This window comes from Miscanthus floridulus, chromosome 3, assembly GCF_019320115.1.
Source record: "Miscanthus floridulus cultivar M001 chromosome 3, ASM1932011v1, whole genome shotgun sequence".
NCBI lineage: Eukaryota > Viridiplantae > Streptophyta > Magnoliopsida > Poales > Poaceae > Miscanthus > Miscanthus floridulus.
Window position 1 is genome coordinate 116,789,042 of NC_089582.1, and position 72,089 is coordinate 116,861,130.

The 72,089-nt window shown below is 44.5% G+C and overlaps 2 protein-coding genes and 2 pseudogenes across 2 annotated transcripts; 3 read left to right on the top strand and 1 right to left on the bottom strand.

Moving 5' to 3' along the window:
• Positions 1-22,049: 22,049 nt before the first annotated feature.
• On the top strand, positions 22,050-24,642 carry LOC136546617 (uncharacterized). The gene is made up of 3 exons (XM_066538586.1): positions 22,050-22,256; positions 22,475-22,579; positions 24,440-24,642. The coding sequence occupies exons 1-3, from the start codon at positions 22,188-22,190 to the stop codon at positions 24,479-24,481; spliced, it is 216 nt and encodes a 71-aa protein (XP_066394683.1). The 5' UTR covers positions 22,050-22,187; the 3' UTR covers positions 24,482-24,642.
• A 3,545-nt stretch (positions 24,643-28,187) lies between these two features.
• On the bottom strand, positions 28,188-29,792 carry LOC136546618 (uncharacterized). Its single transcript, XM_066538587.1, has 2 exons — positions 28,482-29,792; positions 28,188-28,393 (listed from the first exon to the last, which is right to left on the bottom strand). Exons 1-2 carry the CDS (start codon positions 29,555-29,557, stop codon positions 28,240-28,242), a joined length of 1,230 nt encoding a protein of 409 aa, XP_066394684.1. The 5' UTR covers positions 29,558-29,792; the 3' UTR covers positions 28,188-28,239.
• Positions 29,793-42,298: 12,506 nt separating this feature from the next.
• On the top strand, positions 42,299-43,128 carry LOC136546619 (transcription factor MYC1-like; annotated as a pseudogene).
• Positions 43,129-43,735: 607 nt separating this feature from the next.
• On the top strand, positions 43,736-44,933 carry LOC136544262 (wax ester synthase/diacylglycerol acyltransferase 5-like; annotated as a pseudogene).
• The last annotated feature ends 27,156 nt before the right edge of the window (positions 44,934-72,089 follow it).

Below are 72,089 nucleotides of genomic sequence, written 5' to 3' on the forward strand. Positions count from 1 at the left end.
GTGACTTGAACATTTCGCCATGAAAAAGTATACAGTGGTTAGGGCATGCATGGATTTTTTCAACCCCCATTGTCAATGGACTTATGACCTTCTTCGCTTGGTATGTATTAGCGGGAACTGAGTTTGGTTGTGGCAGCACCCATGATAGGAGATGCAATAGATCATTGAAACTACAATCTGACCAGTCATACTTAGCCTTCAGGATGAGCAGCTCAAGCACAAAACATAGCAATGTCCAATGTGTCGAACATCCCTTTTCAACACCATACACAGTCTCCTTCAATGCTTTTGTCACCCTTTCCAAATTTTCTAGACCTTTTGGGCTATTTAGTAAAATCTCTGGTCAAGGGCTCAAATCATGTCCTCCAAATCATCTTCATCCCCGACACGTGCTCCACCATCATTATTGGCACCACCTTCGTCGTTACCATCCCAACCACCAGCATCACCACCTTATTCATTGCCAAACTCGAAATCCATTCGTGCATCAAGCTCTGCTGAATATTAGGACAGGGATTCTATGGTTTCATCGTTGTATTTGTCCTCATCCTCGTCGTTAACAATAACCGTTTTACCATGATGAATCCACACTATGTAGTCCTCAATAAATCCTCATATAATCAAATATGATCTGATGATAGTCACATCTGCCCATACCATATAGTTCTTGCAATCTTTACATGGGCAAATAATTGTATCCTTATTCTCTTTCAATGTCGTTGCATGCTTCTTTGTGGCTTCAATAAATTTATCCACCTCTTCATAGAAACCTGCCTTGAACCTTAACGAACCATACATCCAAGAGTTCTTGTACTCCATCTTTTACAACAACAACAAAACAAACATTAAAGGACTACTTATTTAGATATATATAAAAATGAAACAAATTAATAATTACTTGAGAATAATTGTATACACTTCTGATATATATGAATATAAATCTAATCTAATTACATGAAGCATACAAACACACCATGGTAGAGGAAAATTAATTAATGGCCCATTTATCCATAAATAATTAAAATACATATTTATTGATTACAATAAACAATTTCAAAGACAACAATTAGCAACAATTATACTTTACCCAATATCTTTCATACAAACCCTAGTCCAATTTCATCAAACATAAATTTACAAAAACGAAATTAATAAAAAAACAAAACCCTAGATCTAGATCTACATGCACATGAAACATCCATAAAACAAATTAATTGTTCATTAAAATCAAGAAACATGGACCAAATAAGGGTATGATCTTGTTCCCCTCCCTAATTTACCCTAGTACATTTAAAACTTGGGTCTAATTTGCTTCATAAGTAGCTTAAGCATCATAGAAGAGAGAGAAAAACAAAACTCTAATTACTCACTAACCAACCATTAAAACTTTTAAAAAAAAGTATGGAATAGTATTTTCTTACCTTCTACAACCTCTCCACCAAAGGATTTGAGACCAAAACCTTCTCCTTAGTAGAGCAATTTTTGAAAGGTATCCAAGGCCTCCCCACCTTTCTTTCACGGGTTGGAGTGAGTGACCCGAGGAGGAAGAAGATGTTCACTACTAGAGAACAGACTTTAGAACGATGTCCCAATTTAGCATTAGCCTCAGCATTTTTTGCCCCCGGGACTAAAGGACCCTTTAGTCCTGGTTAGTAATACCAACCGGGACTAAAGGTCCCTGCCCAACGGTCATCCGTGGGGCAGAGATCTTTAGTCTCGGCTGGTATTACCAACCGGGACTAAAGGTTTACCTTTAGTCCCGGTTGATAATACCAGCCGGGACTAAAGCTTTTAGTCCCGGTTTGGGTGATGCCCCAGGAATAAAAATTAATCTTTAGTCCCGGTTTGGCCTCCTAACTGGGACTAATTATCCCGGCCTATAATCCAGCTCGTTTCTTCCTCCTCGAGCCCGAGCCATTCCATTCAAACTCACTGCCTTTGTTCTTTAGCTTGCTGTTGTTCTTGCTCTCTCCCCCTCCATTGATGTTGCTCTTCGATTTTGGAGGTAACAAACTTAATCCTCTTATGTTTTATCAGTAGCTTATCTCATTTTGCGATGTAGATGCATGCATAACTTTATATGTTGGACTTTATTATGATTTTATATGTCATTTTTAGCTCAAAATCATATGATAATTTGCATATATGTTTGGATAAACAAAAGTTAAATTAGTTCATCAAAATCACGCCTCGCTCGTCCTCGCTGGAGCACGCGCCATCCTCGTCCCCGGTGGCTTACGTGATCTTAGAATTAATTTTTCCATGAAATGAAAAACTTAGAAAATTGTAGAAAATCCGTACTAGTTGAACTTACGGACCGTATTCAGCTCGGCAAGCATGTTGTCCGCTAAGCGGTAACGGACGTCAAGGAGGAGCTTTGATTCTACGAGGGAGAGCGGCAACGGTCGTGGAAGACCGTGTTCCCTTTCTCGTAGAATCGGAGCTCTTCCTTGGCCAAGTACGGTGCCGTCCGGTGGAGAAATGCTCGCCGAGATAATCACGTAAGCAAGGTCAACTAGTACGGATGGTTATTTATTGAAACATGTTTTTGAGCTATAATTTGATGGATATTTGATAACTTCAGACCTATAAATGTCATCTACAAATGTTACTATCCTCGACAACCTAAACGCCCGCGAGCTCGCCGAAATCGAGCATGTCACTTAGAATTATTTTTTCCATGAAACGAAATACTTAGAAATCATTCCTTTTATTTTTTAGAATTAAATTTTCCATGAAATAAAAAACTTAGAAAATAGTTAGAAAATTGTAGAAAATCCGTACTAGTTGAACTTGCGGACCGTGTTCAGCTCGGCGAGCATGTTCTCTGCCGAGCGGTAATGGACGTCAAGGAGGAGCTTTGATTCTACGAGGGAGAGCAGCAACGGTCGTGGAAGACCGTGTTCCCTTTCTCGTAGAATCGGAGCTCTTCCTTGGCCAAGTACGGTGCCGTCCGGTGGAGAAATGCTTGCCGAGATGATCACGTAAGCAAAGTCAACTAGTACGGATGGTTATTTATTGAAACATGTTTTTGAGCTATAATTTGATGGATATTTGATAACTTCAGACCTACAAATATCATCTACAAATGTTACTATCCTCGGCAACCTAAACGTTCGCGAGCTCGCCGATATCGAGTAGGTCACTTAGAATTATTTTTTCTATGAAATGAACTACTTAGAAATCATGCCTTTTATTTTTTAGAATTAAATTTTCCACGAAATGAAAAACTTAGTAAATAGTTAGAAAATTATAGAAAATCCGTACTAGTTGAACTTGCGGACCGTGTTCAGCTCAGCCAACATGTTCTCTATCGAGCGGTAACGGACGTCAAGGAGGAGCTTTGATTCCACGAGGGAGAGCGGCAACGGTCGTGGAAGACCGTGTTCCCTTTCTCGTAGAATCGGAGCTTTTCCTTGGCCAAGTACGGTGCCGTCCGGTGAAGAAATGCTGGCCGAGATGATCACGTAAGCAAGGTCAACTAGTACGGGTGGTTATTTATTGAAACATGTGAAATCCGTACTAGTTTTGTTTAAATATATCATTTTAGAAAATATGAAATTTACACTAGTTTGCAAAAATAAGTATAGAAAGTAGATGACAACTGGTACCGGATCCTCGGCCTCTCGTTCGGTTGCGAAATGACTGAGGTCAGAACTCCCTCTCATTATCTGCGGCAAATGTAAGCAGAAGATTGTGATGGAGTACCGAGTCAAGAGACAGGGACCCAACAAGGGTGGTGTTTTCTACAAGTGCCCGGATCGCGATGTGAGTTTCTTACGCATTTTATAATTATGGCTAATTGACCTACTTTTCTTGAATATTTTTGATTAAATATTTTTTGGCTTTAATTTTAGTGGGAGGGCAATGGATGCGATGGTTGGTACTGGAAGGAAGATTATGCTACATACGTGCATAATTTGGGTGCGCTTGAGATAGCGGCTGCTGATGATGATGCAGTGAGCCAGCAGGAGAAGCTTATTGATATTCAACAGAAGAATGATTTGTCTGTTTTAGTTGCGTATGATCACAAAATAATTATGTTACTAAAGTGCATTATAGTTTTAGTTTGTTTAGTGATAGTTGGAATTGCTTACGTTGTAGCCAGGCTTAATTAATTAATCAACCGTGTGTGTGTCATCTATATTGTGTAATAAAACTTTCTCAAATGGGAAAATGAGCTATGTAACAATTGTAGATCTTGCTGAGATGATCAAACTTGGTATTCAGAGATTTTTCATCTGAGGTCATTTAGTGTCTCATTTGAGCAAGTTTGACCAAGTCAAATTTGGTCAAATGAAAAAACAACACTTTGACTCTAGTATTCTGAACTCTAAATGACTTCAAATTGAAAAGTTTTAAGTACCAAGTTTGTTAAAATCATCAAGATCTACAATTGTTGTTTTGGTCAACTTTCTATTTGAGATAGTTTGGACGGTTTAAATTTGTGATTTTTAAATTTCGACGCCTACAAACTAGTTTTCGGAACCCTAGATTGCCTCCAACTGAAAAGTTTTGAATACCAAGTTTGTTCAGCTCATCACGATATACAATCCTTATATAGGCCATTTTTTCATTTGAGAAAGTTTAAATAAAATATAGTTCAAATTTCACAAGTGTGTGACATAGTTTTAGAAAATCTATATGAGATTCAAGAATTTGTGACTAGTGTTTGATAAAACTTTCTCAAATGGAAAAATGAGCTATGTAACAATTGTAGATCTTGCTAAGATGATCAAACTTGGTATTCAGAGATTTTTCATCTGAGGTCATTTAGTGTTTCATTTGAGCAGCTCATCAAGATCTACAATCCTTAATGAAAAAACAACACTTTGGCGGGCTACAAAAATTTCAGGCCTTCAGTCCCGGCCTAGGCCAGGAACTAGGACTAAAGGGTGGGTGGAATTGCCCGCCCAAAAATACCTTTAGTCCTGGCTGATAACATTAACCGGGACTAAAGATCCTTTAGTCCTGGCTAGTAAGCCGAGCCGGGACTAAAGGGTTGGACCTTTAGTCCTGGTTCGGCTTACCAGCCAGGACTAAAGGATCTTTAATCCCAGTTGGTGTTACCAGCCGGGACTAAAGGGTCCCGGCCTATATATATCGATCAGTTCATCTTCTACTTTTTGATCTACAATCGATCTCATCGTCTCTGCTGCACCCGCGTGCGCCGCCGTTGTCGTCTACCCCCGCCCGGCGGCCATCGAGTCTCCGCCGTACGTCGTCCTCGATCGGCCCCGTGTGGCCGGCCAGCACGCCCAGCCGCCATGCATGCATGGCCATGCATCCATAGCCTGTTTTAGATAGTTTTTTAGATACTGTTTAGATAGTTTTTTAGATAGTTTTTTAGGTAGTGTTTGATATATATGTTAGATTTAAATGTATTAAAATTTAATTAGTAGTTTATTCTTAGTTTTTAGATAGTTTTTGATATATGTTAATTAGATTTAAATGTATTAAAATTTAATTAGTACTTTATTTAGATAGTTTTTATTATAGTTTTTGATATATTTAGTAATTATTATTCTATCTCTCTCTCTACATGTGTTAGATTTAATTTTGATTTAGTAAAATTCTATCTATGTATATATGTTAGGTTTAATTAGATTTAGTAATTAATTCTATCTAGAGATTCTATATGTATACATATATATATGTACTTAATTATTTCTATGTGTATATATACATGTACTTAATTATTTCCATGTGTTGAGAGAGAGAAAATTGTATCTAGAGAGATATTCTATGTGTTATCACATGCATATCTAGAGATATATACATATGCACTTATTCTATGTGTTGAGAGAGAGAGAAAATTATATCATTCTATATGTATATATACATGTACTTATTTCCATGTTTTTTGGATCGAAAGTGTTTTTTATTCGATTCTAAAGCCTATACCTTATTATTGTTTATCCTTATGAAATATTATGTGTTATTATATTTAATTGGATTTAGTAATTCTATATGTGTTTTCACATGTACTTATGTTATGTGCCATAGTAATTCTATCTATATGTTATCTTGAAGATATAAATGGCTGCTCCAGATGATAACTTGAATGATGACATAATGGCGAATATTATTAACGCCGGCACCAATGTAGATGACACGAGTCAGTACTTTGCTGATTATGATGATATCCTGAATATGTCGGTGGTTGAAGATCAACAAATTGTCGCGCAAGAAAATACTGGCGAGGTATATTCGATTATCTATCATCTCTTATAGATGCATGCGTACGTATATTTGTTGTTAATCGTTGTGTTTCTACTCATGTAGCCGGTCTCTGGATCTACATCAACCACCGGCGAGAGTAGGAAAGGCCGAGGGCCAAAAAAGCCATTAGAGGGCCATTTCATAATATCAGAATTTGACACCGACACCGGCAAACCATTGGGACCATATGCTCAGACATATGTCAATCAATGTGGGTTCATTGTAAGGGATAGGATCCTAGTTAGTGCTCATGAATGGAAGCAGAAGATATCCGCTCCTAATGTTAGTTTTGTATCTGATCGTGACAAGAACCTAGCTTAGAGAGATATCACTCAGCATTTCACATTACAAGCAGATGATGCTTTGAAGGAGCTAGTGAGGGATTGAACAATGAAGAAGATGGTAACATTGTTCCAGAGTTGGAAGAAGACATTGTATAAAAAGTTTATCTTGAAGAATGAAACGCCGAATTTCAATGCTAAGGCGTTTGTCAAGTTGGAGTCCTATTGGGATGACTTCGTACAATACAAGACATCTCAAGAGAGTGAGGAACGTGTGATGAGGAATTAGCAGAATGCCCGACAGAAGCAATACCATCATCGCATGGGATCAGGTGGTCATAGGAGTGCTATTCCCAAGTGGTAGAACCTAGAAGCAGAGATTACTGTCAAGGGAATCATACCTGAAACAATAGAGAAGAACTGGCCTCAACGCGTGAAGAATTGGTTCTACACTCATGGAGGAAGCCTAGACCCAGACACTAGCAAGCTAATTTTCGGCCAAAAAATTAAGAGAGCAACACAGAGACTAGCTCGTGCTAGGGAAAAAGCTGATAGTGGTGCTTTCAAGCCCAACAGAGAAAAGGATGAATTGACATATGCCCTAGAGAATCTCGAACACGGTGGTCGAACAAGAGGCTATGGGGTGGTTCCGTGGCTACAAGCATTCCCAGCAGACAAGGATACCTACAGAAGCCGCTAGAGAAAGAAGGATGAGGAGGCAGACCGAATCTGTGTATTGGAGCAATTTGTTAATGAGTCACGATAAGCATTGCTTGAATCACGTGAACGAGAAAAATCTCTTGAGGCAAGAATGCAGGAGGAGATCAAGAGGCAAGTGCAACTAGCAATGAGTCAAATGCAATCGACGCCGGGAGTCACCATTAGCCCCGTTGGTCAGATGAAAAGCAGTTGTGCTTCCACGGAGCTGCCAGTTATTCAAGGTGATGCTAGGTTGCGCTTCCCTGTTGATGACATTACTGAGCCTCTAACAACATGTGAGCTGCACATTCTAGATGGTAATAATGCATCAATCATGGTGGCTGTCGGGGTTGTATCTCCAATAGACCGAACGAAGACACCAAGAATCCATGGGTCAGTTATTAAACCTGGATATGCTAGCGTCTCGGTCGATAGAGTGCTCAAAGGTTACAGCAATGTTCCTCTTGACATTGAAGGCGGTGATGGGAAGAAGACACTAGGAGAAGCAGAGAAGACATTTATTCAATGGCGCAAATGCTTCATCATCATTCCTGAGGCGCCACCGCTTCCCCTACCTCACCCTAGGTACGAATGATAGTGAATGAAATATTATTTTTCCATTAATTTTATATTGGCTTCAAAAATAATTGACCACAACTTGTTTTTGTAGCAGGGTCTCCCCCCAGCCTAGCCCAATCATTCATTCTCCATCTCATCATAGCGTCGCGAGGGGCGAGACGACTTCATCCCCACGGCAATCTCCAACTCCTACACCGGCTCCATCGCCTCCACAACGATCTCCAACTCCTACACCGGCCCTACCGCCTCCACAACGATCTCCAACACCTCCATGCCGGACTCCAACACCGGCCTCATCGCCTCCACGCCGGTCTCCAACACCGCCCACACCACCTCCACAGCGACGCACTACAAAGACGTCTAATGTCCCGGCGGCAAAAAAGACCCCAAAAAAGAGTTATTTCTCAAGAAATACTTCCTGAAAAGACTGATGAGCAAATAGCAGCTAAAGAAGGCAAAAAAGTGAAATATTTTTTTATAGATATCCAAAAGCAGAGACAAGTGAAGCTTAAGGAGAAGTCGTACTTTTACATACCATGAGATCAGCTGAGGTAGAAGGTCGAAGCTCACAAGAAAAAGATGCTTGAAGTTCGTAAGCCACCGCCACTATCAGACTATGACCACTCCCTCGTGAAGTCACATGATGCACATAAGAAAAGGAAAAGAGCATCAGGGAAGGATGTCCCACAGCTCGGACAACAGAAGCAACCAATGCAAAATCTTGTTGTTGCTAATCAATATGGTTCCAACATAGAAGTCTATCGACTAGACAACTCTGGAGAAGTGTCGGTTCAAGACCTTAATAATTTTTTTTGAACAAACTGGTTTAACCTTGGATCAAGTGATGGGCAAAGCTCCAATCCAGAACCTGGAAGTTGATACCTGGAAGACTTATAAATTTGACAAAAGTCTGTACAACCCTACGGCTCTGAATGAATTAGGTACGCAAATGTACTTGCTCAATAAGTGGTACATGCAGTCGTGTGACAGGGGTGAGCAGTAGATCTTTGTCAGATTTAGAGACCATCATTACTTCCGTGGAGATGACATCTTACATATTAGTTTCGAAGAATTGCATCAAGTATTCCACTTGGACGCTCTAGACAAATCAATCATTAGCTCCTTTTGTTTGTAAGTGATTCTTACTTTTAATTAATAAACTCACTTCCATGCGTATGTGTATATAATTATCCTCACATGTAACTTATATTTATATACAGATTCCAGATGTCAGAGCTCCAAAGAATACAAGACACCAGTGTTGGCTTTATTGATCCTTATATCGTATTCAAAACCGATATTATTGTCAAGGACCACTGGGTATCTGAAGCACAGATGAATATCATGAAGTTCTTCGTGAAGCAGCACGACAAGACAACAATATTTTTCCCGTACAACTTTAAGTGTTAATAATAATGTAGTCTACACATTTTATGTAATATCAATACAACTTATATGTATGTACGTGTGTGTATAAACTAATGCAGGTTTCACTGGATACTCATTGTCATTGAGTTAAACTCAAGTCAGTTAGTAATCTTGGACTCATTGAGAAAAGAGCGAGCACTATACCAAGATATGATAGACATTATCCAGGGGTAATTTCGATCTCTCGCGCACAACTATTATTGAATAGACTTTGCCATAATTTATTAACGATCGTACATTATTGGTCGCACAGAGTTTGGAAAGAGTTTATTCGGCAACACCGCAAGGATTGCAAGGCACCACTTAATGTATTTGAAATACTAGTAAGTAGTACTATATATACTTCCCCACGTGTTTAATTACTATATCGTACTTCAATTTACGTGTGAGATGATGAGAATAATCTTCTTCTCGTACAGTGGTGTTTGCGGTAGGAACCAGGTAATAACTTGTGTGGATACTACGTTTGTGAATTTATCACTGCATACATAAGAAGAACTCCTGAAGATGTCCTCAGAGTACGTATATATCAATTTTTATTTATTTTTAAATGAATATATATATATATATGTATTAATACTTTTCCTTTTATTTCAAATGCAAGACTGAATGGTTGAAACGAAGGGTCATGCAAAAAGACCATCTGAAAGCAGTTCAAGAGTCAATAGCAGGATATCTTCTAGAAAAAGTACTAAATCCCAACGGCGAGTTCTACTTTGATCTAAGGAACTAATGATGTAAATTAAATGTTTATTGATATCGTTATTTTCGAGAACAAGATTATGAAAGTGTTGTATATATACATATATATCTATAATATATATAGTTTCATACTTTATTCGAATATAATAATGCTCGAGATGAGAATTAGATGTAATTATATGCGTGTGTGTATTTATATTAGCAGCGTAGAATACGTACATAAAAACATATTATATATTAAACAAATATGTGTAACTGAACTGAAAACAAATTAAACAAAAAAAAAGAAAAAGAAAAGGAACCTTTAGTCCCGGTTGGGGTTACCAACCGGGACTAAAGGGTGCGCCAGGTTTGCTCGGCTGGAGGGCCTTTAGTCCCGGTTGGTAACACCGACCGGGACTAAAGGTCCCTCTTTAGTCCCGGCTCGATGACCCGGGACTGAAGGTTCCACCTTTAGTCCCGGGATCGTTGTCTGGGCGTGGTAACCGGGACTAAAGGCCGTTACCGCCCGGGACAACAAGTCCATTCTGTAGTAGTGGTTGTAGCTGTTTTATATGTGGGTCATTTATAGGGGCGGCTGGTGATTGAGCCGCCCCTACAAATCGAAGCTATATATACAGGGGTATTTGTAGGGGCGGCTCAATCACCAGCCGCCCCTATAAATAGCAACTCTAGGGGCGGCTGGTGATTGAGCCGCCCCTACAAATTAGACCCCATTTGTAGGGGCGGCTCGTATCATCAGCCGCCCCTGCTGTTCCATTTGTAGGGGCGGCTGGTGACTGGACACCCGAGCACGTCACTGTAGGTGCGGCTTCATCACTTGCCGTCCCTAAAAAAAATTTAAACCATTGCTAAATATCATTTTTTACGTAGTGGCCTTCGTCAGGGAGATCCCCTCTCGCCTATGCTCTTTGTCCTAATCATGGAGGTGCTCAACCACATCATCGGTTGGCTGGACGACAATGGATTCTTAACTCCGATAGGCGTCAATTTGCCCTTTCGAGTTAGTCTCTATGCCGATGATGTCGTGCTTTTCGTTACACCTACAGCCGCTGACCTTCAGGCTGTCAAGGCGGTGGTCCAGCAGCTCTTCTGTATGGCTTCGGGATTATTCTCTAATCTTGACAAGAGCGCCGCAACCCCGATTGGCTGCTCCGAGCACGAGATTAACCTCGTTCGTGATACTTCCAAGATTGAGAACTTCCCATGTCGCTACTTGGGCATCCCACTATCAATTTACAAGCTGAAGAGAGTTGACGAGCAGAAGCTGATCGATGTCATCGCCTCAAGAATTCCGCAGTGGAAAGGAAGTCTGATGAATGTGGCCGGCCGGACTGCTCTTGCTAGAGCAACTCTTTCGGCAATCCCAGTTCATATGGCCATTGCGATTGGTCTCTCGCCTTGGGCCGCGCAGCAAATCGACAAGCGACACCGTGCATTCATCGGGTGTGGCGACCAAACAGTCGCTGGAGGGAAATGTAAAGTTGCTTGGACAAGCATCTGCAGGCCACGTGATTTTGGAGGGCTAGGTGCGGTGGAATTGCGCAGGGCTACAATTGCGCTCAGAACTCGCTGGGCATGGAAGCAGCGGGTCGATCAAAATCACACCGCGACTGGCCTGCCAGACAAGGAGAAGTTGGTGGTCGCGATCTTCTCGGCAGCCACCGTGTCCATCGTTGGTTCAAGGGAACCAACCCGCTTCCGGACCGACAATTGGATTGAGGGCAGGGGCATCCGGGCAATGGCACCGGCGTTATTTGGGGCGGTGGCCGCGAGACGTCGGAACACCCTGGTCTATGAGGCGCTGCCTGGCCGGGCCTGGGTGTTGGATTTAGGCCCATGTTTGGCCTAATCTGAAAATTCCAAAGCATGCACAACCTATAGTCCCATATTGCTAATTCAAGGAGAGGTTGCCTTGCTTAAATATGGGAGTCTCCTCTCTATGCAAAATAGGTGAAAATGAGAGAGAAGGAGACTGTTGCTACACGCACGCGCAGCTCGCGCGCATTTTTCGCGTGAAAAATCGCGTGACTTGTGACTTGCGACGAGCGCGACGCGTACGTGTACAGCAGGCTATTATTTGTGCAGTTTCTATTTTTTATGCTGAGCGTAATGGCGCTTCAATGTGATTGAAACTGCCGTTTTAAACAGTAATAAGGTGTGTCAGTTTCTGCTGTTTGATTGCAGCATTTTCTGTCATTAAATTGGGCAGTTTTACTGCTTGATGAAGGGAATTGATGCACTATGAAGGCCTATAAAACCAGGAGACGTCCTGGTTGAAGGGTACGGATTCACACGCTCACCTTCCCACTCGCTGTGCTGAGATTCTCGCTGCTGCGCCTCGTCGACCTTTGAGTTCGGCGTGCACCGGACTTGAAGAGAGCGGGATCTCCGAAACCACTGCCGCGAGACTCCTGCACGGGGCGGCAATCAGGTTTTTGGGCAGCGTCTACACGCGACCGCTTGGTGATCTGCAACATCTACTTCAACACGTTCGACTACGTTTTGCGCGGGATCATTGAGTAATTTCCTTGCGCAATCCTGTTCTAGTCAATATGTTGCCTGTTTACTTGTGTTATGTGCTTGCATCATTTTTTATATATGAGTTTTTCCTCCAAACAAAATCTGGAATGTATATTAGGCATTTATTTCCAACATTCCAAAAACCTGATTGTGCCTATTTCTATGATCTAGCAATGGCAAATAATGCATCTGATGCCATGAAACCTGAGAGGTTTGGAGGTGAGAACTTCCGCAGATGGCAGACAAGGGCCAAGTTTTGGCTCATGTCATTGGGGCTGTGGTGGGTGATATACCCTGTGTTTCCCATCACAGAGGAACAGACCATGTAGTTTGAGAATGCGAATAACACCGCATTGGGCTGCATCCTCACCATTTTGGCGGATCAACTCTATGAAAGCTGAATATGAATTACTCATCGGCCACCATGCTGTGGGAGGATTTGGAGCAAAAATATGCAGAAGCCGAAGCCGGTCGCTGGCTGTATGTATGCGAAAAGTTCTTTGATTTCAGCATGGACAGTGCTAAATCAATTGTAACTCAAGCACACGACCTCCAGCTTCTGGTTGGCGAGATTGCACATTTGGGATGTGCTTTACCTCCAAAGTTTGTTGCAGCAGCGATTGTTGCTAAACTTCCTGCAGAGTGGCGTGATTTTGCTACAGCTCTGAAGCACAAAAGAGAAGAGATTTCTATTGAAGATCTCATTGCAGCTCTTGATGTGGAAGAGAAGGCAAGGGCAAAAGATGTGCAGGTGAAGAACGTGCAGAACAGTGCCAATTTTGTTCAAAACAAGAAACAATTTAACAAGAAGAAGGGTCCCAAGGCGAATAAGGTTACTAGCTTTAAAAAGAAGAAAACAGAGAAGAAAACAGAGAAGAAGGATCTGAAGAATCTCACCTGTTTTGTGTGCGGTAATCCTGGTCACTTTGCCAAGGATTGTCCCGACCGCAAGGATAGGACCACTGAACTGAGCAAAAAGTTCACTAATGTGACCATTGGCGAGGCCTCGACTTCAGGAGGGTACGGTAAATCTCCTGTTGTTTATTCTGCATTTCAGTCTATCGACTGGTGGGTTGATACTGGTGCAAATGTTCACGTGTGTTCTGATGCTTCCTTGTTTTCTTCATATCAGGCAGCAGGGACTTCCAGCGTCCTAATGGGAAACGGAACGCGTGCTTCTGTTCTTGGTGTTGGTACGGTAGATCTGAAGCTCACTTCAGGGAAAACCATCCAATTGAAGAATGTCCAGCACGCACCTGCGATAAACAAGAACCTGCTGAGTGGGTCTCTCCTGTGTAGGAGTGGTTATAAGCTAGTATTCGAGTCGAATAAAGTTGTAGTGTCTAAATTTGGGGCTTTTATAGGAAAAGGCTATGACAGCGGAGGCTTGTTCCGCCTAAGTACTATGGATTCTTGTTATAGTTTGAATATTACTACTGGTTTGAATAAAAATTCTGCTGATGTATGGCATTCGAGGTTCTGTCATGTTGGTTTTGATACAATTGCTAGAATGTCCAGATCTGAGTTAATTCCTAAATGTGACATAGTCAAGAATTCTAAGTGCCAAACTTGTGTGCAAGCAAAACAACCTCGAAAACCTTTTAAGGCATTAGAGTCTGAGAAGAATCTGGCACCACTAGATTTGATCCATTCTGATTTATGTGAGATGAATGGTGTTTTGACTAAAGGAGGAAAAAAGTATTTTCTTACTTTTATTGATGATGCAACACGTTACTGTTATGTTTACTTGCTGAAGTCTAAGGATGAAGCGCTGAACTATTTTAGAATATATAAGGCAGAGGTTGAGAACCAGTTAGAAAAGAAGATTAAGAGACTTAGAGATGATCGGGGAGGAGAGTATATCTCTAATGATTTTTCTAATTTCTGTTCTGAGCATGGGATTATCCATGAATTTACACCACCCTATTCACCACAATCAAATGGTGTAGCTGAGAGGAAAAACCGGTCACTTACAGATTTGGTGAACGCCTTATTAGAGAGTGCCGGTATGCCAAAGATGTGGTGGGGGGAAGCAATCTTGACTGTAAATTTTGTGCTCAATAGAGTTATCACCAAGAGAAGTGACATAACTCCATACGAGGCATGGAGGGGCAGAAAACCCAATGTTAGCTTTCTGCGAACATGGGGATGTTTGGCGAAAGTCAACATTCCAGAGCCGAAGAAAAGGAAACTTGGGCCAAAAACAGTCGATTGTATTTTTATAGGATACGCTCAGAATAGTCCTGCCTATAGATTCTTGGTAGTTAAATCCGATACTCCAGAGATTATAGTAGATACAATAATGGAGTCTAAGGATGTTACTTTCTTTGAGGATATCTTTCCTATGAGACCAAGTAGCAGTACTTTAGAAAATCTGGATGCAACCATTCCTAACTCTGAACAAGTTGAGAACATACCTCTGCGAGAGAATAATGAGGAGGATAACAATTCAGACATCACTCCGCGCAGGAGTAAGAGACAAAAGGTTCAGAAATCTTTTGGAGATGACTTTATTGTATATCTTGTGGATGACGTGCCTACGACTCTGGCTGATGCTTATGCGTCTTCGGATGCTGACTATTGGAAAGAGGCAGTCCGTAGCGAGATGGACTCCATCATGACAAATGAGACTTGGGAAATCACTGAACGTCCTGTTGGGTGCAAACCTATTGGATGTAAGTGGATTTTCAAGAAAAAGATGAGACCAGATGGCACGATTGAAAAATATAAAGCGAGGCTTGTGGCCAAAGGCTTTACCCAGAAAGAAGGAGAAGATTATTTTGACACCTATTCACCTGTGGCCAGGTTAACCACCATTAGGGTGCTCATTGCATTAGCTGCTTCCTATGGTCTACACATTCATCAAATGGATGTAAAGACAGCTTTTCTTAACGGAGAGTTGGAGGAAGAAATCTATATGGAGCAACCTGATGGTTTTGTGGCTAAGGGACAGGAGGGTAAAGTTTGCAGATTGTTAAAATCATTATATGGCCTAAAACAAGCACCCAAACAATGGCATGAAAAATTTGATCAAACCTTAACTTCTGCTGGTTTTGTTGTAAACGAAGCAGATAAGTGTGTATACTATCGCCATGGTGGGGGTCAAACAGTGATCTTGTGCTTGTATGTGGATGATATACTCATATTTGGGACTAACACTGCCGTGATTGACGAGGTCAAATCATTCTTATCTTCATGCTTCGACATGAAGGATTTGGGTGAAGCAAGTGTTATCCTGAATATTAAGTTGATCAAAAATGAGAATGGGATTATTCTAAATCAATCTCATTATGTGGAAAAAATACTGTGTCGCTTTGGCTTTGAGAATGCCAAAGTATCCCCTACGCCCTATGATGCTAGTGTAAAGCTAAGGACAAATAAAGGCGAAGGGTTGGACCATTTGAGATATTCACAAATAATTGGGTCCCTCTTGTATCTTGCTGGTGCAACACGTCCCGATATATCTTTTGCTGTGAGCAAATTAAGTCGTTTTACTTCTAATCCAGGGAAGGATCATTGGGATGCACTGGAGAGAGTGCTACGTTACCTGAGAGGTACAATCGAATATGGAATTCACTATACTGGTTATCCATCTGTATTGGAAGGATATAGTGATTCCAACTGGATTTCTGATGCAGATGCAATTAAAGCCACGAGTGGCTATGTGTTTACACTAGCAGGTGCTGCAGTTACCTGGAGGTCATGTAAACAGACCATTTTGACGCGGTCGACCATGGAAGCTGAGCTTGTAGCACTTGACACGGCTACCGTTGAGGCCGAGTGGCTAAGAGAGCTACTCATGGACTTGCCACTGGTAGAGAAACCAGTTCCGGCAATCCTTATATACTGTGACAACCAAACGGTACTGATCAAAGTTACGAGTACTAAGGATAATTCGAAGTCCTCGAGACATGTGAAGCGGAGGCTTAAATCTGTTAGAAAGCTAAAAAACTCCGGAGTAATTGCTGTGAATTATATTCGCAGTGAGAAAAATCTAGCAGATCCCTTTACAAAAGGGCTTGCACGGACAGCGATTTCTGTTGCAAACATGGACATGGGGTTGAGACCCATTTAGTTGCAAAGTAATGGCAACTCATTTCCTTTGATAGGAGATCCCTGATTTGGAAAATGAGAAAAACAAGTTACTGTTGTAACAGGGAGTACAGATTGTTAAAATAAGAATAATAATAAAAAAAATTACCCATGTACCATGAAATGTACTCTCTTCTGTATGGAAGGCTGGCTATTATGCCTTAATGTATTCTAGTGTCCACCGAGGGAAAAGGTATCGTCCTACAGGATACCTAAAATGAATACACCTATGTGAGCTAAACTGTTAGGTCGTAGTTCATGAGAGTGGGGTACTCTTTGGAAAGCTCCTGAAAAGATCGAGGAGCAAGACCTTTAAAAGCTCCGTTTGGACTTGGCGTTCTTGCAGCCTAGTACCAGTTGGATCTTCAAGAGAAATCTGACAGCAAAAAGCTATGAATTCAAGGCTTAGTCCATTCACAAGCTGCTGGAAGATGGACCTGGTTGATCTAGGTGTAAGTTCAACCCGTACGGGACTTATACTGAAAATCTGGTATATATAAAGAATGTTCAGTACAGCAGCTTTGGAATTGGTGGGGGATTGTTGGATTTAGGCCCATGTTTGGCCTAATCTGAAAATTCCAAAGCATGCACAACCTATAGTCCCATATTGCTAATTCAAGGAGAGGTTGCCTTGCTTAAATATGGGAGTCTCCTCTCTATGCAAAATAGGTGAAAATGAGAGAGAAGGAGACTGTTGCTACACGCACGCGCAGCTCGCGCGCATTTTTCGCGTGAAAAATCGCGTGACTTGTGACTTGCGACGAGCGCGACGCGTACGTGTACAGCAGGCTATTATTTGTGCAGTTTCTATTTTTTATGCTGAGCGTAATGGCGCTTCAATGTGATTGAAACTGCCGTTTTAAACAGTAATAAGGTGTGTCAGTTTCTGCTGTTTGATTGCAGCATTTTCTGTCATTAAATTGGGCAGTTTTACTGCTTGATGAAGGGAATTGATGCACTATGAAGGCCTATAAAACCAGGAGACGTCCTGGTTGAAGGGTACGGATTCACACGCTCACCTTCCCACTCGCTGTGCTGAGATTCTCGCTGCTGCGCCTCGTCGACCTTTGAGTTCGGCGTGCACCGGACTTGAAGAGAGCGGGATCTCCGAAACCACTGCCGCGAGACTCCTGCACGGGGCGGCAATCAGGTTTTTGGGCAGCGTCTACACGCGACCGCTTGGTGATCTGCAACATCTACTTCAACACGTTCGACTACGTTTTGCGCGGGATCATTGAGTAATTTCCTTGCGCAATCCTGTTCTAGTCAATATGTTGCCTGTTTACTTGTGTTATGTGCTTGCATCATTTTTTATATATGAGTTTTTCCTCCAAACAAAATCTGGAATGTATATTAGGCATTTATTTCACTGGGTGCACCACATCTCCGGGGCCTTCACAGTTCCGGTGATCGCCGATTTCATGATCGTCTGGCGAAGGCTGCAGGACGTGCAGCTCGTGCCGGGGTCGCCGGACATCTTTCGGTGGAGGTTCACAGCGGACGGATCCTACTCGTCAGCTTCAGCCTATGGAGCCATGTTCCTCGGCTCCTCAAGACCACTGGGCGCAAAGGAAATCTGGAAGACGGCAGCTCCGCCGCGAGTGCGCTTCTTCTTCTGGCTGGTCATGCACGGCAGGTGCTGGACGGCGGAGCGGCGTTTCCGGCATGGACTTCAGGACTCAAATGTCTGCATCATCTGCGATCAACTGCCAGAAACAATGGACCACCTGATCCTTGGCTGCGCTTTCAGTAGAGAAATTTGGGACATCCTGCTGTCCAAACTTCAGCTCCAGGATGTCCTGATCGTTCAAGAGGAGAGGGTGCTTGAGTGGTGGTTGAGAAGCCGGAAGTTGCTGCACAAACACTTGCGCAAGGGATTCGATTCTCTCTTCATCCTCGTTATAGGTGGACTAACGCGAGGACATTCAATGACAAGTCCACTACCCCAAGTCGTTTGGCGCTGGTAGTTCAGGATGGGGCGAATGAGTAGTGCCTGGCGGGCTACAGGCACTTACTGCCATTGCTAACGCTTCTGTGATGTCGTTGGGCTTCTTAGGTCGCTTTTTCATTTCCATGTAATCACAATCGCGTGGTGCCCGGCGGCCGTACCGCTTAATGAATGCCTTGCAAGATGCACGTTCGAGAAAAAACGTATTATCAAAAGATAAGTTTTGAACGTTACAGCCTACTGGAGGATGAAACAACAGTCCGCAGTGAACCCCACTAGACATTCTTTGGGCCATTATAGCAAAGGATATTGATTGATTGCTTTATGAGAAAAGGTATTGATTCCTCTCGGAGAAAAAAAAAACCCAGCAGCAAAATGGGCAATACAGTAGTAATGTGTAATGTTCGTAGCATGCATATGCACTTCCAATAACTTTTTTCATTTTAACAAAATACACTTACAAGATATATGCTCGCGATGCGCTCACATGCTAGAGAACTACAGGTTCCTGCACGTGCACGCTGCTGAACCTCAGAGACCTGGACAACCCACGCCCGTCGCCGGCCGTCGGCTCGTCGCTGTCGTCGTCATCGCGCAAGAGATGGATCTCATCGGCCAGCGAACGCGGGACAACGAAGCGGCAGCTCTGGCTCTGAGGACGGTGGCCGCCGCCGGCGGCGTACCGCTGCTCCGGCGGCTGCCGCTCCCGCATTTGAGAAGGAGGAGGAGAGCCGCCGGGGGAGGACATGAGGTCGTAGTGCATCGTCCTTCTCGTTGCCCTCCGCTTCTTGATCGCGCCGTAGACGAAAGGGATGAGCCCCTCCATCCTCATCTCGCAGCGATGACCCGCTCGCGCACCCCCGGCCCCCGGCCCCCGGCCCGTGCAAAGCACAGGCGATCGAGCAGCGGATGCGGATCGAGCTAGGAGGTGTAGATTTTCTTTCCTGAATGAATCGACGACGAAGCACTGATGCACAACAGTCGTCGATCGCTTCTAATTCATAGCTCTGAGGAAATATGGGGGCATTGTAGGGTTTCTTATAGGACACGCAGAACCAGAAAGGGTGTGCTAGAGTTCGATTTCCAGTTAGACGCACTGACGGACTGACCAGCAGCATGTTGGCCGTCGTCTGGCGGCTTTCGATATTTTGCATTAGTATATGCGCTAACTGCCACATGGAGATAGATAGACGTGCATGTACCTGCAGCGTTCGTACCTGCATAAGGCACATTCAATCATCGAGAAAACAAAGAATAAACAAAATATATATGCTTCACACATGCACTTTTGTATTGATCAGTATTTGGCTTTTCAGCACCTTCTACGATTCTGCATGCCACAACTCTTCTTATATATATGTGTACTTTCATGTTTCATCAAATTAAATGATACAGAGTTAGCCACCGGCTAGCAGTTAGTACATGTCGCTACTCGCGAGCACAGGTCCTCTGAAGTCTCTGAACCATACATTATCAGCACAGAGCGTACAGGTACAATCCAACCATTTTTCAAAAAGAAAAAGATAAATCTAATATGGGGACAGATTTATATGATATTAACGTCAAAAAAAATCTATATGATATTTTCCATCTCAACCTCTGAATTGAATAAGAATGTTTATAACCACAGCATGATACTTTTTGTTTCATTAAGGGGCTGTTTGGATTTTGAAGGAATTGGAATCTACTTAATGGATTAGACAATTTGGTTTGGATTTTTTTGACATTCCATAACTTTCCCAAGTTCACATATAAGCATATCTCAAATTCATAGGGTGGGAGATGAAAATTAATTCTATAGATCACCATGATATATTTCTACTCTCTAACTTATAGCTAGCACGCTCTTCAACTCACTTCTTTACATTAGAAATACAACATATAAGTATCTCCCTTGTATGTTTAATAATAATATATAAATATATTCCATATACAACCATATTAACTTAATTAATCTTTGCCTAAATTATAATTATTAGAATAAATTTAATTCTAAGGATCCAAATAGGTCCTAATGTAATCGTCGATCACTCCAGGGAACACATTCTGGTTTCTCTCTCTCTCTTGTACTGAACATCTTCGTTAATCTATATATGTAACATGTAAGGATATTATATTAGTCCAGTTCAATTCTACAACACGTTTTTAAGAAAAAGATTAGGAATTCAATTTAACTATTGCTTGTATCTATTCCCCATGTCCAAAATTTAGTTCATTTTGGTTTGTTCTAAATCAAATTTCTTTAACTCTTCCCAATTTTATAGAAAAATCCACCAGCACCTACAACATCGAATGAGTTCTTTTATTAAATTCTTCATGAAACATGTTTTCATACTGTATTTATTTGAACTTGTAGATGTTATTATGTTACATTTAAATTAAAAATATTCAAAAAGATGTTGTTATATTGTCCTAAAAATCAAAAATAGAAATAATTGACTTAGAACGAAGCCACGATGAACTAGTATAATTTAAAACCGAAGAAATAGATTTCTTATATGATTGTACTTCCTCTGTCATAAATGTAATTAAGGGTTAACTAGATCCAGTCCCAGTGAGAGTTTCATCATAATTTTATTTGCATTTAATAAGCTATCACATAAGCGTTTTTGATGATGTCAAAGTGTTTTTAAGAAGAGATAGAAGAAGTGAGTTTCATGGGGATAAAACTCTCTTGGCACGATTACCAACTCTCTACGAGTCATGAAATTAAACGTCTATGAAACCATAGAATGAAACTTGCCATTGAGAGTGAGTATTTCATTTCATTCTATATGACATGGCAGTCTTTGAAAAAACAACACCATGAACCCCCTCACTGATACTGGTGTTTCATAGACATTTAATTTCACCACTCACAGAGAGTTGGTAATCGTGCCAATAGAGATTCATCTAGATGAAACTCAGTTCTTCTCTCCCTTCTTAAAAATAGTCATGTCATCAAAACACCTGATAGACTATTAAATGCAAATGAAACTGGTATAAAACTCTTCTGAAATTGGCCTAAGTGCAATAATCGACATCACGTCCCCATGAGTCCATGACTAAGAGCAAGGCTAATAATATAGTCGGCTTGCTGGCTGTAAAGTTTCTTACAGCCTTCTCTCAGCCCACTCATACAGTAGTTAGCTTTTTACAGTTAATACATGGTCCACTTGTCTCTCTCACAGACTTTCTTGGTTCTTGTGCCCAAGCCGGCTGTAAGCTTACAGCCCGCTTCTCCTCTCTCTCCTCCCCTCTCTCCTCCACCTCAGCATTTAGTCGGCTTACAGCCTGCTATTATACTTGCTCTAATACAATTTTTGACATTCCCGACCGGACAAAATCACAGAAGGCCTGTTTCCAAGCCAATCATTTTGGACCGAACATCATCAACTGAATAAAAAAAACGGAGGGAGGTAAAAGATATGTTATCTGAAATGGTAACAGTTGTTGCAGAGAAGGTACTGTTATACACGCAGGCCGAGCCCAGTTTAGGAGGCCGAACATCCCGAAGAACCGTTACTGTTAACAGGCTTATAGACATGCATTTGAAGAGCCCAATCATAACGGATTTTGGCCCGGCCCGTCAAGCCGGCCGCCGGTAGGAGCGGAGGAGACGGCGTCTCGCCGCTCGCTTCGTTTCCGCCTTTCCCCTCCCGCAAGTCGCCGCCGGCTCGCAGTCGTGGGGGTTCTGGGGAATACGCGACGAGAGGGGCAGAATTGCAGGAGTGATGGCGAAGTCGTGCAAGGGGTTGGCCATGGAGCTCGTCAAGTGTCTCAGCGAGACCGACTGCGTCAAGGTTGGTCGGCTCCGTTCTCCTTCCTTCTTCCCAATCCACCCACGCCGCAGGTTGCCGCTGCTTGTTTCTATCCGAGTAGGCGCAAGCGTAGTTAACTGCGGCGGACATCACCCGCAAGCCAGTGCCGGGCGATTGGATCCAGAATGGGTGATACTGGTTCAGCGTCGGAGTTCTCGTGGCCCGGGCTATTTCTAGTCTCCTGATGCGGTTGTGTGCAGGTGCAGAAAAGGCCGTACAAGGAGTGCGCCGGGGAGAAGGTGCCCAACATTACCAGCGAGTGCGTTGGCCTGCGGGAGACCTACTTCAACTGTAAGAGGGGCCAGGTGTGTCCTGATCCTTGCAAATTACTTGTACTAGTTGCTAGCTTCCTGTTGATAGGTCATACTGCGATTTGGAGTGCCAGATGATATGTCGTGGACTTGAATGTATTACTGGTTCATTGGAGACATTGATTCTCCATTTGTTTGGGGGTTCTCCCACATTTGAAGCAGTTCCTAGTGACCGTTGATCGTTGATTCTTGAATTGGCCGTGGTGTTAGGTTTTATGGAGGTGCCAATAATCAACATCTAGAGCCAAATAATTAGCAATTAGACATTCTTTGGGCACGGCATAAATACCCGTGCCTCAGCCTTAATAAGATGGTGTCCATGCTGATGTTGTTATGGTCATGAGAGTCCATTAGTTTGTGGAATGTTCAAGGACACTATATCTGATCCTTCCTGTAGTCTGGCTGAACCGATACCAATACAGAATTGTGTGACAGGTGACGAGTTAAGTTTCCATCTATGCCTGAGTTGAATGTTAAGATTGTTAATAGATTAAAAGTTACTGGTTCATGCCAATGTGTATGCAGTGAAAGACCTCTGTTGCAGTTGTTTGGCTAAGTGGAAAACATAAAAGTTGTATTTCCAGTTAGAAGAGGTTGAGCATTCGCCCCCCCTCCCCCCTAGCTTTGCCAGTTTTATTTGTTTCCGTTACTTCACAGTGTTGCTCTGTCTCAATGAATGTTGTCAGTTTCTTAGTTTTTATGGGTGCTACAGCTTAGAGTCTGAGGAACAGGACTGTGTGCAACAAATGAATCTAGAAATTAATTTCAATCTAGCGAAAAGAAATAGTGGCTGTAGAATGATGTCAATCTTTCCCTTGGTGAACACAATGGTAGTGTGGTGGTTCGTCACTGCATAGTGGTAACAGCCACCTGGGTTTCAAATCCTAGCTTGCACAAAACAGATACCCTCACTGCCGCACAAAAAAAAAGTGGCAGGGAGCTGGCATGTGGTTACGGTGCGGTCCTATCAGCAACAGCAGATAATGACAGTGGTCCCTGGCCTGGTTTACAGTGCGGCCGGTGGACCAGCCAGCCGCCCAGGTTATGGTGCGGCAGGCGAGGCCGGGGTTTGGGGGTTTTCTGCGCCAGTTTGGTTGGGTTTTCTTCTCACTGCAAAGCTGTGGGGGCAGCGGGCAGCCTTTCCCCCATCAGTTCAGTTTTTTTAAAAAAAAATAAATAAATAAAAATATTTCCCTTGATCTTGATTCAATGACTTGAAAAACTTAATCTTGGAATGTGATCAGAATTAGCATCTTTGTCCTGTCTGCCAAACTTCCAATTAATTGTTCCCATCATTGTTGTTAAAAGAGTATGGAGACATACACCTTTGATTTATGTCCTGTATTTGTTAAACACAAAAGAAATGTAATTTAATATGCTCATCTTTATGTACCCTTTTGAGTAACACTAAACCTGAAAGGTTGAAACACCTGGTAATCCTTATATACAAAGTTACAGACTTGTGTGCTACTCTTGTGCATTATGTAATAATGATAATACTTCTGCTTGGTAGTTCATTTGTTTCTTCCGATTGAAGTACGATTACCGACTTATCTATGAAAGCCTGATGTTTTTAATTGTACAAGTGACACATAACCTAGCTTAGGAATATTATGGATTGCACTGGACCATAGTTATCGCATTTGGTGTCCAAGTTGTTGCAGCATCCATTATATTGGTCCATATATGGCTGACATCTTTCAGTACCATGCCTGAATATACTATTCATGGTCTTCCATATTATCATTGTTCCGATTTGGTCTTTGATACTGTTATTTTGCTTGCATGAACTGAATTGCACACGCATTTATTTGAGTAAACATGCAAATAACAATTTTGTTAATCATGCAACAGGTTGACATGCGGGCCCGTATACGCGGGAACAAGGGATACTAGTGATGTGCCCACAATCTCCACAATCAGTTTTGGTTTCTAGCCAAGCTTGTGACATTGAGGTGTAATGATAACATGATTTATGCCCGTGTTCTGTTTTTGATAGGTGAGGCGAACTCACAACACATGTGGCTTCAGTTGATGAGGGGAGTCTATTTGCTGTCTACATTCTAGTACTTTTGATACTCCCTCTGTTCCAAATTCTAAGTCGTTTCGGCTTTTGTAGATACATAACTTTACTATAAATATGCATAGCAAAAGTTATGTACCTAGAACAAAGCTAGAACGACTTACCATTTGGAAGGAAGGGACACATGGATAGTTTCAATTGATGAGAGGATCATCTCAGTATTGGCCTCTAACATGTCTTTTGGAAAAGTTGTTTCCTGTCATGTTGTAGTCCGCCTGCATTTCGCATGCTTTTTTATAGGAACTCAAATCAGAGCACGAGTAGTTCCACTTGACGATTATAGTGGTGGATCCAGATGCTGATATCTACTGTTTGTCTTTCCGGAGAAGCTGTTCTATCATGCCCCATAATGTTCTGGTGGTGTGACCTGTAACTTTTTGCGTTGTCTTGATTCTTGAACTTTTTTGCGTTGTCTTGATTCTTGAACTGAACCTCTGAACCCTTTGCGCATTTTATACTTAAGCGGGTAAATAATGGCTGAACCTACGTTTTGGCCGAGAAAAATCACTGCATGTGATGCAATGTGTTGGCTTATAAAAAGTATTATTATCATTTTTATTCCAAATAGGTGTATCATGAAAATATGTTATCATTAATTTAACAATACTTATTTGATATGCAGGAGTAGTTTTTTATCATTAATTTAGTTTGACAAATACATTCTAAAAAAAAGAAATCGAGAATTACAATTCTTTTATGCAGTGGGAATAGCAAAGATTAACCAAGGAGCCATGGTTTGACCGGATCGGATGGCAGCGATCCCAGTAAGGTCTTGTTTGGATGCATGTGTATTTATTTTTAATCCACATGTGTTAGAGTGGAGTGGAATAGAATTTAGTTTAGTTTTACTCTAATCAACTTCAATACATGTGGATTGAGATGAATACATGCGTATCCAAACAAGGCCTAAGGCCTCGTTTGGATGCATGTGTATCCATTTCAATCCACATGTGTTGAAGTGGAATAGAATAGAATTTAGTTCAATTCCATCCTAATCCACAATACATGTGGATTGAGATAATACATGCACGTCAAAAAAACCCTAAAACGGTCTCGATGCTTTTCGCGCCGACGAAAGGCGTCCGGGTGCCACAAAGTGAAACCGGGGACTTCACCGGCCCAAGTCGGCAAGCCAGCCACGGTCCTGTTCGCTTCTCTTCTAATCTGTATTTTTCAGCTTGTTTTTTTAATCAAAATAATATTTTTCTCTTACAACAAGTCAGCCGAAACAGTCTGGGCCTACATCTCGTCGCTCGTGCAGCATATACAGTCCTCTCGTCTTGCTCGGCAGCTCGTGCAAAAAAAAAAAAGTACTCGACTGCCGTCCTCAGTGGAGCACGGCAGGAACACGTTCATGACCTGCTTTTTTGAAACGAAGTAACATGACCTGCTAATGGGCTAATCACAGGAGACTGGAGACCGAGACCGGAGACTGGACTATTTTGTTCGTAACCTGTGAGCAGAATCTGTGGCGCACTGGCGCAGCTTGTTTTATCTTCTTAAAACAAACTTCGCGGATACTAGAAACACAGTGGTTTAAATGTAATTTGACAAAATAAATAGCAATTCTTATACATAATTCTCAAAATTCCATATCCCATAGAAAATTATTAAGTTTCACTGTAAAAAAACCTAACCAATAAGCGGATGGTCAAGTCGTTCCACTAAACAATACGAGTATCCATGTCAAGTCGAGAACACTCAACGGTGGCTCTACTGTAAAGAACCTGACCAACTGAGTTTGTAAATTTCTTGATGTTTGTCTCGTACAAAAAAGAAGTTTTCTCGATCTCTAATGGAATGTTTGGTCCTTATAAAATCTTTTTTATCTTAAAAAATGTTAAATCACACCATCAAGATTTATACCACAGTTTTTCTGAAACGAATATTTATGTCACAATTTGAAACAGTTGGCATCAGATGCTGACGGGGTTGCCAAAAAGGCTAAACAATGTTCCTGACGCGGATGAGGTCTTGGTACGTCCTTCCAAAAGCTGAGAGTACGCATGCCCACGGCCGCGCCCTAGCCCTGGATATTTTGCAAGGCTTAATTTGCATTGCGGTCATCCATCACCTGCAGGTTCCTGGATCGTTACACAAATCAAGCATTGGCAGACCGTACCATAGTTGACTCGTCACTTTCTTTTCTTTTTATTATCCCCTCAAAGACTCACTACCAAATCAGAGGTTCAAATACACGCATGCACGTTCGTTCACCCTCTGTGTATACACAGAGACTTTTAAGAGATATAAGGGTGGTAGATTTTTCATCATACCAAATAAAGTCATCACACGTCATTTATCACCGAAAGAATAGCCAGCCGAAAATGATAGTACGTATATGCGACCAGGTGCTGAGTCTAGAGACTCGAACAAGGAAGGCTAGGTTTAATTACAAGGAAAAATGGCGGATCTAGTTAAGTTTATTTCCTCACCCGTCATCTCGGATCCTTTAGAGACACGCCAGAATTCAAGCAGTCAGCTAATGCATTTACATCCTAATTAATATTTATTTGTTTGAGATGTTTTTGTTCTCTTTTGAGTTGTATACGTAGTGCAGTTTGATGAGATCTGATGCCAGTCTTTGGATCAGATCATCTGAAATGATGAGGGATCTAGGACCGATGGCATCGATTTGATTTCAATTTGGTATGGCCGCCTGTACGTTTCGCTTTCTTCCTTCGTCTTCAATCACGATCGATGCGGTACGGTTTAAGCGATCGCTCTCATACACGGGTGTCATGCAAGTCATACTACAGCTGCTACGCAGTTACTTCGATTACATCAGAAATCCTTAGCGCTCATGGCTCTCCACTGAAGTACTGAACTAACAAAGTTGCCGTCCTCGAATCCAGTAACTTAATCCATACACCATCCAGTGGCTCGATCGTCTTGATCGCCTTGTACATCACTCGATCACACTAGAATGGTGCATGATAACCAGAAGGTCTGTTGGCCATGATTATTCTAGCTACCACGCCCACGGCCCATCTATCCACCCACTTATCCTTTGCTCTGCACTTCGTTTAGAGTTGGAGCTGACACCATCACCAATTCACCATGCTGGCCCAGTTCGTTTCGCTGAAAAAACAAGCTGAAATACTGTTCCAGCTGATTTATTGTGAAAGAAAAATATTGTTTCGACTGAAAAAATAAGCTGAAAGGTATGGATTATAAGAGAAGCAAACGGGGCCGCTATCTTCCTCCTCCGGCTGGCACGCATACCGCGTCACCCTCCACTATGGAACGTCACCTCACCGTCATCACCGAATCGCCGCCCGGCCGCATCGGTTCATCTTGGTCTAAAGCCCATACACATGCGCTGCGCTTCCCTATCCACAGAAAAAGATGAAAAGAACCTTACCTTACCTTTCCCATCCATGAAAGCTATATATGTACTCTCTTCTCTCCGATGAATGATCATTATATATTATATAGATAAACAAACAAGAGGAAACAAACCATCAACATTCCATCTAACCAGCTTTGCTTACCGACAGACGAGAACAAATGCATGGGTTCTTGTGTACTATAGCTTTATATATGATGCCCGTGTAGTTAGAGAAGAATGTTACAGCAAAAGCAATGGTGGTTGAGACGAGTGCTTCAGAGAACAGTGGCGTGTGGCAGGGGCGGCGCAACCTTTTTCGTCGGCTTTTGATCGAGGTGGTGCCGTGGTGGGTGCTGCACGCCTGCACCTGAAAGTACGAACGCGGCTACGGACGCTGCTGCAACGGGACACGTCAGGCAGGTTCGGTCGAGTCGAGTGCATGGCCCCGGCCGGGCCCGGCGGCGACAGCGACAGGCACTCACCGTCGCCGGGCGTCGTCGTCGCCGCGCCCTCGCGGCTTCGGGGAGAACACCCAGTGCTGGCCGTGCGGCCGGACGGCGAGCCCTTTGACCTTGGCGAACAGCGTGACGGCGCGGCGCACGCCGCGGTCGTCGGCGGACGTGAAGTAGTCGTGGCCGAACATGACGCCGCCGGGGCGGAGCACGGCCCACGCCAGGTTGATGTCCGCCCACGCCGAGTGGAAGTCGTGCCCGGCGTCCACCTCGATGAGGTCCGCGTACACGCCCCACTCGCACAGCGCGCGCAACGCGGACGCCGTCGAGAAGGGCAGCGGCAGCACGCGCGGCCTACTGACGGCGTCGTCGTCGTCCTCGGCGCCCGCCACTGCGGCCGCCGCGGCCACGACGTTGGACATGAACTGCGGCAGCAGCAGCGCGTCCCCGTGCCGCTGCGGCGGCACGTCGCGGCGGAACCGGTCCCGGAACGCCGGCCACCCGCGGAAGTCGTCGATGCAGAGGATGGCCGGGGACAGGGACAGGTTCCTGGACACGGCCGCCATGTGCAGCGCCGACGCGCCCAGGAACGCGCCCAGCTCCACGATCACCTCCGGGCGCACCGCCTTGATGAGCTCCGCGAACACGGCCCCCGTCGAGCCCCACCCGCGCGGGCGCGCCGCGGCCGGGTGCAGCAGAGCCGCCGTGTGGTTTGGAGGGAACCCCGCGTAGGGGTTCTCGCCGTCGAAGAGCTTGTCGAGCAGGGTCCGCAAGACGGCGTCGCTCGGCACCGGCTCCCCGCACTCCTCCTTGAACCGGAACAGGTCGTGCGGAGGCGACCGCGGGTAACTCGAGCTCGACACGGCCGCCGCGCCGGTTCCGTTCGACGCCGCCGCCGGGGAGGCGTCGGTGAGGTGCGCGGCGTGCGGCCGTATGATCGTCGTCTGAGACGGTCTCGGTGACAGCCGGGTGGACGACGACAGCAGGCCCAGCGAGTAGCCCACGGCGAAGACGATCAGGAAGGAGGCGAGCCGCGCGAGGTGCGGCCGGAGCCTGGCCGGCGCGGCGGAAGCAGACGACGCCCCCGCCGGTGGACGCGGCTTCATGGTCACGGTCACGCCACAAAGAGTCTCCTTTGTCTCCGTTTGCGGCTCTATCTTCTGGAGTCTTGACACGCAGAGACACCTTATCGCTCCTTTATTCTTCGGTTTAGCTAGATTTTTATCCAAGGATTAGGTTTTGGATTCTGCGTTATATTTATAGGTAGGGAGAGTTGCAGCTAAGCACCGGTTGTTAGCTCGTTTATATTAGTTTGATGTATTCCCCCTCTTTGGTTGGAGCGAAGATAGTACTTATAAAACAAGACATTCATATAAAAAAGATGATATTTTTTTAGATTCCTAGATAAGAGGTACTTTTTTTTTTCTTGTTAAGATAAGATTGGAAAAGAGAAAAAACTGAGATGGTGGTGAAGGGCGATTGTTCCGGTTGGTGCGTTTTGGGTGGCGAATCTGATGGCAGTTAGGAGCAGGACTCTGGAATAAGCAACAGCGCGCTGGGTTTAGGTTTTCAGGAGAAGCACTGGGAATTCTCACGTGTGCAAAGTACATGAAAAGCGAGCGTCAGAGGTATGTGATGCAGTCAAGATCTTCACATGTCATTGGCTCAGTGCAATGCGTGTGGTGTCGTCCCTGCCATGGACTTGTGGAGCATGCTCCTCAACCACGCGACAGGTCTACTGTGTGATGGCTGCTCTGGCCTTCTTGGTGCTCTGAGTTCTGTCTGGGTGTTGGGTGAGGCTGTGAAAGTAAGATGGAAGCTGCAAATCTGAACCTCATGAGAGTTCCTTGTTGAACACATGAGGTCCACGGAGCTGAGGTCTCGAGTCTTTGGACGATGGTACCTGGCTGCAGCTGCAAGCAGCAGCTAGGTAACTCTGAACTCTGAAGTTTGGACATGAAAATCGTCGGAAACGATCAGGTGCCCAGGACTCCAGGTGTCGTCGTTGAAATTGATCCGCGGTACGTTTCCGACCTAGTCTCACGCTCACAGGCCACCGTCCATTCCCTTGAAACCGGGCACGCAAAACACTCGTGAGCACAGGCAAAACCTTCCAACACACCTGCTTTCTAGACGGACGACGAAGTGTCCCATGGTGCTCGAACTTCCTTAGATTCTCAACAACCGCGACCGCGTCACAGCGTCGCTGGGCGCCTCAGGCTCCTCCCTCTCGCCGGCCGCGGCACCGTTCTTCCACGGATGCTCTTCGGGAGGGCGTTCGAAGAGCCGGCGGTGGGCGGACGACGACGACGAGGACACCAATGACGACGAACCCGCGACATACCTGGAGGCCGCTCGTCGCCCGGCGATGCCGGCCTCACCGTCCCCCGTGCGCCACCACACTCGTTCAGCCGCAGCTTTGGGGCGCCGCGGAGCAGGGCCCTTGCGTGGCTATGCTGCTGCTGAGCGGGGCCGTCAGGGACATGGCCGTAGGCGGAGGAAGCGCAGCCGACCACGCCCGCAGCTGGTGAACGGCTTGCCTGTGCGGCCAGTGGACGGCCGTGTCCCTGCCCGCCAACGCCTCGGTCGTCGTGGACGGATCTCCGCCCCCAACACCGATGGGTGGCGGGAAATTCTCCCCCAGCAGGTCTCTGGATCTAATGCTGCTGCCTCGACGGAGCCGCGCCCCAGCCAGGGGCAACTCCCGCTGGTCAAGAAGATCCCGGCAGAGCTTCACGGCAGATGCTTCAACTGCCTCTCCTACTCGCACCGAGTAGCGACTTGTCGGTTGCCACGGCGTTGCCTGCGCTGTCGTGGATTCAGGCACATCGTCAAGGACTGCAGGCGAAGGACTGCTTCGACCTCGGCGGCGGTGGGTGCCGACCTGCCTCGGTATTCTGCTCGCGTCGACCCTATGTACTCCCAGCACGCGCCGCGCGGCGGTGCGAGGGATACCGCACCGGGGGCCGTGGGGGGCGCCGGTGGGAGACGACGACAACAGCGGCGACGGAAGAATAAGCCGAAGGAGATCGGCACGGGTGCGCCTGACGACCACGCTGACAAGGCACCTACTTATACTGCTGCACTAAGCTTCCCCGAGCCAGATCCGGTGGCGATGGCGCTATGCGCGAGGGCGGGCCCCCCGCATTGGTCATCTCTTTCGACCCGATGCTGGAGGAGCTCGCCGCCTCGCTCGTCGTGAGCCAGCCAATGAGAGCAGCAACACCTGAGTGTCTGTCTGCTACGACAGCCCCGCAGGAGGTTGAGGCACCAGTGGCGGACACCTGTTCCCCGACGGCGACTGCTCAGTGGACGACAGACCTGTCACTGACGTCGCCAGGGTAGGGGATGGCACAACTCACGCCACCACGAGCGGGAGCACCTGGCGTCGCAGAGGGTTGCACCACCCCCAGCGACGCGACGCCCACACCACGCGAGGCTGCACGACGGCTCGCACGGTTCACTGAGGAGGTGCAGCTCGAGCGAATGCCGCCTCTGATCGCCAGCCCACCCAGGCAGAAGGTGCCAACCAGAGGGCAACCCATGCCAAAGCGGAGCAGACGGATTGCCGCTCAGCCGCTGACGCACATTCCGATCTGCAAGCGGGGTGAGGTGCTCCTCATGCGGAAGATGGGCTTTGCACCGCCGGTAGGTCCAATCTCATCCGCGTCCAAGAGAGCTTACGACGACTTTTTCGCAAGGAACTGGACGTCGAGCGAAGTGGAAGCACTGGACAAGCTGTTCCCGGCGGCCACTGCTACGATTGGTACAAGGCTCTTCTCGGATGACGGAGCAGAGTCGCGCGGCCATTAGCGGAGACGCGCAGCTACGTTAGTTACTGCACGGCTCGTAGTTCGGTTGTTTACTTTTATGTAATATCCAAGTTTGAAACAGTCTACTAGGCAGGTCCAGTTAAACTGTAAGACCTCCTAGGGCGCTTATTAGAAGCGTGTCGTGTGTATGGTTAAACCCCTTTTCTTCTTAATTAGAATGATACGTAAATCTTTTGCGTATTCGAGAAAAAAAGAAAAAAAAAACAACCGCGACCGCGGCACCACGGCCTTTTCCACCGGCACGGCCCAATCGCGGCCAGAGTGGTCAAACCTTTCGCTTTCAGGTGCGAGGAGCGAAGAAGAACAAGTCGTTGCAGCAGGTGTTGACAAGCTAGAGGTGGATGTGAAAGGAGGGCCGTCACCCGTCAGCCGTGGATGGCACCGCATCGTCATGGCTGAGGACGGTCGTCAGTCAGTACTCATCAGCAGTCGCTGCTTCGGCTGGTGCAAGTAGAATTTGAAGCGTAGGTTGGTTGCCACGGAGCTGTCAGATCAAGTGCGCGCGTACCTGCAAGCACGGCGAGAGTGATCGGTTGTCCGTCTGGCCGGCCGATGGGCAGCGGATCAATGACGCGGATCGCTGATTTGCCGGGGTTCGGTCGGGTGCCTGGCGCTGCAAGGATCAGATCAGCACCATGCACCATGTTCTTTGTTTCAGCTAGACTTATTCAACCAGCCAACAGTATTTTTCTCTCACAACAAACCAGCACCAGCCAACTCAAACCAGTCTAGAAACCAACCAGCAAACACGCCACAGATACGTGCCCCAGCTGTACTGTTTGTGGGCGGACTGGACTGACCGAGAAACAACGGCGGGTATCAGTCACGCCGCCCGCCTATGGTTCTGGTGGGTGTCACGATACCGATCGCGACATGTATACAAAGGCCCGAAAAGAAGATAGCGCCGTCGCCATCGTTGCCCGCCACCGCTGGTCCCTCTCCCTTCGCCTTCGGCATCTCGCCGGAGGCTGAAGAGAGCGAAGATCTATTGTTTTTAATAAGTTTTTCCTAGTAGATCGAGTCATCAGGGCTAGTGTCTCTCCACGTCAAATTTCTTGGTATTAGAGTTTTATCTCCTTCTTCTCCTCTTCAGCGATAGTGAAGGGGAACGGTGGAATTGTCTTCTCCATGGCAGCTCCGTTGAAAATGAGGGCGACAACTTTGGCGTCAGCATCTTCATCGACATGACAACATGGAGACTTTTGTTTCCGGACAGCGGCATCAAGGCGGAGATGATGTCGCCGCCATGGAATAATTTTTTCCGGTCTCTTCTCCGTTTTGTTGTGGTTAGATCTGGCCATGACGAAGGACTGAAGAGAATAATTTTCGGATCAGTCTTCCGCACTCTTCGGTGGTAGAAAGAAGAAGGAAGACACCAAAAAAAAGAAGTTCCTCAATTCCGCCTACAGGAATGTTGGCCATCGTTCGTTGGGTACTTGTTCTCAGGCATTTGCCGAGTGTTTGCCTGTGCAGTCATCCATACTACAAAACATCTAACATATTAAGGGTACTATTTTTATAATCCAGAGTAATGGTAACGTGTTAACGTACCCAACTATCGTATAATATAATTCTTCTCTCATCGGAAAAAAAAAATACCGATCGCGACATCTCGATTACAAGAGTTCACCGGACCCGGCGGGAACGAGCATAGCTCGTCGCCGACAAGCCTATTGGCTTCTATACTTCTTACTCACTTTTTTTAAGGGACTCGAGCCTAAAGACGTTGCCTTGTACTCCTCTCCCTAACGTGTTGGGCCTTCTTACTCACTTTCTCTAGGGTGGGCCTTCATAATGTGAATTGGGCCTTCGAGCTCTCTTGGACCGCCTTTTGGGCTGGATTGACTCGCCTTCTTCTGGTTCATCATCTCCGGCTTCTATTCTTCTAAAAAAAAATAAATCTCCGGCTTCTTGGTGCTCACCGTCAGTAGGAGGGATACTGACATCCCTCTCTCCTTGAGAAATAGCTTGCCTCTAAGCTGGTGCGTCCGGGAATTGCAGCTTCAATGCATGTTCATCCTCCCATGTAGCCATTGAAGCCAGCCAAGAAGACCACTTGATTAGCATTTGAGGAATAACAATAGATTCAAGCTTGTGCAAACGACGGTGTAGGAATAAGTTCAAGTACCTGCAAGTAGATGTCGGCCGGTGGAAGTTGATCACTGACATGAGCACAAGGACCGAGTGCTTTCTTCAACAATGATACATGGAAAACTGGATGAACTGAGCTTGGTACAAGTAGCTATAGATGATAAGCGACAATCGCGATTTTCTTTAGGATAGTATAAAGTCCGAAGTAGCAAAAGGCAAGCTTGTGATTAGCACGACGAGCCACAGAAGTCGATCTGAACATAAGGTTGAAGCTTAAGATAAACTCTATCGCCCACAGCAAAGGAACAGTTAGTTGTCTTCTTATCTGTTTGTATTTTCATACATTCTTGGTCTCAATGAAGATGTTGTTGAAGCAACTAAATCACCATTTTGTGTCGAGTCAGCCAAGTCTTCAAGTCTGGGTGTGCACAGGCCTCAATACCATCAATGCCAAAATATTTGGGTTCATGGCCATAAAAGAACCTGATTTGGCTTTGTTGACAGATGGAGCAGTAAGATACAAACTTGGCTTGTTGACAAATGGGGCAGTGTGATACAAACTCGTTGACCATGGTTTTCATCTTATGCCAAGTAAAAGGGTTTTGATACGTTTGTAAGTCCATCCTCCTCCTCACATCAACATGGTTGAGAGAGACTCCCACAACGAGCTGTTGTTCTACACAACATGGAGGCATCGCCTCCCATAAAGGAACGTGTTGTATTGCAACAACACGGACCACTCTCCAAGACTCGCACCCCATGGAAGATCCCCCCCTCTCTCTGTGTGTGTAACCCTGCCCCGCAACAATATAAGGGACATCAGGGGTCTCTTCTTCCCCACGAAACCGAGAGACGCCAGTCTCTCGGCTTACTGTCTCTTGATTCTAGAATCATTCTCCCTCTCTTTCAACCCCCTGTTTTCTAAACTCTACTGCAAACATCGAGCCCTCGTGCTCAAAACACGATCGAACACCACTGAACTAGACGTAGGCACATAGGGCACGTTGTGTGAACCAGTATAAATCGAGAATCTCTAAGTGTTAGCCGTCCGAGGCTATACGTGCGACTATAAATTTACTAGTCGACATATGGGTATCCTGGGTGCAAAATATTACCAAAAAGGTTTTGATCTACTTTCAAAAATAAAATTAAAAAATTATATTGCAAAATTTTCTTCTAAAATTAAGTTCAAATTTGAGTTTCAAAAAGTCTTTAAAAGTATTTTAATTTGTTTTAAATATGTTTAAATAAGGGTTTGAATTTACAAAATAGTTTAAAACATATTCCAAAAAATAAAAAATATCTTTAAAATTTGTTAAAAATGGTTCAAAATAGTATTTTGAAATTCAAAAAATGGGTTGAAAATAGTTTTAGATTGATCATTTAAAATTAAAGTTTAAAAAGGATTTTATAATATATTTGAGAAACGTTAAATATTTCAAGTGTGTTTAAAATTAAAACTTTTAAAGTTATGTACAAATTTTGAGTTTTCGAACCTAAATAGTTTAAAAATAATCTTGAGAAGTTGTCCTTTTCCTTTTCTTCTTTCTCTGCGTTTTGACCTGCCTTTTGTTTACGGCCTGAAAGGCCCAGCCCTTGGGTGCTTGCCGGCCCGCAGCGTCCCGCTCCAGCTCCGTCAGCTGGCTCGCTAAGGACTCCCGCACCAGCTACACGCACCGTTACTCCATTGCAGGCTGGGCCATGGCCCAGTAAGGCCGGCCGCCAGCACCTCTTCTTCATTGTTTCCCTGACCGAGCGGGCCCACGGTCATCCCCTGTCCCTGTTCTTCTCCATCCCAACCGCAACGCAAGCAGCAGCAGAGCCGGACTTAGAACTGGACCGCGCCACCGACTTCGACTCGATCCGGCGCAAAACTGCCCGCACCGCCGTACGGACGCCGAGGACAGACTAGACCCGAAGTCATTACTGTGCGCGGCCAGATCGAACCCCAAGGTTTCTGCACCGAACCGAGCGCTCCGTGCCCTCTGTTTTCGTCCGCGCCGCCGCCCTTGAATCCTGCCTGCCTCCGCCTCGAGTTCTCGATCCGCTGCCGCCCGTCTGTTCTCAAACAAGCCGCGGGCGCATCCGCAAGAGTGTGAGGAGATTCCCCGCGGCCCGATCGCTTCACCGCCACCATCGTTCTTGAGCTCACCGTGAAACGCCGCCGAATTCGCCGTGACCCCACGATGCCATAGGGCCGCGCGGAACGTGTCTCCGTGATGTATGGCCGGAGATTGATGTCCCGGCTGAGCATGCCCCGCCGTGTGCTTGAGCTCGGTGAAGACCACCGCCGTCGCTCCGACCTCGCGTTTCAAGCCACCTGCGCTGCGCCGTCCTGCACAGCCGCGCGCACACTGTGCCCGCCGTCGCCCGGGCCGCCCAGGCCCTCACGCCCTTGTGCTGTTGGCCACCGCAGCAGTGCCTTGTCCGCAGGCCATGCGTGATGGGCTGGAGTAGAGGGGAGGGATAGGAACATGCTTTAGCCGTCCAAGTTGTTTCTTTTCCGTTTCTAATAACTCAGAATCTTGATTAAACTTTAACCTTGCATCCCTTTGACCAATTAGAATCTAACACATCTTTCGCATACATGTTAGTCTTAAGCTTGTATGATCAAGGACACATGATCCTTATAGATGTGACGTTTTTGAGGTTGACCTCAAACACTGCAAGATTGACCTTTAAGTGCAAATTAGCTTGTGGCCAGGGTCTCAAGTCTGATACCCGAACTTACGAATAGACAACAGTAAAAAAAACATGGAGTAGCTGCTAGTAGAATGCATCACAAGCAGGTGGTTGCCACCGGCATGCCCTGTAAGGCCAAGGAGGGAGAAGGAACAGAAAGGGCGTGATTGGCAGCCGATCGAGATAACTGCGACGAGAACCACGCAGCTTCTTCTGACTAGCAGCGGGGAAGCAGAGGACCCAAATGCGGTAAACGATGGTGGCATAGGCTGATTGGCTTTGGACGATGCAGAATCGGTGAGCAATGGCTGCAGAAACGGTGAATTGAGATGGAGGTGGTGATGGGGAATGGTACGGCAGCAGTGTAGACTGCGTAGTGAAGTAGCAGTAAAGAAAGTTATAAGCCAATCCAGGTCTCATACTTAAGTCCTCCACGATGTGCAAGGAAAGCTAGAAAAATACGGATGCCACGCTGAAAAAGCGGGCATCATTCTTCCTACTTGAAACCGGAGCTATGTGCATGTATGGGACCCATATACATGCTGTCTACTCTCGCTCATGTGACATCAAAACCATCTCTTCTCTCACCGAATCTACCATGTGCTATAATACATTAGTTAGAATAAATCTACAACCACACAATAAATGTCTGCTCCACAATCATAACCTATGCTATATCCATACCCATGAATACGCCCAGAAAATATAACACCATTAAAACGGATGCACCAGATTATCTCTTAGTCATTCTCTCTCATTACTCATCAAATCCGACGGTCATGTTTAGTGTGTCTGTCCTCTATCGCCCTCCCGTGCAGGCTCGCGTTGATTTCACTTCCCTCGATCTTTCCTCAAATCATACGATGCGCCGCCTACAATCAGCATTTTCAGCAATCAGCACAACCTCAGCGGTGGGATGGCGCCGCTCGATGGGGCGCCGCTGGCTGGCGAGGCGCGGAGCCGGATGGGGCCGCCGTCGCCTGGGGCGGCAGGGCAGGCTGCACGCTGGTGCCGCGGCTCCCTCCCTCACAAGCAACGTGCCACGCTGGCATCAGCGTCAATTTTTCCTCCGGCCTTCGCTCGGCCTTAGACCTCACCTCGAGGATGCCACTGGCTATGGCGCTCCCGGATCGATCTTTTTCTTCCCCACGCCTATCCTCCCTAGTGGCTAGCGCCACCCCTCTCTTCACATGGCGTGACCACCAAGCTCCCTCCGATCTGGTGCCGACGAGATCCGCTGCCGCAAGGTTTTCTGCCTCTTCACGGTTATCCTCCCTAGTGGATAGGAACATTAGTGAAGTTCTTCTTCTCTGTTGTTACTGACTGCTGCTTGTTTTTACTCTGAACTTTCAGTGAACCGAGTGCCTATACCTTTTCGCGTTTGTTGTCATTCACTCCAGATTACATGGTTGAGAAGGTAGGTATTGATGAGAGCAAAATCGAAAACCTGGGCAACCTGCTGTACTAGAACTACGGTAACACCATGGCTGGCTTCATTAGGGTACGTATATTGCAGCTTCTCGAATTGTTTGATTTTTCTCTTAGTAATCAGTGAACTAAAAAGGCCCTATCTTTTTCCCCATTCCTTTGGATCTCCCAAGCATGTGTGCTTTTACAACATTGGGTTTTATTTGTTGCCCTGCTGAAGAATGGGATAATAATTAGGTAAGATTTGTAAATGTTGACATTGCTGCTGCTTCCATGCTTCCTATTAATTCGTAAGATTGGTGAATGAAAATATACAAAAAATAGCATATTTTTAGTATATAAGAATCCATGGTATAGAGAAAATCCAAGAATTGCTGCTAAGGTTTTTGAGCAATATATACCGTGCTCTGGTTTGGTTGTCCATGCCATTTTGAAACTTGCAATTATGCCGAAAATTCCTAGGAATTAATTTGGAAATACTAATATTTACATGAGTAATACTGACCACGATTATGGATTTCAATTACATTATTTTTGTAGTGTTCTGCTTGCTGGACAAGTTCATTTTGTAGCTAGCTCTATATGTTCTGCCTGCTATTTATTTATTTATTTATTTATTCTTATTCGGTTAAAATTTTCAGAAGTCACTCATGATGGCATTCAAGAAAAAGAAAATAGGAGCTTCTAATTAGTTCCATACACGGGAAAATTCACCGCTACGGCTATAACTAGATTTTTGTTGATCACTCTTGGGCTGCTGTTAGTCTCGGCATCAACATAGGCATACACCCAATCTGGGCAAGAGAGGAGACCTGCACATGTTGGTGCCCAAGAATTTTTCTGGTGTTGCAAAATCTTTAGAAGGTGTGATCATCTAAGAAGTGCATATCTGAGCTCCATAATTTGTTCTCATATACATCAAATCCAATTATATTCTCCAATATAGCTCGCGCTTGGTTTTCTTGGTTCTTGCCGTAATGATCAATTGATTATCCAAGGACCAGATTAGTTCCCATGGTTACAGCTTTGGCTTGATTGATTCATATGACAGGCCTACATTAGAATCTTGAGACAAGTGGGATGAAGGTGATGCAACTGGTGCAGGAGCTTGTTCATGCTGACACTAGCAGCAGCAGGTACAGCTAAGCTCTTCGATCACCAACGGATGCTTTCATGCTCAGGTTCATTGCTCATCGAGGCTTACCATTGTTGAATTCTACAGAGCGTGTCCTCCATTGGAGAGTAGATTTATCATGACCTGATTGGTAGGGGATTGGATGATTTAGATGTTTCTTTTAGTAATTTCTTATGTGCTTCTATCTTAACCACATATTTTTTCTTAAACAAACTATATATCTTGGAGGCATAGATTAAGTTAATCCTTGTTGTATTCAATAAGATAAGTTTGATCCTTTTTGGATTAAATAATATAATAACCCTATAAGTTTGTATCGCTCATTTTTATGTGAATCTTCAATCTATTTTATTATTTTATACCATGTTTGGTTCTTACTTTGCATCATCTAAAATGCTACCGTGGCGTTAGAACGGGCAATATACTAGTACAAGAAAATATTCTTCTTTAATTGCCACACACCGGAGCTTCATCTTGCGCCGCTCCAGAATCTTGAGAATTTGTCATCGGTAGGCCGCAATGTAGGAAGGGATGCCTAAAGCAAAAAGACGGGGTTTTGGGCATTACTCTGGGAGTACAGTGTGGAAGGCCTTAGCGGACATGGCCTTTGGAGTCAAGGGGGCTACCTTAGGGTTGGCGTTGGTCATGTACATAGCATGCATGGTAATAGAGAGATTTTTTTCTAAGGTAGAAATGTAGCCTTACCATAACGGTCTAGGTGGTGGTGTGCTAAAATAGAGTTGCCGCACTAACCTTGCCACGACAAACTTTCCTAGAGTGCCGTGGCAAACTTTTCTCGTGAAATATGTGTTAATGGATCGGTCTAGAGTGACATACCTTGCTATGGTAATACACGTGATACGATGGAGTGAGTTCGTCACACCATGTGATCTGGCGCAGCCAAAATAGTTAGAAATAAAAATAAAATTGGAATACAACTATTTTAAAATATAATTTAAAAATCTAAATAGAAAAAAAAATCGGTAAAATGACCTTGGTTGCCCCTATTTGACGCATGTAGTTGCATTTGCCAAGGGACGTGCAGCATGCACATTGCAAGGGGGGTTAGAATGATAATGTTTTGGGGACATAATTTTGAATGGTAGAGTGACCTTTTCTTAGGGATGGATAAAGTATCGTATTATACTAGTACGTGTTAACTGTTAAAACAGCCCACCATATTTGGTATGGTACCCAACGTCCTTCGTTCCGACCGTCCACGTTGGCGTGATTCAGCCCTTGATGTGCACAGCTTGTAGTTGTAGAGGATGCCTCGTCATCAAGTACATAATAAGTACTCCAGCGAAGCTACACGACGTATAGTGTCTTCCTATCTGGCTGCCAATGTGCAATTTATTTCGGTTGATATACTGTATCCATCCACCTGAGATTCGTCTTTTCCTTTCTAGGTGGCAGAGGACATGTTTCATACTATGACAGTTATTGGTTATTCGCCCGGTTAACCCCAAGCCGGCGACGCGAACTAGACCACACCCGGCCTTATGGTGTTTGGATGTCCGTCTAGAGGTACATGTTAGCTAATTCCAGCAAGATCCTTCTAGTCTAAAACCTGACCTGTCAAAATTTATTAGGGTGTAAAAACATGTGTTCTAAACTCTAAATAGTGTAGCCACCAAACTGGCCATGAAAACCAAACACGATCCAATGGGGTTGGATTAAACTTAGCCAAGCAATCAAACAAACCCACAAAAACTAATCTAGAATGGTACATACTAATAAATCGTAGCCGAAAAATTAGGTAGCCAACCAACCACTACATATGTGCATATGTTTTCCCTTCTTTCAGTCACTGCAACTTAGTGTTGTTCATGCCCTCTAGAAGCATCACTGAATCCTTAGGCTCTGTTTGGATCCATCTAGCTAATATCTTAGCTAGTTAGATGCTAATAGTTAGCTAGAGTGGGTCCAAATGGATCTAGCTAATAAGTCTGCTAACTATTTATTAGGGTGTAAAAACATGTGTTCTAAACTCTAAATAGTGTAGCCACCAAACTGGCCATGAAAACCAAACACGATCCAATGGGGTTGAACTAAACTTAGCTAAGCAACCAAACAAACCCACAAAGACTGATCTAGGATGGTACATACTAATAAATCCTAGCCGGAAAATTAGGTAGCGAACCAACCACTATATATGTGCATATGTTTTCCCTTCTTTCGGTCACTGCAACTTAGTGTTTGCCCTTTCATCTCAACACATAGCTGACAAGTTGCTAACAATTTTTCCCATAGCTATCCCAACACATCTAATGCTAGCTAATAGATTGCGAAAATACATGTTTGCCCTTTCATCTCTCTCTATCTACGTGCCCTACAATAATAAATAGAAAAGAAAAGGTATTTTATAAACCAAACAATAAATGCATCCACGTTTTAGTCAACGGATCCAAATAGCATCCTACTAATAGGTATATAATATTAGCGACCAACTATTAGTCAGCTAACTATAGCTGTATAAGCAGATCCGAACAATGCTTAGATGCTTGACATTGGCATCTTTGTGAATTGTGAAAGCTGAGCTTGAGCGCCAATATAAATAAAACCTCATCCTCAGGAAGTCATCATGGTCGTTATTTGCCACCTTCAGGCTTCGGCTGTGTTGCGGCTGTACGTGTGAGGAGCTAGCGTAGCGAGTAGCGACGACGCTGTAAGCTGCCATGGATAAGCTTATTTCCCCGTCCTCCCCCTACCCGCCTCGTTCTCCTTTTCCGAGCCGTCATGCACGATTCTCGAACTACCTTCCTACGAAGTCCCGGAGCAGTGGCTGCTCGCTGATGATGTCCTTGTGGGCAAGAACGAGAACGATGATATTGGCGCCTGCCTGTGGGAGATGCCGGCGGACGGCGGCGTGCTCTCCCCTGACTCTGAGCTCGCCAAGCTGCTCCCGAGCCTCTCAGCGCCGGCTCCGCAACGCCCGGCGAAGCGGCGGGGCCGGAAGCCAGGGCCGCGCCCGGGCGCCGGGGCAGCCGCCGGCCACGTGGAGTCCGAGCGGCAGCGCCGCGAGAAGCTGAACCGCCGGTTCTGCGACCTCCGCGCCGCCGTGCCCACCGTGTCGGGCATGGTCAAGGCCTCCCTCCTCGCGGACGCCGCGCGGTACATTGCCGAACTCCGCGCCCGCGTGGCGCAGCTAGAGTCCGAGGCCAGGCACGCCGCCGTGGCGAGGTGGGAGCGTAGCGCCGATGGCGACGGCGACGGCGACCAAGGCGCGGGCGTCGTCGACGGTGAGCTGTACGTGCGGGAGGTGGGCCGGGACATGGCCGTGGTGCGCGTGACGAGCGGCGCGCGCCACGCACCCGCGCTGCTGATGGGTGCGCTCCCGTCGCTGGAGCTGCAGGTACAGCACGCGTGCGTGAGCCGCGTGCACGGCGTGACCACGCAGGATGTTGTCGTCGACGTGCCCCCGGGGGCTACCGCGCTCCAGGACGACGAAGGTCTGCGCATGGCGCTGCTCCAGAGTATACTCCAGAGGCTGCAGGCCAGCGACTAGCCTCGTTCAAACGACGAAGTATTGTGATTTCTACCGTGCACAAGCGTATAATAACCTCCAGACTTGCTCGTAGATTAATTCTACTGATAATGTTATTGACATTGGGACGTATGGGATCGAGGTATATGCCATGGATAAATCTGAAGCACAGGACAGGACAGGAGCATGGCATGAGGCACCCTGCACTTTCTCTTCGCTATAGTAAAGATGAGAGGCTTTTATCTGTGTACCCTTAAAAAAGATGCCACACTCCTGCGTACCCTTCAAAAGTTGGTCGTCACCTACATGCCCTCGCTCGAACTTTTCTTTTCCCTCACGCCATTCCATCGGCATTTGCTCCTAACGGTGGGTAACGGCTCTGGAGAATGACTCAGTTGCCCTTGGGCTTGTATGGGCATCTGAACTTTTTCGTTTCCCCTGTGCCATTGCCAGGCCAATTAATCCAATGCGTGTAACCGTGTACGTAGTATGTTGCAACTGCTCTATATAAACAAGATCGCCGATCTCAGCTGCTCTCCACGCACACACACTGCACGCACACCCGAGTACACTAACATACAGCTAGCTTATTGCGTTTGGTGCAATAGCCGGCCGGCCGCCGGCCCTCATGGCTCCGCCGCCGCCGCCGCTTTCGATAGACACTTTGTGCGGAGCTGCGGCAAGCGGCCAGGCGGCGGAGGAGCCTCTGAGCCCTACAGCACGCATGTTCCACGATTTCTACATCGTCGCTGTCCTCGGCCTCGGCAAGCCCATCGACTTGGAACCTGCCCGCGCCGGCGTCGGGGCCACCCTCGCGCGCCACCCCCGCTTCTGCAGCATCCGAGTATATACGTTTTTCTTCCTTTTTTTTCTTTTGCAATATACAAGTTGGTGTTACTTTAGAATTAGAACTAATACTTGCATGCACGTTGGAGCATGCAGGTGATGGACGGGGCAGAGCCGCGGTGGGTCCGCACGACGGTGAACCTGGACGACCACATCATCGTCCCGGACCTGGACCGCGCCGCCATCACGGCCGACCCCGACAAGGCGCTGGAGGACTACGTGGCGTCGCTGTCGACGCTCCCCATGGACCAGTCGCGGCCGCTGTGGGAGGTCCACGTGCTGGAATTCCCGACCTCCGAGGCGGCGTGCGCCGTGGCGCTCCGCATCCACCACGCGCTCGGCGACGGCACGTCGCTGGTGTCGCTCCTCCTGGCGTGCACGCGGAGCGCTGCCGACCCCAGGGCCCTGCCGGCCATGCCATCCGCGCAGCCGCCGCCTCCTCCCAGTGCGCGGCGCAAGCAGGGCCGGCGCGTCTACGGCGCCCCGCCGCGGCCCGCGTGGTCGGCGGGCGCCCTGGCGGCTGGCGCTCGCCGCGTGGGTCCTGGCGTGCGCCGTGCTCGCGTGGAACACCGTGGTGGACGTGGCGCGCTTCGTCGCCATGGCGCTGCAGCTGGTGCGCGACCCGCCCACCGTGTTCGCGGGCGTCGAGTTCAGGCGCAAGCGGTTCGTCATGCGCACCCTCAGCCTCGACGACGTCAAGCTCGTCAAGCAGGCTCTCGGCTGTGTGAGTAGTCGTCGTAACACACCATGCATGCGCATTTTTATTCTTCTACCGTTCTACGTACTGCTAGCTGTATAGACACGACGTGCATGCATGCATGTTGTTTTGACATAATCTGTTTGTTTCCATGCCTGCCTGCCTGCCTATGCCTTGACATCGACGCACTGCACAGACGGTAAATGACGTGCTAGTGGGGGTGACGTCTGCTGCTCTGTCACGGTATCACTTCCGGAAGCTAGGGCCTGTTCGGCAGGACTGAAAAATAATGTTTCGACTGATTGTTGTGAAAGAAAAATACTGTTCTGGCAGGACGTGAATATCGATTTTGTGAGGTGGCTGGCCAGCCGGCAATCAGCCAGCCAGCCAGCCGAACACGGCCTAGGTGATGAGCAAGACACAAGCAGAAGCACATGCTTTAGATCGGTCCTTTTTGTCAAAGCCAAACCCAATTGGTCTGGCAATGGCATAGGGGAAACGAAAAAGTTCAGACGCCCATACAAGCCCAAGGGCAACTGAGTCATTCTCCAGAGCCGTTACCCACCGTTAGGAGCAAATGCCGACGGAATGGCGTGAGGGAAAAAAAAGTTCAAGCGAGGGCATGTAGGTGACAACCAACTTTTGAGAGGTACGCAGGAGTATGGCATCTTTTTTAAGGGTAAACAGGTAAAAGCCCCTAAAGATGACCGTGGAGCTTATATATTTCCATCATAAAGTCCATGAATCCTAGATGTCGCCGTAAAAATGGATGCATGCTCACTACTATCACGATTATGGCTCTCCTTTGTATCATTTTCTAAGTTCTAACGCACCTTTTTTTTCACGCTTCAATAACACAGGTGGTGTGATTAAGGTTGAGGGGGTTGCGGTTTTGGTGCTTTGAAGCATTGTCGACAACGATATTAAATATACAAAAAGTTTCTAGTTGGTCAGAAATTTTTGATATTTAATTTGTCAACTTAACTATTTAGTTACAGTTGCAATATATACCGCCCTAAAAGAACTAGAAAATTCAAATTTTATATATGGTAATGATTTTTTTAAACAATCTGGCAAAGGCATATATATGCCTTTCAAGTTTCAATTCAGTTAATAAGATAGGAAAAACAAAAGTTTAAGTTACAGGCCATGCTGTAGGCCCAAAAAGAACGTACCGTGAGACTAGCTATGACAGTAAAGTAAGAACTGCATACAAAGAGTACAACAAGAATACAAGATAGCTCTCTTAAGTACAACAATAACAGACGGTAAATGATTAAAAAAAAGGTCAGAAATGGTATCAATTTTGCCAAAATAAACCTCATAAAATTGGATTTTCTGTTGCCACTTTTATCCCTAATCCATAGTGTGGGGTAGTGATGGTGCCGGTGTCCCCGATGCCTTGGACAATATGCGAGGGTGGATAGAATTAATGCAGGGATTTGTTTGATTCAGCTGTGAGCTGTAGAAAAAATATTGTATGCTATGTATTGTGAAAAAGGTGTAAACTATTTGGTTAAAACTACTATTAAAGATCCATCTCTCTATCTCCCTTGAACAATTGTTAAACATCTCTTCATTTTCATTCATTTGGAAAAAACAAAAGTCCGAAACCAATCTAAGCTGCTGTGAAAATTATACCACGCAAAAACAGCTCCTTCTAAAAGGCATCTTATGGTTCCCTCTGTTTGATTGATGTTCTACTTTTAAATAGTAGGCACCCTTTTAAAAGTTGAACTAAACACAACCTTAGACTAGTCACTTGTTAGGAGTATAGAGGGCAGCGATGACAGTTCTAACATTGGTAAAGCTACCAATGATTCGGAAGGGAGAGATTAGCGTATGAGTGACCACCGGGATGCGGAACACAACAAGATTATATTTGTTCGATGGGTTTGAAGAGAAAATATGAGCTTATCTTGGCCGTGTTCGTTTCTCTTATAATCCGTACTTTTCAGCTTGTTTTTTCAGCCGGAAGAATGTTTTTCTCTCACAACAAATAAACCAGAATAGTGTTTTGGCTTGTTTTTTCAGCGAAGCGAACGGGACCAAAGATATGTCATATCAGGTTTGTACATAAATATATCAAATGCCATTATTTTTCTTCCTTTTCTAAAGAGAGGAATAATATTTTGTTTGTGAGATTAGTACTGCCTCCGTCCTAAAAAGTAAGCAATCCAATATTTTTTGAATTAATTAATGAAAAGAATTTTAACTTACTCTTAATCTCTTATAGTTTAGAATAAAATTAAAATTCTTGGATCGCTAATATTTTCATGACGGAACGCCATTATCTAGTCTAGCAAGATAAATATGGATGAAAAGATTGAAAAGTGCATACAAGTTACTTCCTCTATTCCAAATTATAACTCTGACTTTGTAGATACATAGCTAGAAAAGATAAAATGACTTACAAATTAGAACTAAGGGACTATAAAATTAAAAGTGACCTAGCGTTTGTGGGGTCACTGAATCATCCAATCTCTACCGGTATGGCCAAGCCGCGTAGCAAGCGGCACCTCCTCAGTGCCATCTGCATCGTCGGGACTGCAACGACCCATTGGACCTGAATCATGTTCAACATCATGTAAGCCCGATCTGGTATGATTATGAAGCCCACTAGGTGATGATTCGTTACATGTGGCTCCGTTTGGCTGACTGATTTTGACTGAAACTGGCTGAAAAATACTATTCTTACTGAATTGTTGTGAGAGAAAAACACCGTTCCGACTGAAAAAAGAAGCCGAACAAGCCGGTTTCTGGGTAAGCCGAACGGGGCCAATTTACATTGACTCTTCCACAGCAGGTTTCACAGCAATGCGAATAAACCAAGAACACACTTACAAAATCAAACAGAAAAGCTACAGGTTATATTAAAAAGTACAAACAAACTCAAACAGGGAAAACAACTAATGAAAAAATATTACAGCAATTACAATAGTAACAACATTTTCAACCACGCTAACAACGACTTCAGTCGATTGGCCTAAGCAAACGAATAGGCTGATCAACTGAGCTTACCATAGCAACCAAAATCCAAACCTCTACGACCACCGGAGAGACCACACCAACATTGGCCAAGATAAAGAAACATCATCTTGCAGGACAGGCCATAGTTCTAGCTCGCACCATCTTGCAATGTTATTCCGCACAGTGCAAGTCGCTGCTTTGCTTGCTAGCTGCCGCAAACCGCTATGTCTCCGCCTATCGTTGTTACTTGTGCCCTCTTTTCACACTGTTACACACTAAGGTAGCCATTGCCAAATAGGGCTAGCTGTCACAACCTGTTGCAAGCAAAAATGACGATTCACATATAGCTGCCTCTATTTGTCGCCACGTTGCTCCCGTCTGCCAAGAGACTAGAACATCCTTGAACTTAAACCTAAGCAACACAGATTTATCAACCACGTTGAAGACCCCATCCACATCAACCTGTACATCCCAACTTTTGCACCAAAGCTGTCTTGCACTAAGGGCCTGTTCGGCTGGTATTAAAGCCGGCTGAAGTTGTTTTGTTGTGAGAAAAAAATACTGTAGATTCTAGCTGATAAGCCGGCTGATAAATTCAAGCGAACAGTCCATTGCTATGCAGGACTATCACCGTACGCTTACATGATTCCACACCTAAACTTTGGACGCCACCGTATCACTTGTCGTCTTCTTTGAATGCCACACACCACTGCGCAGAGGGCACTGTACACCCTCGGTGTTACATTATACAATTTTTGCTAAAACCATATCATGAGCATCATGTTTATGTATTATTGCATGTGGTAAAATGAGAAATTAAATTTTATTGAACTAATTCTCAACTTGAGCTCTAATTTATTCCTTGTCCAAATGCTCTCCAGCATAGCTCAACTCACTATTGTCATCCTAATCTAACTCCAGCTCTTATTATTCTTCTCCTCCTTAATTTTCAATGCACGCACTCGGCACTCGCAAACCTGCGAAGCACGCTTCAGTACATTCTTTGGCAAGACGCAGTGCTTTTACTTTGTCGTGTCAAGCAAGTCAAGTTGGCAGCACATGACCGACCGGCAGCAGCATCGCACACGCTACTCATTAATCTCAATAACAAGCTCTGCCCGCTGCGTATGCCGCTTGCTCTTCTAGTTTGCCTTGTGTGATATGCACTACTCTACTACCCCTAGTGCCAACTGGGATGCTAGTCAAAAAGTGCTTCCATTCAGTACCACTGACTTCACCATCTATCACGAGCAAGTACTTCTTGTTTTTCAATTAATTTAGCAGCATATCCTGTGCCATTTCTCTAGGGCAATTTTTGTAGTCTTATGTCAGTTGCTGAGTAATTTGTTGAAGGATGTTGGAAGCAGTGATCTACAGTAGCACGAAGTCAACACTGACACTGTGTCTTGCACGCCGTGCGCGTCTTGCACGCCTGACTGTTCACCGCAGGAATACTGTTCATCGTGGAAAGCATTGTTCACCGCAGAAACACTATTCACCATAGAAAACACTGTTCAACCGAGTAGCACATCATGCACATGCGGCTGCTTTTGACTAACAGGTCAATGCACAACGCCTGACTGCCTCCTGCCGCTTGCATGCGCTGCTGCTGGCCGCGGCTTTGTGCGTTAAGTGAGGGTGCTGCTGAGCTGTACTCCGCGCTGGGCGACCATCTGGGTGTGTGCGCGCCGCACCTGGTGACCGCGCTAGCACAGAGAGGCGTGTCCACTGTGGGGCAAACGATTGCCGTTCTGAATTTGGGTACAGAAGTAGACTTGACCGATGACCCCGTTTGAGACTTGATGAGTGGTTGGCGAGAAACTTCATTTGTCCAGCCGAAACTAACACGGCAAGGCAAAGCTTCAGTAGCTAGTACATATGTCCAGGTCCACGGTCTACTGCACACCACATTCGTCTATCAACATTGAAGTCTCAAGTACAACGGCACACTACTGCACGCTTCTCCAATTCATTCACAGTAGCCATGCCTAACCTTCTCGTCGTCCTCCTTATCCTCCTCTTGCTTAATTCCATCCCCATGTCTCCTGCCTTTAAAAGGACATGCCGAGCCGCCGAGCCGTCCCACTCTGCCGCTCACCATCTTGCTCTCCCAAATCAAGTTTCTCTGTTCTTGCCCGCCAAAGCTGCGTCTATCAATTTCTCTCGAGCTGCAATAATCAGCTGAGGAAATTAGTCTGCAAATGATCTTCTCATTCTCTAATATTTCCTTGACCTGCATGAATAAACCAGCACCCCACCGCCAAGCACGTTTAGCCCAAAGCACACTCCAGTCATGATGTGCTCGTTAAGTCCAAAGACCACTCAAAGTCCATCATTTGAATTAATTCTCTCATGACCAAAGACCCACTCCAAATCCATCACGTGAAATCCAATTCACGTGACCAGCTAGCCAAATGCCACTAATCATTTTCCTTAATCACCCTTTATGGGATTAATTAGCGGCCACTTGGCAAAATCAATATCTCTTTCACCAAGCTCTGATTCCATTATTTCTTCTTCCTAAATTCATTTAAAGCAAGACCTATCCATCCTTATCACCTTCTTCTTTCCTAGAGCTCATTTGAATTTATTTATTTATTGTGAAATAAATTTTGTTAGATTCCTAAATTCCTGATCTATCTGTTGGTATATTTTGTTCGTATGGTTCTACGATGTTTTAGGGTTACTTATTAATTCTAGGTTGCTTATTATTATTATGGTTATTTAGAGAATGATTTTTTGTGATGCATTGGTAGAAGTGCTAGCCCTATAATTCTTTTACAGTAGATTCATTGTATTATCATGTGCTCACTGTAATTTTTGTGGCCTTAGAATATATTGACAAATATGGTAGCTAGTGCACCTTGTTTTATCATATATATATTAAATTGATATTAACAATAAGGATGCCTTTAGTTGCTAAGATAATACATGAAATGTTTCATACCTGTTTAGTGGGAATAATAGGTAACTTTGTGTATTAGTCATTAGAGTTAGCTTAGTAGCTTGGTAGATGTACTCTTATTTTAAGAGTTGCTGTTGTCGTATTACTAAGCGTTGCATCATCATTTTATGCATGTAGATAACGAGTTGGTAGAGTTCATGTCTGCGGACGAGCAGGAGTACGAGGAGGTGATCGAGGAGTATGAGGAGGAGGTTCTCGTGTAGGAGGGAGTCCTGGAGCCATCAGTTGCTGACTTTGCTGACACCCCGCCTGCCCAAGGCAAGCCCCAGTGCATAACCCCTATTTTTAATGACCACTGAATATATATATGTATGATGTGCATTTATGTTACAGGTATTTTATGAAAACTACATGCACAAATATATCTATCTATGAGTCCTACTAGTATAGGTTGAGTAGCTGCTATGCTCAGGATATCGGTAGCGTGAGTAACCTGCCGTTACTCGCAAATAGGTGATAAACATGATCACTCATGATAAAATGGTGGAAAGAAAAATGGTGACCGGGTAGGGATATGGTTGGGTTTTGGTGGGTGTAAAGGGTTGTGTCCTACAGCCAACAGGACATAGCTCAGTTACACTTTTTCCCTGTCTGGGTTGATTAAGGACCGGTCGTTGTATATGGCTCTAGGCAAGTCACAGATCTATTGTCCCAAGCACATACTTGGGTATGGGCGCAGGGCAGGCTTGTTGCTCTCTTGTCGTGGATCTAGCTCTTTTCGGACCGACTGATTGGAGGTGGAGATGGTGAAGGTCCTTGCACCATACTGAGTTTGGGACTCAGGAGTGGGGGCTTGGAGTCCTAGTTTGGACAGGGACCTGGACACCTAGGACAGGAGAGTGATGGGTTGGTCCTGCTTGTGCCTGGGGTACAAGCGGGGCATGTGTCTTCGGGGCACCTAGCTGGGCACATTGATTCACGAATTGCTGGGAAATCCGGTACGGCTTATCTGCGGTTTAGCACCGTAGTAAGAACTAAAAGTTAAAAGGAGAAGAAATAAAACTGATTACTTAACCCTTGCTTGAAAGTAGAACATATGCTTATATAGACTGGATAGATAATAACTTAATTTGGTCGATAAAAATAACATAAATAAGGACTCACTATTAGTATTGCTTTCTACTAAAATAAACCAGCAAACCATAAAGCTTCCCATATTCCTTTGAGTCGGAAAATTATTCCCACTAGTCAGATAAGTCTTGCAAGTACATTGTGTACTCAGGGTTTATTTACCCCTGTTGCAGGAGATGCATGAGAAGTACCTTTGTGTGGAGGATTCTTCTGGTGGGCTCAGACGGATCCTCGTTCTTATCGCTAGATGTTTATTTTAAATTCCGCTATTTATCATTCTGCACTCTGATATTTGGTATTGTAATAATGTACTTTTAAGAAACTCTGATGTATGAAATGGATAAGTATTGTAACTCGTTCTCATTATTGGATCCTTGGGAAAAATGTGGATCTTTCAGGTTCTCCCGTGGGGTGTGCCCAACGGATACCGCCCGCTGTAGCTTGCTTTTGGGGTGCTTAGTGTCTGGTGAAAGATGAGCACCTCCGTAAGCGTCTTATTTCGGGCGGTTCTGCCATAGTTGGTACCAGAGCCAATAATGGTTACGAGTTTCATCACTCTTTTTTCAAAACTAAAAATTTGATCAACAAAAGTTTTGTAAAAAGTAGGATGCGATTACATTATGTAAATAGGTATAAGCCCTAGCATTATGGTCTATCTAGTATAGCGGCACTGGTTTTGTCTAATCAGTTTTCTGTAGGTACACTGACTTTTGTTGTGTAAGAAATCGCTTAGTATACGGAAAGTGAGTGTGCGATGTGCCGAAAATTTTACGAATGCTGCTATATTCCGTCTTGAGTGAACATATAGGGCGATACATGCATCATGATAATAGCATCTTGCTTAAACTAAAATCTCCCTACACGTATAATTGGATTAGTAAGTTGATAGGACTAACTAAAGGAATGCTTTAATAGATGTGCTATCATTTCTGTATCCCCTGCTTCTGATCGAGAAGGTTGTTCTAAATGGATGGTGCCTACCTCTTATAGATGAATCTAAGGTCCGAACATGGGAGCACTAGTGCTGGGGCGGCTCATGGCCTTGGCGAGGGCCAAGGCGAGAGTGGCCAGGCCCATGAGCCCAACGGGGAGAGCCATGGGGCTCCACTTCTGGCTCCTCCTCCACCACCGCTGCCTCCGATGACTAAGGCTAAGATGATGGCAGAACTGTTGGCTGCTCACCGAGAGTCAGCCCATGCCATGGAGATAATGGCACAAGCTGTCGCTGGCTTCGCCCGCGGAGGCCATGGGGGCAATGGTGGGAACGGGGGTGGTGCCCATCGTCCTGAGGGACCCTCCTCTTCCTAGGATTTCCTTAAGACCCACCCGCCCACTTTCACACCGACAGATGAGCCCCTGGTGGTGGAGCACTAGCTTTGCATTCTAGAGCAGAAGTTTCTGTTGCTCAATGTGGCCGACGAGCAGAAAGTGCACTTTGCAGCGCAGTAACTATTGGGTCCGCAAGTGCATGGTGGGATACTTTCCATGCCATGCAATAGCCAGATCATCTGGCAACTTGGTAGGAGTTCACCACAGCATTCAGAGAGTTCTATATTCCTACCGGTGTCATCAACCAGAAGCTGACCGAGTTCTTGGAACTACGATAAGGGAGTATGATAGTGATGAATTATGTTAATAAGTTCAATCACTTGTCCTAGTATGCTGGCATTCATGTGGACACTGATGAGAAGAAGGACCGCTTCTTTCATGGCCTCTCTTATATCCTTTAGGAGAAGTTGTACACGGTGAACTATCAGACCTTTGGGGCACTGATGAATGCTGCCATCGCCATGGAGGGCTTGCAGCGGGATTCCCTGGCAGAGTGGAAGAGGAAGCGGGTGGCTACGGGGTCTTCTAGCCACCCTCATACTCAAAAGGTATAGGTTGTCCGGTGGGGGCCCTATCAATCATCAGGCGGGCCTTCGTTTCGATAGCCCCAGCAGACTTCTCATACTTCTTCCACATAGTACCGTGCACCCACTCAGCAAGTGCAGCCCTAGTAGCCTCAGGGATAGTAGGTCCCACCTCGCTAGGGATTTGGAAATAAGCCTGGTGCTTGCTTCAAGTGTGGCAAAGATGGCCACTATACCCAGGAGTGTCCCTAGAACCAGCTAGCTCAGTCTGCTCAACCATCGGCAAACTCTAGGCTGGTCAAACGGACCGTGATCAAGAGGAAGGTGCCCAGCCAGTCCAGACATGTGCATTTCACAAATGCAGAGCAGATATTGCAGTAGGAACCAGTGATGGATGGTATGTTTACCATCGATTCCCATCCAGCTTATGTGTTGTTCGATTCTGGTGCATCACATTCATTTATGAGCATGGGATTTATAGACCGGCACAACTTACCCCTTATGGCTATACCATATGCCTATAGAATCCGTACTGCAGGTTCACAAATGTTCATCAATACCTAAATGGACACAGTAAGCTTGGTATTAGCCACCCACACTTACCATCTATAGTTCATGGTAATGCCTGGGCAAGGCATTGATGCTATTCTTGGAATAAACTAGTTGCGGGTGTATGGGGTAGTCTTGGATTTGAAATGGAGAAGTGTCGAGTTATGACTTCCTTCTTCTAAGGATAGGATGTCTCTTATTGTACCCTCAGATCTAGTCTTACCTATTGCTGCCCATGCTAAAGCCTCTCCTGATCTTACCTCCATCCCTATGGTATGTGAGTTCCTAGATGTTTTCCCTGAAGATCTTCCTGGGTTGCCACCAGACCGAGAGGTAGAATTCTCCATTGAGCTAGAGCCTGGTACTGCTCCTATCTCCAGACACCCATACCGCATGGCTCCAAGAGAATTGGCTAAGATGAAGAAGCAGCTGGAAGAGTTAATGGAAAAAGGTTTCATCCGTCCTAGTTCTTCACCATAGGGTTGCCCAGCCATTTTCATGAAGAAGGATGGTACTCTACGGATGTGTATAGATTACCGCCCTCTTAATGCAGTAACGGTTAAGAACAAGTATCCTTTACCCCACATAGATACTTTGTTCGATCAGCTAGCTGGTGCCAAGGTGTTCTCGAAGATTGACCTCCGATCAGGCTATCATTAGATCAAGATCAGACCACATGATATACCAAAGACAACTTTTTCTACTAGGTATGGGCTGTATGAGTACCTAGTGATGTCCTTTGGTCTCACCAATGCTCTTGCCTTCTTCATGTATCTGATGAATTCAGTCTTTATGCCGGAGTTGGACAAGTTTGTGATAGTATTCATTGATGATATACTGATTTATTCCAAGAATGATGAAGAGCATGCCCAACACCTTCAGATAGTACTATCTCGATTAAAGGAACACAAGCTTTATGCTAAATTCAGCAAGTGTGAATTTTGGTTAGATCGAGCATAGTTTTTGGGGCATGTGTTGACACCTGCGGTGTTTTAGTAGATCTTAGCAAGGTACAAGATGTGTTGGATTGGAAGTCTCCTAGATCTGTGCACCAGATTCATTAGTTCTTTGGTCTCGTGGGGTACTATCGGCGTTTCATTCTAGATTTCTCCAAGATAGCCCAGCCAATGACCAAGCTGCTCCAAAAAGAAGCTAACTTTGATTGGAGCCCATCCTGTGAAGAAGCCTTCCAAGCTCTAAAGACATTTCTGACCATTGCCCCTGTGTTAGCCCAACCAGATATTGTCTAACCCTTTGATGTATATTGTGATGCCACGAAGACGGGGCTGGGGTGTGTGCTTATGCAAGATGGGTGTGTGATAGCTTATGCTTCGCGCCAACTAAAAAAGCATGAGGTGAATTACCCCACCCATGACTTAGAGCTGGCCACTGTGGTCCAAGCTCTGAAGATTTAGAGGCACTATCTGTTGGGAAACAAAGTGCATATCTTTATAGATCACAAGAGCCTCAAGTATATTTTCACTTAGTCTGAGCTGAACATGAGGCAGAGGAGATGGTTAGAATTGATAAAGGATTATAACTTGGAAGTCCATTATCACCCAGGAAAGGCCAATGTAGTAGCCGATGCTTTGAGCCGAAAGTCACATCAGGTTGAGGAAACAACTTTGTCACTCAACCATGCAGAAGTGCTGGCTCACATTGCCTTGACCTCAGAGTTGCTTGAGCGGATTATTCTAGAGCAAAGTCAAGACCCCGAAGAAATTCCCCACATCAGAAAATTGATGGCCGAAGAGCGTGGCCCTCACTTTAGTGTTGATGATCATGGAGTAGTGAGATACAAGGATAGACTGGTGGTTCCATCCAATGAGGAGCTGAAAAGGAAGATTTTGAATGAAGCCCATCATTCAAAACTGTCTATTCATACTGGCAGCAACAAGATGTATCATGGTCTATGCCACTTGTACTGGTGGTCCAACATGAAGCAGGACATCACCCAGCACATCGCGGAGTGCGACACTTGTGGTAGAGTTAAGGCAGATCATATGTGTACTCTGGGATATTTATAGCCCTTGCCTATCCCTGTTTGGAAATGGAAGGATATTTCCATGGATTTCATTGTGGGTTTACCCTGCACATCCACGAGTATTGATTCTATTTGGGTCATTGTGGACCATCTCACTAAGTCTGCTCATTTTATCCTGGTGGACACTAGATATACAACCAAGAAGTATGCTAAGATATATTTCGATCAGATTGTGACCCTACATGAAGGAAGTTCTCCTTACTATCATCTTTGATAGAGGGTCAGTCTTTGTCTCTCATTTCTAGGAGCAACTGCAGCACTGTCTGGGTACTCATCTTCTTAGAAGCTCAGCATATCACCCACAAACTGATGGTCAAACTGAAAGGGTGAACCAGGTGCTCGAGGATATGTTGAGGGCTTGTTCCATTTCTTTTCCTGAGAAGTGGGATAAGTGCTTGAAGTTAGCTAAATTTTCATATAATAACAGCTACCAAGAGAGCATCCGCATGGCACCATTTGAAGCTCTATATGGGTAGAAGTGTAGAACGCCACTGAACTGGGTTGAAGTGGGAGACCATGGGTATGTTGGGCCTAAATTCATAAAAGAGGCTCGAGAGAAAGTAAGCATTATTCAAAGCCACTTGAAGGCAGCTCAGAGCTGACAAAAGGCATATACAGACAAGCGAAGAAAGCCTTTGGAGTTTGTAGCTGAGGATTATGTGTATCTCAAAGTATCTCCTATGAGAGGCGTGCATCGATTTGGTGTCCATGGCAAGCTAGCCCCTCAGTATGTGGGTCCATACAAGGTTCTAGAGCAGTGTGGTCTAATTGCTTATCGTCTCTAGCTGCCTGATATTTTATCTATAGTACATAATGTGTTTCACGTCTCATAATTGAAGAAATGTCTGCGGGTTCCTGAAGAAGCCATAGAAACTGAAGAGCTTCCACTCCAGCCTGATTTGTCTTATGTTGAGCATCCTGTCAAAATTCCGGACGAGAAAGAAAGAGTGACTAGTAACAGGGTGGTAAAGTTCTACAAAGTGTAATGGCAAAATCATTCAGAGGATGAGGTCATGTGGGAACAAGAGAGTTATCTATTGAAGCATTATCCCCACATCCTCTCTGGTTCTAATAGTTAGTTGCTGCGTCGAAATGTATTTCCTACCTTCTCACACTAGGCATATGAAATCTCGAGTCGAGATTTTGTTTTAGGGGGCTAGATTTGTAGCACCCTCGGTGTTACATTGTACAGTTTTTGCTAAAACCATATCATGAGCATCATGTTTATGTATTATTGCATGTGGTAAAATGAGAAATTAAATTTTATTGCACTAATTCTCAACTTGAGCTCTAATTTATTCCTTGTCCAAATGCTCTCCAGCACAGCTCAACTCACTATTGTCATCCTGATCCAACTCTAGCTCTTATTATTCTTCTCCTCCTTAATTTCCCATGCATGCACTCGTCACTCGTAAGCCCACGAAGCACGCTTCAGTATATTCTTTGGCAAGACGCAGTGCTTTTACTTTGTCGTGTCAAGCAAGTCAAGTTGGTAGTACATGACCGACCAGCATCAGCATCGCACACGCTACTCATTAATCTCAATCACAAGCTCTGCCGCTGCGCACGCCGCTTGCTCTTCTGGTTTGCCTTGTGTGATATGCACTACTCTACTACCCCTAGTGCCAACTGGGATGATAGTCAAAAAGTGCTTCCATTCAGTACCACTGACTTCACCATCTATCACGAGCAAGTACTTTTTGTTTTTCAATTAATTTTGCAGCATCTCCTGTGCCATTTCTTTAGGGCAATTTTTGTAGTCTTATGTCAGTTGCTGAGTAATTTGTTGAAGGATGTTGGGAGCAGTGATCTACTGTAGCACGAAGTCAACACTGTCCACTACGTCTTGCACGCCGTGCGTGTCTTGCACGTCTGCACTATTCACCGAAGAACATTGTTCATCGTGGAAAGCACTATTCATCACAGAAAACACTGCTCACCATAGAAAACACTATTCATCTGAGCAGCACGTCGTGCATAAGCAGCTTCTTTTGACCAATAGGTCAATGCACAACGCCTGGCTACCTCCTGTCGCTTGCATGCGTTGCTGCTGGCCGTGGCTTTGCGCGTTAAGTGAGGGTGCTACTGAGCTATACTCCACGCTGGGCGACCGTCTGGTTGTGTGCGCGCCGCACCTGGTGACCACGCTAGCATAGAGAGGCGTGTCCGCTGCGAGGCAAATGATCGCCATTCTGAATTTGGGTACAGAAGTAGACATGACCGATGACCCCATTTGAGACTTGATGAGTGGTTGGAGAGAAACTTCATTTGTCCAGCCAGAACCAACACGACAAGGCAAAGCTTCAGTAGCTAGTACATACGTCCAGGTCCACGGTCTATTGCACACCACATTCGTCTATCAACATTGAAGTCTCAAGTACAACGGCACACTGTTGCACGCTTCTCCAGTTCATTCACAGTTGCCATGCCTAACCTTCTCGTCGTCCTCCTTATCCTCCTCTTGCTTAATTCCATCCCCGCGTCTCCTGCCTTTAGAAGGACACGCCGAGCCACCGAGCCGTCCCACTCTGCCGCTCACCATCTTGCTCTCCCAAATCAAGTTTCTCTGTTCTTGCCCGTGAAAGTTGCGTCTATCGATTTCTCCCGAGCTGCACTAATTATCTGAGGTAGTTAGTCTGCAAATGATCTTCTCATTCTCTAATATTTCCTTGACCTGAATGAATGAATCAGCACCCCACCGCCAAGCACGTTTAGCCCAAAGCACACTCTAGTCCTGATGTGCTCGTTAAGTCCAAAGACCACTCAAAGTCCATCATTTGAATTAATTCACTCATGACTAAAGACTCACTCCAAGTCCATCACGTGAAATCCAATTCACGTGACCAACTAGCCAAATGCCACTAATCATTTTCCTTAATTACCCTTTACAGGATTAATTAGTGGCCACTTGGCAAAATCAATATCTCTTTCATCCAAGCTTCGATTCCATTATTTCTTCTTCCTAAATTCATTTAAAGCATGACCTATCCATCCTTATCATCTTCTTCTTTCCTAGGGCTCATTTGAATTTATTTATTTATTGTAAAATAAATTTTGTTAGATTCCTAAATTCCTGATTTATCTATTGGTATATTTTGTTCGTATGGTTCTACGATGTTTTAGGGTTACTTATTAATTCTAGGTTGCTTATTATTATTATGGTTATTTATAGAATGAATTTTTGTGATGCATTGGTAGAAGTGCTAGCCCTATAATTCTTTTACAGTAGGTTCATTGTATTATCATGTGCTCACTGTAATTTTTGTGGCCTTAGAATAGGTTGATAAATATGGTAGCTAGTGCACCTTGTTTTATCATATATATAGTAAATTGATATTAACAATAAGGATGCCTTTAGTTGCTAAGATAATACATGAAATGTTTCATACCTGTTTAGTGGGAATAATAGGTAACTTTGTGCATTAGTCATTAGAGTTAGCTTAGTAGCTTGGTAGATGCATTCTTATTTTAAGAGTTGATGTTGCCGTATTACTAAGCATTGCATCATCATTTCATGCATGTAGATAACGCGTTGATAGAGTTCGTGACTATGGACGAGCAGGAGTATGAGGAGGTGATCAAGGAGTACGAGGAGGAGGTTCTTGTGCAGGAGGGAGTCCCAGAGCCATCAGTTGCTGACTTTGCTGACACCCCGCCTGCCCAAGGCAAGCCCCGGTGCATAACCCCTATTTTTAATGAGCACTGAATATATATATGATGTGCATTTACGTTATAGGTATTTTATGAAAACTACATGCATAAATATATCTACCTATGAGTCCTACTAGTACAGGTCGAGTAGCTGCTATGCTCAGGATATCGGTAACGTGAGTAACCTGCTGTTACTCGCAAATAGCTGATAAACATGATCACTCATGATAAAATGGTGGAAAGGAAAATGGTGACCAGGCAGGGATATGGTTGGGTTTTGGTGGGTGTAAAGGGTTGTGTCCTGCGGCCAACAGGGCATAGCTCGGTTACACTTTTTCTCTGTCTATGTTGATTAAGGACCGGTCGTTGCATATGGCTCTAGGCAAGTCACAGATCCATTGTCCCAAGCACATACTTGGATATGGGCGCAGAGAAGGCTTGTTGCTCTCTTGTCATGGATCCGGCTCTTTTCTGGACCGACTGATTGGAGGCAAAGATGGTGGAGGTCCTTGCACCGCACTGAGTCTGGGACTCAGGAGTGGGGGCTTAGAGTCCAAGTTTGGACGGGGACCTAGACACCCAGGACAGGAGAGTGATGGGTTGATCCTGCTTGTGCCTGGGGTACAAGCAGGGCGTGTGTCTTCGGGGCACCCAGCTGGGCACATTGATTCATGAATCGTCAGGAAATCCAATACGGCTTGTCTACGGTTTAGCACCGTAGTAAGAACTGAAAGTTGAAAGAAGAAGAAATGGAACTGATTGCACAACCCTTGCTTGAAAGTAGAACAAGTGCTTAGATAGACTGGATAGATAATAACTTAATCTGGCTGGTAAAAATAACATAAATAAGGACTCACTGTTAGTATTGCTTTTTGCTAAAATAAACCTGCAAACCATAAAGCTTCTCATATTCTTTGGAGTCGGGAAATTATTCCCACTAGTCGGATAAGTCTTGCGAGTACATTATGTACTCAGGGTTTATTTACCCCTGTTGCAAGTGATGCATGAGAAGTACCTTTGTGTGGAGGATTCTTCTGGTGGGCTCAGACGGATCCTCGTTCTTATCGCTAGATGTTTATTTTAAATTCCGCTGTTTACCATTCCGTACTCTGATATTTGGTATTGTAATAATGTACTTTTAAGAAACTCTGATGTATGAAATGGACAAGTATTGTAACTCATTCTCATTATTGGATCCTTGGGAAAAATATGGATCTTTCGGATTCTCCCGTGGGGTGTGCCTGACCGATACCGCCCGCTGTAGCTTGCTTTCAGGGTGCTTAGTGTCTGGTGAAAGACGAGCACCCCCGTAAACATGTTATTTCGAGCGGTTCTGCCACAGGCACCCCATTGTGTGCACGCACACCTCTCAAGTATCAATCATCTTCCTCCACCGTTGATGCCCGAATCATTGACTTGGACGCAATCTGCCACAACCTGCACGCCTTAGCAAAGACACCACCAACCATGTTGACGAGGCCACATCTACCTACCAATTTAGGAATAGGCTCGTGTGCGGTTTGTGGGGATTGAACTCAAAACCATGAGCCCGCCTTACCACCACACCACACAGTCAATTGTGGATGCAATCATGTATAGTATTAACTTTCAAGAATCTTGTATGGACTATTTCGGCCTCTAAATAGTTTTAGATGAAAAATGTTTAAACTGCAAAGCTTTAGATCTAGTCTAGCACTACAACTTTGCTTTAGGGTGTCTTTCCCTCTGAGGTCATTTTAAATTCTTAAAAAATTAAATTTCAAAATTAAAGAACTTCAATCATAATTTTGAGACCGTAAATGACTTAAATGAAAAAGTCTTCAACTATACAAAGTTATAGATCTCTTTGAGATTTTAAATGAAAAAAGATCTTCAAATACAAATAAGTTGTAGATCTTTTCGAGCTCCATAACTTTGATATAAAGTTTGTCTTCGTTTAAGTTGCTTTGAGAAGGTTATGTTTTTTTAATGCTGCATTTATTTTAAGAGGTGGGCTATATTTTGAACTGCCTTTTAAAATGCCTCTATCTCTAGATCCGGTTGGGAAAGCAAGCCCCTCAAAAAATAGAGGGCATGTTAGCGATGGCTGAAAACATTAACCGCCAAAAACTGATTTATAAAGACAAGCTGACTCAGAAATCATTTTTAGAGGCGGTTCATTGATAGAACCCTATCTAATTTCTATGGTAGAGTGTCCATGCCTGGCCAGACCCATCGCCGCTGAGCTCATCATCACCACCAAAGAGCTGCACGAACACAGCCATCGTGGCCTGTATCACGACCACCAACGACAAACTCCAGACGTAAGTGCACCATATCTAGGTGGGACAATGCCAGCCGGACCTACCCGCAACGGATCCGGATCCGTGCCCGGTGATCACCACGCCCTGCCCTGCAGCCTTTCTCCACCACATGCCTCGATCTCCAGGTCACCTCGACCGGAGAGAGGAAGATGGAGATATCCTTGCAGCCACCATGCTTACTAGGTTCTAGTGGTTACAGGATTGAGAACGCGAGAGGGGGAGAAGCTTGGTGGCGATGGTTGTGGTTGTGGATGCCGCCCAAGCAAGAGTGACATCAACCTGTTCGTTTGGCTGGGCTGGTTCGTTGCTGGTTCATAAAGAAGTACTGCTGGCTGGTTTGTGTGAGAGAAAAATACTGTTCCGGCTGAAAATTTACGATCGTTTCACCCCAGCCGAACAGGCTGATGACACCTAGGATTTTGTTAGAGTAATACGTTGGAAGCCGTTTGCTGGGAACTCTGGAAAGCCAGAGAAAACCTTTTTTTTTCACAAATAAGAAGATGAAATCTCAAACTAAGATGGTGTGCTCAATGTGTGCCTCTTTATCTTACTGTGCAGAAGAACAAGGAGAAGCAACTTTATATTAGCTGATGCAGGGGCAGAAACACTCCATTTCCATCAACATGTGAAGCAGGACTTGAATGATTCAAGGCTACCGAAGATTCACGATGGGGCCGTGGTCTAAGAAGTACAAAAACATCGAAAGGTCCAAGCAGCAGCAGCACAGCCGGCTAGAAAACCCAGCAGCCGAACAGTTGTCGGTTGGCTGCAGGAGCTGGAATTGCATGTTCTGCGAGCATGGCATGCCAACGTATGTACTTGCTTACTTTAAGGTCGGTAAGAGTAGTTGGTCGTTTAGATTTGTTTGTGTACAAAACTAAAAAGTTGTAAGGATTTAGGAGTGTTTAGGGAGGAAATAGGGGAAGCAGTGCAGATAGCCCACCGTCTTTTTCGTTTGTTTCTAGCTTCTATGATAGTAGTAGCAATACTCGAATATAAATGCTGGTAATTTTGTTGCTTTCAATAATGAATTTGGGCTTGCGCTTGCCCACGATAGGAAAAAGTGTGTTTTCTTAGGGAACACAACAACTTAACTACGTAGTTAATACTCCCTCCGTTCCAATTATAAGTTATTCCAAAAATCTTGAAGAGTTAAAGCATCTCAAGTTTGACCAAACTTGAGAAATACAAAGATTTATGACATCAAATAGGTGTACTATGTCCTTTCTAAAAAAATAGGTATACTATGAAAATATAATTAATAAAGAATCTAATTATACTTAGTTGGTATCATGAATGTTATTATCTTATTATATAAATTTGGTCAGATGCTTTGACTCTCCAAAATTCTTAGAATGACTTATAATTTGGGAGGAAGGGAGTTGTAAACATTCAAACTCTCATCTGTAACACCATAAAATTTGAATTTTTGGTAATAGAGCTAAAATGATTTAATTTGGAAATTTATGTGCTCATGAAATATAGAAAAATAAAAAATTTTCATTAAATTAAAATTTATCATAAGGTAGCAACATGTTTGTGCATACATACCGGTGCATTTGATCTATTTAGTTGAGTGGTTTTGAATCAAGATTCAAAATGGTTTAAAATGCTTTTAGAAATAAATTAAAAATGGCTTTGAAGTAAAAGAAAAGAAGGGAAAAGAAAATTCGAGAATAAAAGAATTTAAAAAGGTTGTAAAATTTATTTTTGAGAACTTACCAAAATTTCTCATTTTTAATTAAGTTGAAAAGTGTATTTGAAATCTTATTCAAATTTGATCTGATTCATATTTGAATTCGGTTTAAAAATGAAAAAAAAAGAAAAGAAAAGAAAATTTGGAAAAAGTATTTTTAATTACTCTCCCCTCCTATTCGGCCTAAAGCCAGCTGTTGGCCTGCACTATTTTTCCCCCCGGGCCGCAGGCCACTCCTCCCTTCTCCTTTCCTCCGGTTGGCAGCAGGCCCTGTGCTTGCCCTTGGGCCAACTCCGACCTAGCCAAAGCACAGGCGCGCCCCCTCTTCTTTTCCTCTTTGTTTCGCTGCCATGTGGGACCCGCACGTCAGCGCTTTCTCCTACCTCAGGTCCGACTGGGACTCTGCTTGAGTTGGACGCCGCCGAGAGCCCCATGCCGCTATGGCACTGCCTTGCCGTGCCACCCATGTCGCTCTGTCCCTTTAAAAGCTGAAGCCCGCATCGCGCCGCCCTTACCTAGCCGCCTCTGAGCCACCACGCCCGAGCTCCATCACAAGCCGCCGCATTGCTCAAACCCTAGCCGCCGCCGCTGTTGCTCGGTCTGCCACAAAGCCGCTTCGCCGACGAATCAAAGCCTCTGCCCCGCTTCGTAAGGCACTAAGGTAACCTCTGGTAGTCTCTTTTCTCTCCTTCTCGCTCTCAGTATCTCGTGCGACTTCGACGTCAAGTCCAAGCCGCGCTTGCTAGCTCCGTGACGCCTCTGCTCTGCTCAACCGCTGTGAACGCCAACAGACTAGATGAGTTCGGCATGCTTCCTCTTCATCCCCATACCATCCCTGTGGCCAAGCGAGGCTGGATTCTTGATTCCGGCAAGGCTCAAGTTTTTTTCCGGCCATGGCGACACTGCCTCCCACACCGATGCCGGCTGCTCCAGCGGCGCCGTGCCCAACCCATAGCCGAGATGAGCATGTAGCTCCCTGCACTCCCTCTGCACACATGCGCAAGAAACGCTGCTGCGTCGAAGCACCGGCCGTGCGCCACTGGCTGTGAGCTGTGCATGCATTGCCGTGATTCATGTTGCTAGCTAGCTTGATGACATCACATGACATCATGTATACGTTTTGTGGCCATTTTTCTTTAAAAAACAAACCCTGAAATACAATAGAAATACACATCATCCTGAGCTGTCCATTTTTAGATCAATGACCCAGATTAGAACAAACTCCTTCGCTGTTCTTTTTGCTAAAGAGCCCCTCTGTTTTTGGCAAATTAACCCACGGTCCAAAGCGCAATCACATATTGTGTTTTCTTCTTTGGAAAGCGTAGTTTCATCGGTTTAGATCCAAAATACATTTTCACTTATTTACATATTTGCCACTAATTTTGTTGTAGCCATAACTTCTCCGTTTTAACTCCGATTTGATCCGTTTGAATTGCGTTAGGTTCATAATTTCAAAACCTACTTGTTCATACTACAGTTATATATCTTTTCAACTTTTAAAATTCAAGGTTAGATTTAATCTATTATTTTAATAAAGGAAATCCTGTTTATTTCATATCTTCTGCGTTTTAGCTCCGTTTTGACCCATTCAAGTTGCGTTAGATTCATAGCAATGAGATCTACACATTAGTAACAGTGATTACCATATTACTATTTCTAAAATTTCATGGTTTAAATCATATCTTGATTAATAATTATGCAGCTGGGTTTTGTAAATAAAATATGATTTATTTTACTTTAGTTTTATAATTTGAATCTAAATTTGACTTAATTCAATTTATATAACATTTTATATAGTTAAAATAAATGAAGCTTATAGTTTTCTTTTCTGTGTATAAAGCAGATCTCTCGGTAGCTATATCTTTTCAACCGTAGCTTCGATTAGAGTGCTTCTCGCGACTGTGTGTTTGTAGCGATGCGTAAAATCGTGTTTCAAACTCTTTTACTTATTTTTCTATGATTGGTGTACTATTCTGATTTAGTTCTATTATTTGCTTCGTGTATGATTGTATGGATGCTTGTGTGGTGTTTTATGAACATGTCCAGTCGATGAGCTTTACGTGTTGATCAAGAAGGAGTTCCATTAAAGTTTTGGACTAGAAGAACATCAGAGTTTTAAGGCAAGTATAATATGGGATCTTCCTTGTCCTATACACCTTTAATCATTTAATTCATACTGCATGTGTCTACCTTGACTGCCATTAAGGATTTCCTAGTACTTTGTTACCTTGTACCTTGATACCTTTGGGTTATTGCATTGGGTAGTATGATGCTAGTGCTCAACTACAACCATGATCTTGTAACTTGACTAATGTAATATACAATAAACATTAAAAGATGCTTTTTAGCCACATGGAACAAGGGGGCTAGAGCATTGGGCTATTTTATGGTGCAAGAGGAGCTCCGATTTGTATGATCTTGGCCTACCAAGAGGGTGCACTTTGGTTTCTTTGTATTTTGTTAGTCACTCCTTGGAGGGGGGTTCATCCTTATTGATGAAAAAACCTTAGCGGCCCTAACTTGTTAGACGAACCTTTGAAAGGCTTCATAGTGAACCCTACCGACCTTCCTTAGTAGTGGGTCAAGAGGTTGGCTACCTCGGGCGAAAGGGTAAATCACGACTCACAGTAAAAGTGTACAACCTTTGTAGAGTGTAAAACCGGTATATCAGCCGTACTCATGATCACGAGCGGCCTTAGAACATCTACGGAATAGATGATGAACACTAATGACATGGATGATGAAGATGCTCACTAATGGTTAATTATTTACTGTGGTAGAACCTCCTAAGAAATTGGGCCCATGTGCATCTATCGTTGTCTCAACAGACCTCTGATAGCGTACACGAGTTCCCAACAACTTAACAGGTCTGTCGGGTGTCCTCGGGAAACCCGAATCATCCACGAATCTTTTTTCGAACAGGATCCCAATCACAAACATTGCAGATTACAATAGTTTATTCAAATATATACATCAGAGTAAAATATAGCGGAAGTCTTACGATATCATAGCTTACAAACCAGTTGTTTCAAACTTACAAAACCATAAGTGTCATACAACCATAGTAGCAGGATAATATTACATTAACATTATTTATCATACAAACTAGTGCCTTGTCTAAAGGCCATTCATCATTCCTCATTGTCATCGACTTCAAACACTGACATGCAGCAGGGACCAAAACAAGCATGCACATGCGACTCACCTATAACAAGGGTTAACAAACCCTGAGTACAAAAGTACTCAACAAGACTGACCCGACATAAAAGGGGTGAAGGACTTTAGGGATGCATGTGTTGGGGCAAGGTAAGGATGTAGCAAGATTTAAAAGTTCTTTGCTAAAAGCTTACTATTCTTGATCCTATTTTCAAGTTTTACCCCTAAGTCTTCTTAGTTCATTATCTCAACTAAGTGTTCATATTCCATGTTCTAATCCTTTTCATTCCATTCCTTTTCTCAAATTTTAGTAATTCACCAGTCCTGCATTGCTTCTGTAATGAAACGAGTCTCCATATCCGCGGAGCACCGGCAATTCGAATTGATTCAAGTCCCAGCTGGGGATTCCTTATCACACGACATATGTAGAACTTAATCTTGCATATATCAACCTCGCTACCGGATCCTCCTATACTAAGCCATCTCCACGCCACCCGAGAGCACATCACACCTCAAATCCAGCCACATTCCAGCCACGAGGGTACATGCTACTCCCGCCATCTCTCCACTCCCAGTGCGTGGGCATTTGTCTTAGTATCGGATTAGCCGAAGTAGGCTTATCGGAGTATGTGACTAGTACTACAAAGTGTCTCGATCAGAAGATTCACAATGAGTGGCCTTTAAGTGACATAGTCGGCAACATTACCCAACATTCAAGATAAGTCACCCGACTAGTCTCTAGTTCATTCTATCTTCTTTCTTTCTTTGGCCAGAATGCCATCTTTGATTGTATCGAAACTTTCACTATGAAAACCTACCATAAAGCATACTAAGCATTCTACGCCTTTGTAAATAAAATCATCTTCAATGATGGTAAACAATTAACAAGGTAGGCAATGCATCAAGTAGGTAACATTTGAATTAATCAACTTAATGCAATAGGTAACATAGGTGATAAACTTTTCAAAGTAAACAAGGTAATGGTTTAATGCATAAACCGGGGCTTGCCTTCATTGACGATCTCGGGTTCCGGATCAGTACCACAATTATCGAATCCCGAGACAACTAGGGATTCTTCCACAACTTGCTCAACTAGGATCAGTTCACTCTTGGATTCTACATGAAATAATAACATATACTTCAACATGATGATAATGTAAACATGATGCTTTCATGGTGCATGAAATATAATAACACCTTGAGTACAACTTTCCTTCACGGTACAGTTGCAAGCCAATAAAACCAACTTGCAATTCTACCATCAAGGACCACACAAGTGACTTGACCAAATTGATCTTGAAACCCTACTGGCCACAAAACATGACCAAAACAAGATCAAACCCTAAACTAACACTTAGGGTTTGCTTTTATCCATTTTTGAATTAAATTTGGAATTAAGTTAAAAATGAACTTGTTCCAAATGACCTCAAAATTTTATGTAAGCTTCCTCATGACAAATTAGTGTACCAAAACAAATTTCATAATTTTTTGAAGTTATACAGTGGCCTACAAAAATCATGGAAATTACATTTATCAATTAATTGACTGAATTTTTGAACATTAAAAATTTATTCAAATTTCAAGTTTCATATTTTTAAACCATAATAGAACATGTACAAAAGCTACACACAAATTTTCAGAATTTTTGGAGCTGTAATTATTTTCCTATGAATTTGCAAAGTTACTGCACTATTCAAAATTTAGAAAATACCAAAACCTCACTGTTCTCTCCCTCTTCTCTCACTGACAGCCAGGACCCGCTGTCAGTGACACAGAACAAGGCACGGCGGCGCTGCCAGCTCTGGTCGGCCAAAACTCGCCGACGACGAGGTCTCCTACGACGCGGTTGGCACCTACGCGCTCTACTTGACCCCACGCATACTCTGGGGTAGCCGGTAGAAGCTGAGATGACCGACGACGAGCACGGCAATGGTGGCAGCGGCACGGCGGGGCTTCGGTGAAATGGAGGTGGCGAATGGGAGCTTCTCCGACCACGGTGAAGGCATCTTTGGCTTCCCTTCACTCAGGAGAACACTACACAGCAGCTAATCGAATAAAAGCAAGGCTCCTAACATGCATGGCCACGCACACGGCGGCAAACCGAGCAGAGTTCACCGGTGAGCACGAGGACCGACGTCAACAACATGGTAGCGACTAAATAGGCAGCACAGTCATGATCAGTGACTCACCACGATGCTCGGACGCTAGCTGGTTGAACGAGAAACCGACCGGAGAGCTCTGGCCACGGCGCGACCGAGCTCGGCGGCGCATTGACCGGGCACGAGGAAGACGACGTTGCATGGCCCACTTTGGTGCGATGAGGTGCTGTGGCTGGCTCCAATAGGTGCACAAGGGAAAGGCGGGACTTGTGGTGTGGCCAATTTTGGTAGGGGGCGCTCGGCTGAGGCAGCAGCAAGCGGCAGAGCAGAGCAGTGGTGGAACAGGGCAGAGAAGAAAGGAAGAGGACGACGGCGGCGGTGCTCCTCTTTATAGCAAGGAAGGATGCTTCCAGTCTCGCCAACTCCCGACGAGATCGCAATGGAGGCGGCAACGTGTCACCGTGTGAGGAAGCGGTGAAGACGGTCGGCGGCGGCAGCTCGGTGGCGAGCAGGCGGTGGTGCCCTGCTGTCAATTTGATTTTTGAAATATTTATAGAATTGCCACTGAGTCTATTTTACAAATTACTCTCAAAATTTCTAAAGAAGTTGAAAATCTCCAAAAATAAAAGTTGCTCAAAATTCAAAGTTCTACAACTTTGCTTAAAGGAACATTTTCAAATTCTGCCTCCATTTTGAAATTTGGATTTGGGGTGCATTTGAGCATTTGAATCATTTCAAAATTACTCCAAATTTTATATGTAAACTTTAAAAACTTTGAATACCAAAGTTGATCCTTATAAAATAATCTTCAACTTTGCTTTTTGTCACACCCCCAAATTCCAAATGGATTTTGAATTAGACAAAAGGGGCAAAAAGGACTTTTATGGTTTGAATTTGAATTCAAATTTGATTTGTTTACCTTTTTACTTAACTATGATTTTTGACCAGTTACATGGCCCATTAGGGTTATTTGAGTCAATTGACACATGGTCTCACATGATCCCATGAAATTTGACACTTGTGGTCATGATCTTTATTTAGAGTTTTGGATCACATACATCACATAAAATAACAACTTATGAAATAAAGCTTATTTAGTGAATGCATTCAAAATTTTCTACTTTATGAATGCTTTGCAATGCATATGATGACATGTCAAGTTTTAGTGCTAGGTCAAAACACCAGAGGTGTTACATTTATGCTATTTATTATTCTTGTTTACCTGATCATGTGTTTATATGGGCTTGTGATAAATTTGTTACTACTCCTTTGCTAAAATTGTGACAATTAAAAGCTAACCATAGTTAAACCAGTGTCAGCCTTTTGAGTCTCATGAAACCTATGTTATATTTGTTGAGTATGACATGTACTTACGCTTGCTTTATTTTTTAAATCTTTGGATAAAAATCCTAGATGGGTACCAGATTGCTAGAGTTTAGAGGAATTAGGCTTGTGATCAACCAGTCAGTTGTCCCTATAGAATTGGAGTCTTCATCCAAAGATCGAAGTTATCTTTCCGCTGTTTGCTATCTAAGGTTATATTCTCTACACTAAGTACGTTATATATTGAGCATTGTTTATTGATATTACTCTTATTTGTAGCTATATGTGAGATTTAACTTCCTAGGCTCACATATGGTGTGTATCTGATTTTGTTTTTAAAACCGGGTGCTACAAAGTGGTATCAGAGCAATGCTAACTATAGGACGCAAGCCTAGTAGAAACTGGTCATTCTAAGGTTTAGAAGTTGCTACAAAAACCCTTGATCTATAAACCTTGATATTTTCTTCTCTAATATATCTCTATCCTTGCTATTCATCTCTACCTTGGTGCTTATTTTAATGTCTTTGTTCTCATCTTCACTCCTCGATTTGAAATACTTTTAGAACTGTCCCTCATCACCTTCTTGCATAATATGAAGATAAGTCTTAGGATTGTTATCTCTGGTATAATGAGGATGATAGTATCATAAGTTGAGTCAATGATTGAATTGTGCATCTTTATTGCTTGTTGAATTGTCATTATGCATATGATTGTTTTGAATCTTTGTAATGATTGCAATGATCTTGTTGGGTGTTCCCACAATTTCATTTAGTTTATAGACCTAAGGTATAAGGATTAGTGAGATAAATAGTCGGGTTTTGGTTTTCTTCTGTTTTTCCTATCCTGTCTTTTCGGAGCAGCCTGCACTCTTCAGCTTATATCTCTAATCTTAGATGACCAAAAATCATGAGAAAATTCTGGACAATAGTAGACTTCAATATCTTTCCCTGAGCGCAAGAATCACCTTGATAGCTGAAAGGCCCTAATGGCTAGAGGGGGGTGAATAGCCTATTAAAAATTTCTACAACAACACTTAACAAACCGGTTGGACAATTATGAGGCAAAGCGAGTGTTGCGCTAGCCTACTAAAAATGCAAGCCACCTACCATAATTCTAGTTTATGCAGTTTCTATCCACATAATAAATATGTTACTACACTAAGTTAGTGTACTCTCAAATGCTAACTAAAGAGCTACACTAACCAAACTAACAAGCTCTCACAACTAGCTACACTAAAGAGCTTGACAACTAGTTTGTGGTAATGCAAAGAGAGTGAGCAAGAAAGTTATACCGCCATATCGAGGAAGGAGCCAATCAATCATAAGAATGAATAACAATGAAGACCAATCACCTCGGAATCAAATGATGAACACAATGATTTTTTATCGAGGTTCATTTGCTTGTCGGCAAGCTACTCCTCGTTGTGGCGATTCACTCACTTGGAGGTTCACACGCTAATTGGCATCACATGCCAAATCCTCAATAGGGTGCCGCACAACCAACACAAGATGAGGATCACACAAGCCACGAGCAATCCACTAGAGTACCTTTTGGCTCTCTACCGGGGAAAGGTCAAGAACCCCTCACAATCACCATGATCGGAGCTGGAGACAATCACCACCCTCCGCTCGATGATCCTTGCTGCTCCAAGCTGTCTAGGTGGAGGCAACCACCAAGAGTAACAAGTGAATCCTGCAGCGAAACATGAACACCAAGTGCCTCTAGATGCAAACACTCAAGCAATGCACTTGGATTCTCT

What these genes read in the sequence shown, in the direction of transcription:
- LOC136546618 (XM_066538587.1), bottom strand. Translation starts at nt 29,557, where the DNA reads ATGAAGCCGCGTCCACCGGCGGGGGCGTCGTCTGCTTCCGCCGCGCCG. An exon ending in GACGACGACGCCCGGCGACG is followed by an intron (nt 28,394 to 28,481) that starts GTGAGTGCCTGT and finishes CCGTTGCAGCAG; the next exon opens with CGTCCGTAGCCGCGTTCGTA.
- LOC136546617 (XM_066538586.1), top strand. Translation starts at nt 22,188, where the DNA reads ATGGCGAAGTCGTGCAAGGGGTTGGCCATGGAGCTCGTCAAGTGTCTC. An exon ending in GCGAGACCGACTGCGTCAAG is followed by an intron (nt 22,257 to 22,474) that starts GTTGGTCGGCTC and finishes GGTTGTGTGCAG; the next exon opens with GTGCAGAAAAGGCCGTACAA. An exon ending in TCAACTGTAAGAGGGGCCAG is followed by an intron (nt 22,580 to 24,439) that starts GTGTGTCCTGAT and finishes ATCATGCAACAG; the next exon opens with GTTGACATGCGGGCCCGTAT.